This window comes from Callorhinchus milii, unplaced genomic scaffold (assembly GCF_018977255.1).
Source record: "Callorhinchus milii isolate IMCB2004 unplaced genomic scaffold, IMCB_Cmil_1.0 Scaffold17, whole genome shotgun sequence".
Taxonomy (NCBI): Eukaryota; Metazoa; Chordata; class Chondrichthyes; order Chimaeriformes; family Callorhinchidae; genus Callorhinchus; species Callorhinchus milii.
In genome coordinates, this window is record NW_024704758.1 from 1,144,847 (window position 1) to 1,215,398 (window position 70,552).

Sequence of the window (70,552 nt, forward strand, 5' to 3'; positions counted from 1 at the left end):
ACTGTGTGTGTGTGTGTTGGTGTGTGTGTGTTGGTGTGTGACTGTGTGTGTGACGGTGTGTGTGTGACTGTGTGTGACGGTGTGTGTGTGTGTGACTGTGTGTGTGTGTGTGACGGTGTGTGTGTGACTGTGTGTGACGGTGTGTGTGAGTGTTGGTGACCCCTCACCTGTTGTCCCCGAATCTCCAGTCACCTGAACCCGAGAATGTCACAGACCCTCAGACATCAAACAGCCGCCATCACCACCGGAAACAACAGCCACAGTCAGCAGCAGCTTCCGGTCCGTCTGCCAGTACATTCCTCACTTCCGGTCCATCTGCCAGTACAACCCCCCACTTCCGGTCCGTCTGCCAGTACAGTCCCCCACTTCCGGTCCACTTGCCAGTACAGTCACCGCCACTTCCGGTCCGTCTGCCAGTGCCGTCCCACCACTTCCGGTCCGCCTGCCCAGTACAGTCCCCGCCACTTCCGGTCGTCTGCCCGCACAACCCGGCCCACTTCCGGTTCCGGTTGGTGTGGCTGTGACCTCTGACACTTCTTATCATCGTCATCATAACGGTGTGTAATAATAAACAAAACAGCGATATTGTTGGGTGTGTAACGTGTCGTACACCTTCATCCCCTCGAGGCCGGACTATGGGACCTCTCTCCTCTCGGCCCTCCCTCCACACTGCAGCTCATCCAGAACTCTGCAGCTCCTGTACTGTCCGCAACAGACACCGCGACCACATCACTCCCACCCTCACCCTCACCCTCACCCTCACCCTCACTCCCCACCCTCACCCTCACCCTCACCCTCACCCTCACTCCCACCCTCACTCACCCTCACCCTCACTCCCACCCTCACCCTCACCCTCACCCTCCACTCACCCTCACCCTCACCCTCACTCCCACCCTCACCCTCACTCCCACTCCCACCCTCACCCTCACTCCCACCCTCACCCTCACTCCCACTCCCACCCTCACCCTCACCCTCACCCTCACTCCCACCCTCACCCTCACCCTCACTCCCACCCTCACCCCACTCCCACCCTCACCCTCACTCCCACCCTCACCCTCACCCTCACTCCCACCCTCACCCTCACCCTCACTCCCACTCCCACCCTCACCCCCACCCTCACTCCCACCCTCACCCTCACCCTCACTCCCCTCACCCTCACCCTCACTCCCACCCTCACCCTCACTCCCACCCTCACCCTCACCCTCACCCTCACTCCCACCCTCACCCTCACCCTCACTCCCACCCTCACTCCCCCTCACCCTCACTCCCCCACCCTCACCCTCACTCCCACCCTCACCCTCACCCTCACCCCCACCCTCACCCTCACTCCCACCCTCACCCTCACCCCCACCCTCACCCTCACTCCCACCCTCACTCCCACCCTCACCCTCACCCTCACCCTCACCCTCACCCCTCACCCTCACTCCCACCCTCACTCCCACCCTCACTCCCACCCTCACCCTCACTCCCACCCTCACTCCCACCCTCACCCTCACACTCGCCCTCACTCGCCTCCACTGCTCCCCATCCCCCAGAGGATCGAATTCAAGATCCTCATTTTCATACAAGGCCATTCACGGCCTCGCTCCCTCCTACCTCTCTGACCTACTATCCCCCTACTTACCTGCCCGTACCCTCCGTTCCTCTGGCTCCGGTCTGCTCCACATCCCCCGCCCCAACCGCCCGACCATCGGTGGCCGGGCCTTCAGCCTCTCAGCCCCGAGGCTCTGGAACTCTATCCCCAGTGCCTTCGCCGCCTCCTCCCTTTCCTCCTTCAAGGCCGGTCTCAAGACCTTTCTCGTTGCCCTTCAGCTCCGCTCTCGACTCTCTACCCCCTCCTCGCTCCCTCCCTTCCCTCCCCTCACCCTGACCATTTACCCCCAATGCTCGGGTCCTGACCCAACTGTACAGCGCCTTGGGACGTCCTCCCGACGTGAAAGGCGCTCAATAAATGGAATCTTGTTGTTGTTGTCACGTACACCGCGTGTGGCCATCGCTCGCGCTCTCACCCCCGAGTCAGAAGGTTGTGGGTTCGACCCCACATCACAGTCTGAGCTGAGGCTCCAACGCAGCGCTGAGGGGGAGGGGGAGGGGGTGCTATGTTGTTGGAGACGTGACCCTCGGATGAGATGTTGAACCGAGGTCCTGTTCTGGTGGGCGTTATGTGGACCCCGCGGCGCTGGTCAAACAGAGCCGGGAGTGTCCCCCACTCTCGCTGTCGTGGGCGACAATCCCCCAAATAAAACCGGACGCTCACTCCATTGGTCACTCACTCACCGGTGGCTGTTGGTGGGACGGGATGTTGCCACACGCAGCACTATTTCCCTGCAATACGCACAGTCAATAGACTTGACCGTAAATCCGGGCAAAGGCGTTGAGACAACCTTTCAAAGTGCTTCAGATCAGATGTTCAACCCCCAGGTCCCTGTTCAAGGGGGGAACGTAAAAGATTCCATAACACCGTTGTTTGGTCACTCAATCCACGACTGTTTGTGCGACGCTGCGGTGCGCAATCGGCTGCCGCATTTTGCCCACAAAATATACAGTCAATTCACTTTACGGTACTCTGTGAATTGTTGAGATGTCTCGAGGATGTGATGAGCCGCTGTACCAAATGCAAGGATTATATTATTATAGCGCCTTATCATATCTTCAAGATGTCTCAAAGCGCTTCACACGAATTGTGTATTTTTGGGGCGAAACGCAGCAGCCAATCGCGCACAGCGTCCCACAAACAATTGTGGATTGAGAAACCAAATTATTATTATTTTTTGGAAGGTATTATTACTCCCAGAAAAACCATCCACCAAGAGACGAACAACCAGGTTCCTATTGACTGCCGCGTGAACAGAACTGTGTGTGTGGAATAAGGAAATTGCTCAACATTTCGCCCTGACCTGTCGGGGAATCAAACCCAGGTCCTCTACTAGCGTGTGTGTGAGTGAGAGAGTGTGAGCATTGAATGTGTGTGTGAGTGAGTGTGTGTGATTGTGAGTTATGAGCATGTGAGTGACCGTGTGTCAGTGTGAGAGTTAGTGAGAATGTGAGTGTGAGTGAGTGAGTTGGTGTGTGTGAGAGAATATGAGTGAACGTGTGAGTGTGTAAGTGTGAGAGAGTGAGTGACGAGAGTGTGAGAGTGTGTGTGAGAGTGAGAGAATGAGTGTGAGAATCTGAGTGAGTGTGTGAGTGAGTGTGAGAGTGAGTGTGTGTGAGGAGTGTGTGTGTGAGGAGTGTGAGAGTGAGGAGTGAGTGAGTGTGTGAGTAAGTGAGTGAGTGTGAGTGAGGAGTGTGTGAGTGAGGAGTGTGTGAGAGTGAGTGTGTGAGTGAGTGTGTGAGTGAGGAGTGTGTGAGAGTGAGTGTGTAAGTGAGTGAGTGTGTGAGGAGTGTGTAAGTGAGTGTGTGAGTGAGGAGTGTGTGAGTGAGTGTGTGAGAGTGAGTGTGTAAGTGAGTGTGTGAGTGAGGAGTGTGTGAGTGAGTGTGTGAGAGTGAGTGAGAGAGTGAGTGTGAGAGTGAGTGTGAGAGTGAGTGAGAGAGTGTGTGAGTGAGAGTGAGGAGTGTGAGTGAGAGAGTGAATGTGAGTGAATGTTAGTGTGAGTGAGTGAGAGAGTGAGTGACCTCCTCCTGTGCTGTGTGATGACGGTGGTGAAGCTGTGATGGCCTGAGAGCTGCAGTGCCGCGGGCTGACCGGCAGGTGGAGCCGGTGCGGGAGGGCGCTGTGGGGGGCGCTGTGGGGTGTGGGAGCTGCAGTGCCGCGGGCTGACCGGCAGGTGGAGCCGGTGCGGGAGGGCGCTGTGGGGGGGGGGGAGGCCCGGGCCCGGGGGCTGATCACGGAAGTGAAGTGAAGTGCAGCTCCTGAGCGGCGGGAAATCAGTGCCTGAGAGCCGCCGGACCCCCCCCACTGCCCCCCCACTGCCCTCACTGCCCCCCCACACCCCCCACTGCCCCCCCCACCCCCCACTGCCCCCCTGACCCCGGACAACAGGTGAGCGCGAGGCCGTCACTCTCTCTCTCTCTCACTCACTCACTCTCTCACTCACTCACTCTCCTCTCACTCACTCACTCTCTCATTCACTCACTCTCTCACTCTTTCTCTCACTCTCTCTCACTCACTCACTCACTTTCTCTCTCTCTCACTCTCTCTTACTCACTCACTCACTCACTTCACCGTCACTGACACTGATTCTCTGCAGGTTACCCTCAGCCCTAAAAAACTCCCTCCCTCCCTCACTCTCTCCCTCCCTCACTCTCTCTCTCTCTCACTCACTCACTCGCTCTCACTCACTTTCACTCTCTCATTCTCACTCACACACTCTCACTCACTCAGCCATTCTCACTCGCTCATTCATTCACTCTCACTCTCTCACTTTCTCTTTCACTCTCATTCACTCACTCTCTCACACTCACTCACTCTCTCACTTTCTCACTCATTCACTCACTCTCTCACTCACTCACTTTCTCTCTCTCACTCCCCCTCTCTCTCTCTCTCTCACACTCACTCACTCTCATTCTCTCACTCACTCACTCTCTCACACCCTCTCACTCACTCTCTCACTCTCTCTCACTCTCACACTCTCTCTCACTCATTCACCGATTCTCTGCAGATTACCCTCAGCCCTAAACAATTCTCTCACTCACACTCTCTCTCATTCTCTTTCTGACTCTCACTCACTCATTCTCACTCACTCTGTCACTTTCTCATACTCTCTCACTCACACTCTATTTCACTTACACTCACTCTTTCACTCACACACTCACTCTCTCACTCACTGACTCTGCAGGTTGCCCTCAGCCCTAAACACTCTCTCACTCTCACTCTATCACTCACTCACACTCATTCCTCTCTCACTCACTCTCTCACTCACACTCTAACTACTCTCACACTCTGACTCCATTTCACTCTCTCTCTCACTCTCTTTCTCACTCAAACACTCACTCTCTTACTTCACCGTCACTGACACTGATTCTCTGAGGTTACCCTCAGCCCTAAAAAACTTTCTCTCTCTCTCCCCGTCTCTTCCCCCCTCCCTCCCTCCCTCATCCGTTCACTCGCTCACTCGCTCACTCTTACTCACTCTCTCACTCACTCTCTCATTCTCACTCACACACTCTCACTTTCACTCACTCAGCCATTCTCACTTGCTCATTTATTCACTCACTCACTCACTCACTCACTCACTCACTCACCCGTTCACTCGCTCACTCTCACTCGTTCAATCTCACTCATTCTCACTCACGCACTCTCACTTTCTCTCACTCACTCAGCCATTCTCACTCGCTCATTCATTCACTCTCAGTCACTTTCTCTCACTCACACACGGTCTCTCACTCGCTTGTTCGCTTACTCACTCTCACTCAAAACTCTCTCACTCTCAATCATTCTCGCTCTGTCACTCACTCACTCACTCACTCACTCACTCACTCACTCACTCACTCACTCACACATTATTCTCTCACTCACTCACCCATACTCTCACTTAATCACAGACTAACACTCACTCACATTCTCACACTCTCTCACTGACTTTCTCAGTGATTCTCTCACTTGCTCACACTCGCTCACACTCACTCACACACTCACTCACACTCACCCACCCACTCTGTCTCTCATCTCTAAATGTTCCAAACAATTCCCTCGATTCCCCCACTTTCCAAAGCCCAGCTCTGAGCGCACCTTCCTCCTACATCACTCTCCTCACCTACTCGGTGATCCACACGCTCCCTGCAAGTGTTCTTCCAAACATTTTCCTGTATGAAAGGTGCACTATAAGTGAAGTTTATATAGCCATATAATATATTCAATGTACTGTGCGCAATTGGCTGCCGCGTTTTTCCCACAGAATATACATTCACTACACTTTACAGTACATGCAATGAAGCGCTTTGAGATGTCTCGAAGTTGTGATAAGGCACTGTATCAAATGCAATTTTTATTATTATTAACTTGTGATTCGGACAAAACTCTCGCAGGGCAAGAAATTCAAAGGAGTTTCTGCATACGTGACTCCGCGTGTTCTTGCGTGACTCCGCGTGTTCTTGCGTGACCCTGTGCATTCTTGTGTGACTCCGCGTGTTCTTGTGTGACTCCGCGCTTTCTTGCGTGACCCCTTGTATTCTCGCGTGACCCTGTGCATTCTTGTGTGACTCCGTGTGTTCTTGCGTGACTCCGCGCTTCCTTGCGTGGCCCCGCTCTTTCTTGCGTGACCCCTTGTGTTCTTGCGTGACCCCATGTGTTCTTGCGTGTTCTTGCGTGACTCCGCGTGTTCTTGCGTGACTCCGTGTGCAACGTGATGTCAGGGTCTCGTGCAAAACACGAGTTAAAAATCACCTCAGTCGCTGACAGCATCACACTCCGCCTCACTGAGCCGGTCCAGAACCTCGGGGTCTTGTTCGACCCCTTCCTTACTACCCCATATCTCCGCCATGACCCGCTCTGCCTTCCCCCACCTCCGCAACATCGCCCGGCTCCGACACTGTACTGTCTCACACCGCAGGGCCCCCGAGACCCTCACACACGCTTTCACTACATCCAGGCTCGACTACTCCCAACTCCTCCCTCCCCCGGCTGCAGATCATCCAGAACTCTGCAGCCCCGGTCCTCTCCCTCACCAGCCTCCACGACCCTATCCTCGCCCGACTCCACGGGCTTCCCATCACACAGAGGATACAGCTCAACATCCTGGTCCTCACCATCAAAGCCCTCCATGGTCTTACTCCCCCCGTCCTCTTGCCCGCTCCCTCCGCTCAGCGGGCACCGGCCTGCTTCACATCCCCCGCCTCGCCCGACCCACCGTTGGTGGGTGGGCCTTCAGCCACTCTGCACTCACTCTCTGAAACTCCATCCCACAGTCCCTCTGCCTCACCCCCTCCCTCGTCTCCTTTAAGACCCATCTCAAGGCCCCCTTCTACCGTGCCCCCCCCCAACCCTCCCCAAACCTGACCCCCAGCTCGGGTCCGAAACACTGACTGTCCAGCATCTTGGGATGTTCTCCTGTGAAAGACGCTGTACACATGTAATTTTGTTGTTGTTATTAAAATAATAATCTTTGCCTTAACAATAATTCTTAGATTTGATATAAAGTGCCTTATCACGTCTTTGAGACGTCTCAAAGCGCTTCACAGAATATAGTATGAAGTGAATTGACTATATTTTGTGGACGAAATGTTTGTGATTAACTTCATGGATTAAGTAGGATTTGTGTAGAGCGGAGAACCAAATAATAGATAATTATTTGGGGAGGACAAGTTTGCAGCGCTATGGGGAGAGCGCGGGGGAGTGGGGTTGATCAGGGCTATGGGGAGAGAGTGGGGGGGAGTGGGGTTGATCAGGGCTATGGGGAGAGCGCGGGGGGGGAGTGGGGTTGATTGGGGCTATGGGGAGAGCGCGGGGGGAGTGGGGTTGATTGGGGCTATGGGGAGAGCGCGGGGGGAGTGGGGTTGATTGGGGCTATGGGGAGAGGGGGGGAGTGGGGTTGATTGGGGCTATGGGGAGAGAGCGGTGGGGGTGGGGTTGATCGGGGCTATGGGGAGAGCGCGGGGGGAGTGGGGTTGATCGGGGCTATGGGGAGAGCGCGGGGGGAGTGGGGTTGATCGGGGCTATGGGGAGAGAGCGGGGGGAGTGGGGTTGATCAGGGCTATGGGGAGAGAGCGGTGGGGGTGGGGTTGATCGGGGCTATGGGGAGAGCGCGGGGGGAGTGGGGTTGATTTGGAAGCTCTTTTCAAAGAAGCGCACAGACACGATGGGCCGAATGGCCGCCTTCTGCGCTGTGTAATTCTGTGATTCCACGATATGATGGGAACCTACTGCTGCCTCTGTTACTTTAAATTACTTTACTCCCCACTCTGAGGTCTTTATGATTCTCATCGTCTTAACAGGTTGAGTTTCATGAGTGTGTCACAGGGAGGGGGGAGTGTCCTGCGATCCTACAAAAACTCCAGCCCTCTCCCCCCTACTCCCTGCACCCTCACGCCATCCCCACCCACCTCTCTTTCTCTGTGTCTCCCCCACACTCCCTCCCTCCTTCAGTGTATGGGGGGGGGGTATATATGCAGATGTGCCTGTGCAGGTCAGGAATATTACACTGTAAATCTATCCATGTTAAATGTCCACGTCGAGTCCTGTTGCTCAGCGGTCAGAGCCCTCGCCTCGCAAGCGAGAGGACCCGGGTTCGATTCCCGGGCGGGTCAGGGCGAAACCTTGGGCAAGTTTCCTCGCTCCACACGCCTCTGTTTACCCGGCAGTAAGTAGGAACCCAGTCGTTAGTCGATTGGCGGATCTCTTTTCTGGGGGTAATAAACCTTCCCCCCCGAAAAAAAATACTAAATTGGTCACTCAATCCACGACTGTTTGTGGGGACGCTGCGGTGCGCAATTGGCTGCCACGTTTCGCCCACAAAATACACAGTCACTTCACTTTACAGTGAATCCTGTGAAGCGCTTTGAGACGTCTCGAAGATCTGATAAAGCGCTGTATCTAATGCGAGGATTTTTATTCTTATTATTAATGTGTGTCCCATTATGAGAGAGCTGCACGGTCAATATCGGGGGTCGAGTAGGATTCCGAACACGCGCTTAGCTCAGGAACAGAAAGTGTCAGTTGGATTGGGTCAGGAAACTAGGTTTCAAGTGACCGGCTCGGAGTCCCGCTGTCCTGGTTCCCCACAGCCACTGCGAGAGGGATTGTGGGCTCAGGCCTCTCAGCTGTAGACTAACGGAAAGAGATGGCATCTCTTTAAACCACATCCTGCAACGCCAGTTCTTAGAAAATACAATTCTTTGTGACGGGGTCCGGGCGCTGGGTGCGGAGGGGCGGGTGGGGGGTGGGAGGGGGTCAGGTTGGGATGGGTGGGTTAAGAGGAACACTGGGTGCAGGGCAGGTTGGGGGCGAGAGTTGGGTTGGGACAATACAACTGTGGGATAAACTGACACTGTGACCTTACTTTGCAGGACGATGTACCGCTTGGGGAACTGAGCCCGGCTCTGCATCCCCTCCCACCCACACCCCCCCCACCACCAACCACACACCTCCCCTACCCCCACCACGGCTCCGATGAATGAAGTAGAGGACGACCTGTCCTGTGAGGGGGGGTTCCAGAGCGCTTGCTCTGCGGCCTGCGCTGTGGGGATGAAGGAGGATTGCGGGGTCAATGGGCCGTGCTCCCAGCCCCTCCCCGAGGACACGCAGGGCTACGACGTGGACTTCGAGCCGGCCCTGGAGAGCAAGTACGAGTGTCCGATCTGCCTGATGGCGCTGCGGGAGGCCGTGCAGACACCCTGCGGGCACAGGTTCTGTCGCGGCTGCATCGTCAAGTCCATCAGGTGTGTTGTCAGCCTGTGGGGCAGCGGGTTGTGCCGTCACCTCCCGCCCGAGTCAGAAGCTTGGGCTGGGTGACGGGGGTGTGGTGGGGGGGTGGGGGTTGGGTTCAGTGAGGGTGGCTGAAAGCGCGGTGGAAGAGGAGGGTTTTGAGACGTGGCTTTAAGGAAGCGAGGAGGGCGGGAGGGAGGGAGGAAGGGAAGGGAGGAGCGAGGCCGAGGGACTGGGAAGGAGGTCCAGGAGTTCCAGAGGGTGGGGGCAGAAAGACTGGTCCAATTGCCCTCGGTGTTGATATGCAACACACACAGCGCACTGTTTCCTCGTTGTCACTGACTCTCTGAAGAGTCCCAGCCCAGGATTCAGCTCCTCTCCCTCCCCTCTCTGCCCTCTCCGCCCTCTTTCTCCCCTCTCTCTCCCCCTCCCTCTCTACCTCTCTCACCGTGTTCTCTCTCCCCCACCCGCCCCCCTACATCTCTCTCCCCTCTCTCCTCCCTCTCTCCTCAGTGATGTCAGTGGCCTGGGTCAATGAGCTGTCCCTGTCTCTTAGAAGCAGGAGAGGAGGAGGCCATTCAGCCCCTCGAGCCCGTTCCGCTATTCTGTAAGATCACGGCTGATCTGTACCTCAACTCCAATTGCCCGCCCTTGCCTCACGTGCCTTCAAGAAAAAAATAAACCCTTCCAAGAAAAACCTCTTGAAACAAAACGTGGTCACTTAACCCACGACTGTTTTGCGGGGACGCTGCCGTGCGCAGTCGGGGCTGCCGGTTCCGCCCACAAAATACCCGGTCACTCCACTTTGCAGTGCAGACCGTGAAGCGTTTCGAGACGTCTCAAAGACGTGATAAGGCGCTGTATCAAAGGCGAGGATTATTATTAATATTATTGTCCCTCGATGCCCTTACCTCACAAATATCTATGTAAGTGTCTCCTCTATGTTGCTCCCTGAGATTCCCTCAGCCCCCCCCCCTCTCTCTCTCTCTCTCTCTCTCTCCCCCTCCGACAATCCCCAGGCTTGGCATCTCTCTCGCTTCCATCTTGACTTGTTTCTCTGGACGGCTTCTCGGTAACAAACTGCTGTGCTTACAGTGGCCACCGGAGGACACAGTCACATCAGCTATTGAGTCGCGGCAGCGACCAGATGGACGATAGACATTTTTAATCGATCTCCTTGCGTTTGACCCGGCGCCCTCACAGCACTGAAGCGCCTCGAAGAACTTCACGGGGAATTGGCGACGAGCGCAGTGACTGTGTGTTTCTGCAGGCGGCCGACACGGTGCGCGGCAAAGTCTCGCTGAGGTGCATCGACCGATATTTCGGCCGCAAAATACACAGTCGCTGCACTTTACAGTACATTCTGTGAAGTGCTTCGAGACGTCTCGAAGACGTGATAAGGTGCTGCATCAAATGCAGGTGGGGGGCGGGGCGGGGCGGTGATGAGGGGGGGAGTGGGGTTGATGGGAATGGGGCTGACGCGGGGAGTGGGGTTGATGGGGGGAGTGAGGTTGACAGGGGGAGTGGGGTTGACAGAGGGGTGGAGTGTGCGCTGTATGTAACTGTCTCTCTCCTGTCTGATCGCAGAGACGCCGGGCAGAAGTGTCCCGTGGACAATGAGATGTTGCTTGAAACGCAGCTTTTCCCGGATAATTTTGCCAAGAGGGAAATTCTCTCCCTGATGGTCAAGTGCCCCAACAAGGGCTGTTACCAGAGGATGGAGCTACGTCACTTGGAGGTGGGGCCCACCTGTCTGATCTTCACAGCTTTAAATCAGTGTGTGTGTGTGGGGTGGGGGGGGGGGGAGAGAGAGGCCTTGGATAATTATAATAATAATAAATAATAATAATCCCTGCACTTGATATCGCGCCTTATCACGTCGTTGAGATGTCTTAAAGCGCTTCACAGAATACAGGATAAAGTTGAGTGACTGTGTTTTGTGGGCGAGATTATTCACCCCAGGAAAGGCAACCCGCCAATCGGGGTTCTGACTTAACTGTCGGTAAACATAGGTGAGTTGATTAAGGAAACTTGCCTCAGGTTTTGGCCCCGAACTGCCCGAGTCCTCTTGCTTGCGAGGCGAGCGAGGCTACACTGCTACACTACAAGACTCCACTACAGGATGGCTGGGGAGCGGGGAGACTGAGTTGGGGGGGGGGGGGGAGACTGGGGAAGGGGGCGACGGCAGTGGAGGAGGGGGTATCAGTGGGCAGGAGGTGTGGTAACTGGTTTCTCGTGCCCGGTGCAGGATCACAAGAGCGGGCAGTGCGACTATGCGTTTGTGGAGTGCCTGCTGTGCGATGCTGCGTTGTTGAAGAAGGACCTGAAGGAACACACGGACTCCAAGTGCCCCAAGCGGCCAGTCTCCTGTGCCAACTGTGCCATGCTCATGCCGTACCAGGACATCCAGGCACGTGAGCACTTCCACCAGCTCTTCCCTCCCCACCCCCACACACACACATCAACACATACACCAACACACACACCAACATACATACGCACACCAACACACATAGACACACCAACGCGTACACACGCCCGCACATACACCAACACACATACACACCAACACATAGACACACTCATCACACCAACACACACACCAACATACATACATACACCAACACGTACACACACCATGTACACACACACACACTTTCTCACACACACACACACTCTCACACACTCTCACAAACACACGCACTGTCACACACAATCATACAGCACGTCTCTCCTCCCCCTCCCAAAGCCTGAAATTTCCCCCCACTCACACACACACACATATATATACACACACACATACACACACAATTGTTCTTAATGTACAATCATAGAATTATACAGCACAGAAGGAGGCCATTCGGCCCATCGTGTCGGTGCCGGCTTTTTGTAAAGATCTTCCAAATCAACCCCACTCCCCCGCTCTCTCCCTTTTGCCCTACAAACTTGTCCTCCCCAAATAATTATCTGCTTCTCTCTTAAAAGCTATTATCGAACCGGCTTCCACCAGCAATGCATTCCAGATCCAAACAACTCACAGTGTGAAAACATTTCTCCTCACATCCCCTCAGTTTCTTTTAACAACTATTTTAAATCAGTGTCCTCGGGTTACCGACCCACCCGCCAGTGGAAATAGTTTCTCCTTGTTCACCTTATCGAATCCCCTCATAATTTTGAAAACTTCTATTAAGTTTCCTCTTAACCTTCTCTGCTCCAAGGAGAATAATCATAGCTTCTCTACCTCTCCTGATAACTGAAGTCCCTCATTCCTGGTACCATCCTGGGAAATCTCCTCTGCACCCTCTCCAATGCCTTGACATCCTTCCTAAAGTGTGGGGTCCAGAACTGGACACAGTCTCTCGCTGAGGCCTCACCAGTGTTTTATAAAGATTCATCATAACTTCCTGACTTTTGTATTCTATGCCCCTATTTATAAAGCCTAGTATCCCGTGTGCTTTTTTAACAGCTTTATCTATCTGTCCTGCCAACTTCACCCACTTTAAGATTGTACCATCAGCTTATATTGCCTGACATACACACTCACACACATTAATACTTACATCACTGTATCAAATCGTCTGAAAGCACTTTATTCCTTTCACACTCCGTGTGACGTTGAAGAGCAGTGAGGAGCGAGGGTGTGGTATCTGCTTCTAACCTATAGTGAATAGTGAACCTGTGGAACAGGCTCCCTGGGGAGATGGTTGAAGCAAGAAATGTTGATTCCTTCAAACACAGATGAGATAATTTTCTTTTAGGTAATAACATCATGGGGTATAATACACAGGGAGTTCGGGACATATATGCCTGCGACCGCCAGGAAAGGGGAAGGCGAACTAAATGGACCTTGGTCTTTGTTGGTCCAGCGTTTTTTATGTTCTTATGGTCTAATCGTTCCCACTTCCGGTGCTGAAATCTCCCCTCTGTTTCTGTCTCAGGGCCATAACCTGAACTGTCCACTCGCCAACGTAACCTGTGAATACTGTAACATGGAGCTGATCCGCGAACAGGTGAGTGAGAACAACTGCCTGAACAACAACAACTTGAAACGCTTGTTTTTTCACAAAAATCGTCATAAGAGTCGATAGCAACCCTCGCGTTTCACACAGCGCCTCATCTCACACGTCTCAAAACGTGCTTCACAGGGTTTACTGTAAAGTGCCGTGACTCGGGAATGGAGTGAATTTTGTGACTTGCCCAAAACGCAGTGTCCAGTCCTCGGCAGCCACGTGCTGCACGTAAACGGCTGAATTTGGGGGAAAATTTGGGGCCAGGCAAGGGATGTAAACCTGGCATAATCAGGACATCCTCCTCACATGAAAGGCGCTGTATAAATGCAATATGTTGTTGGATAATTGGAGGTAGGAAGAGGCCAAGTTTCCTTGAATTAGCGATGTCGCAAGGAGCTCCCTTTGCGAGCGCAACTGTTAGTTGAGATTTCCATTGCTGAGTGACGGTACTTCATGTGGCCTGAGGCAGAGAGAGAGAGAGAGATTCAGGCCTTTGGATGTTAGGGACCTCCCGAGTGTTCAGAGGCAACAGGACAACCAAAGCGGAGGCAGCGAGGACACCCAACCCCTGTTCCCTTTCATCCCCGGCTTCACTGTTTCGTTTCTACTCTCACGCAGATGCCGAACCACTATGACCTGGACTGTCCCAAGGCGCCCATGCCCTGCACCTTCAGCATGTTTGGCTGCCCAGAGAAGGTGAGTGTCAACATATGATGATAACAATAATCCTTGCATTTGATACGGCGCCTTATCACAAAGCGCTTCACAGAATATACTGCAAAGTGTAGTGACTGTACATTTTGGGGGTGAAATGTGGCAGCCAATTGCGCACAGCAGCGACCCACAAACAGTCGTGGATTGAGTGACCAAAGTATTATTATTTTTATTTTTTTTGAAGGGATTATTAGCCACGGGAAAAGCGATTCACCAATCGACTTAACAACCCGCTTCCTACCTACCGCTAGGTAAACAGAGGCTCGTGGAGTAAGGAAAGTTGCTTAAGGTTTTGCCCTGCCTGGTAATCGAACCCTCGCTTGCGAGGTGAGGGCGCTGACCACCGAGTTACAGGGCTCCATAATAATAATCCTTGCATCTGATACAGAGCCTTATTGCGTCTTCGATCCGTCTCAAAGAGCTTAATGAAGGTAACGTTTAGTTTGTCCTGCGCTAGGGTTGACTGAGACTAGACTAATGAACTAACTAACGAACTAAAGCTGAACGTTGTCTGTCCTGGTGTCGTGCAGATGCAGAGACACGCATTAGCCATGCACCTCCAGGACTTCACACAGGCCCACATGAGGTTGATGGCACAGACCCTGAGAAGCATGAGCTCCCAAGCCTCCTGCACCGAGATTGTGGACCTGGACGGTTCCTTCCTGCCCTTGCTGCCAGGCTCCCTGTTACCTTCCCAGCTCCCGCCCTGCGACTGCCCCCCGGCCGTGCAGCACCTGAAGGAGACCCTCCAGCACCTGGAGGGACGCCTGGTGCGTCAGGACCACCAGATCCGGGAGCTGACGGCCAAGATGGAGACCCAGTGCGGGCAGGTGGGAGACCTCAAGCGCCGCAACCGAGCCCTGGAGGAGAGGGTGTCGGAGCTTGAGGCTCAGCAGTGCAACGGCATCTTCATCTGGAAGGTGGAGAACTTCAGCCACCACCTGAGGGCGCAGGGGGAGGACCAGCCTGTGGTGCTGCACAGTCGAGGCTTCTACACGGGGAAACCCGGCTACAAACTGTGCCTACGAATGCACCTGCAGACGCCCAGCGCCCAACGCTGTTCAAACTACATTTCCCTCTTCGTGCACACCATGCAGGGCGAGTACGACACCTACCTGCCCTGGCCCTTCCAGGGCACCATCCGCTTGTCCATCATCGACCAGTCCGAGGGCTCCGTCAAGCACAACCACGAGGAGATCATGGAGAGCAAGCCCGAGCTGGCGGCCTTCCAGAGGCCCACGGTGCCTCGCAACCCCAAAGGCTTTGGGTACGTGACCTTCATGCCCCTGCACATGCTGAGGCAGCACTCATACGTGAGGGACGATGCCCTCCTGGTGCGCTGCGAGGTCATGGCCAGGCTGGACATGAACTGGAGAAGGAAGGAGGACTTCCAGCCACGCTCGGCAGACAGTGGGCTGTGAGTGGGAGAGGTGGAGGGGGGTGGGTGAACCTTTCATGGTGTGACTTCGCTTGTGCTGTGGGTCGGGGTAGGTGAAGGACTTGGGCAAAGGGGAAGTGTAGGCCAGCTGGCTGAGAAGGTCCTTGTAACCACTGCACTAGATAATCATGTTCTCACATTCATTCCAATGTTGCACAATTATTATTGAGGAGCCTATAAGCAAACCAACCGACCGACCGACCAACCAACCAACCAACCGCGGGACACAGAATGAAGTCAACCCTGGGGTCACGGCTGCCCCAGGTACAATCATACAAATTTCAGGAGGCGCGGATGGGAAAAGAGGCCATTGGGCCAGGACTGGAGACGTCTTCTCAGTTACCAAGGTATTTCTTCAATCCCAAGCTGGGCCTTGTCCCATTTGCCGCATCTGTCTACAGACTCACACCTGTTGGCGGGCTGCCAAAGCTTGATTTGCGTCTTAACTGCCACCTGCAGCGTGTGTGGATCGGGAGCCGACAAAGTTGATTAAAACGTCACGATGGGGAGGGGGTGGTGGGGAGGGGAGGGGAGAGGGGGCCGTGCGATTAAGATGGAGCTGTTGTCAAGGTGTTTGTGACGTTTGACCTAAATGATCGATATGATAGTCATCTTTCAGCAGCTGATTGTCAGTGTCTTTACTTGATCCACGATGAGTAACCCAAGTACGACTCGATGCTTCACCCAGGATACCGACACCTTTCGCATCAGTCTCTTATTTTAATAATAATAATAATAATCCTTGCGTTTGATGCAGTGTCTCATCACGTCTTCGAGACGTCTCAAAGCGTTTCACAGGATACACTGTAAAGTGTAATAACTGTATATTTTGTGGGCGAAACGCGGCAGCCAATTGCGCCCAGCGATGTCCCCACAAACAGTCGTGGATTGAGTGACCAAATTATTATTAATATTTTATATTTTTGAAGGGATTATTACCCCCCAGAAAAGCGATCCACCAATCGACTAACAACCGGATAAACAGAGGCGTGTGGGGCAAGGAAACTTGCCCAACGTTTCGTTTTGCCCTGCCCGGGTATCGAACCCAGGACCTCTCGCTTGCGAGGCGAGCGCTCTCACCACTGAGCTACAAGACTTTGATGTCATGCCGATAATTTCCGTTGCTGCAACAGACTGTTAGCGAGTCCCCACTTCAGTGCATACCCTGCTCTAAGGACGCCTTCATTTCCCTTCATGCCCGCGACAATTTCCTTTTCCCGATGCCCTTTACCCGCTACTTACCCTTGCGCTATCTCCTAATTCTAATCTCCCGCCCGTTCCGTTTCCCTGAATTGTTTCGAAGGCTTTCTTGTTTTTACTTTTCTGCAGAGTTCAAGATCTCTGCTTTATCTTCAGCTCCAGCTTTGTCCACGTTGTGTGTGTGTGTTTGTGTGTGCCAGCGCTTGCTCAGAGCGAGCTCCATTGGCACTTTTTTTAGCGACTTGGTTCATTCTCTTTCTCCCGCTCGCATTTCTCCCACTTCCTGCTTTTCCCGCTTGGCTGAAATCCTGTTCCTTTGTGTGAAAATGACCTGTGGCATCTCTCCTTTCCGGTCTGGCTAAACCCTGCCCTTTCCCATCCTGAACCTGTGCCCTCAAATATACAGTCAATTCCACTTTACACTGTATTCTGTGAAGAGCTTCGAGATGCCTCGAAGATGTGATAAGGCTCTATCCAATGCAAGGATTATGATAACAGCAACTTGTGTTTATATAGCGCTCTCCACATCTCGGAGCGCTTAACGGTGGCGTAGCCTGTCGCAGAGCCGGGCGGAGGGATGGAGGAGGTGACCGTAGGCACGGTCGAAGAGGAAGGTCTTCAGGCGTGATCTAAAATTGGGGAAGGAGGTGGCAAGGCGGAGGGATTAGGAGAGAGAGTTCCACTAGAGTTCTACATCAAAGAGGTTCACCTGGTTGTGTAAAGCATTCTGCGTTGCCTACCGTACTATCATAATATTTACTCCAAAAACTCCCCCACTGCTAGGCTGTTCTGCCAGAGGTACAGTTGCAGCCTGGAGTTGGTTCCATGGCAATAATAATAAGCCTTGCATTTGATACAGCGCCTTATCGCATTGTTCAGACGTCTCAACGCGTTCACGGAATATACTGTGAAGTGGATTTGACTGTATTTTGTGGACGAAACGCAGCAGCCGTTTGCGCGCGGCAGCATCCCACAAACAGCCGTGGGTCGGGTGACCACATTTTTTTCTAGGGATTATTACCCCTGGAAAGCAATCCTCCAACCGACTAACAACCAGGTTCCTACTAACTACGAGGGAAACAGAGGCGTGTGGAGTAAGGAACTTGAAATGATACAGTATTCGCATGAAGGTGCCAGACTAGCGATGGGACGATCGGAGAGAGCGGGGGAGTGTCATTTTCAGCTGCTTTGAAACTAAGATTCTAATTAACAGGTGGTGTTTGAGCTGTATCAATGATAGTAGTTAGCAATGATACCAGTAACTAGCAGTAACTGGTCACTTGGGGAAAAGATAGTAACGTTCAGTTTTGTTTTTAACGAAAACTTTCTCCGGCTGTTTTCTGCAGGAACCCAAAGCAAATCCCAGTTGTGTGCAGCTTGTGAGGGCTTCAGATCAGTTAGACTTCCGGTCTGCTCGTTCAGCTATTTATACCAGCATTGTTGGTGTAAATTATAAGAATAGAAACTATTTCCACTGGCGGGTGGGTCAGTAACCCGAGGACGCCGAATTAAAATAGTTGTTAAAGGCAATGGGAGGTGAGAAATTTTTTCACACAGTGAGTTGTTGGGAACTGAAATGCATTGTCTGGTGGAAGCCGATTCGATTACAACTTTTAAGAGAGAATTAGATAATTATTTGGGGAGGACAAGTTTGCAGGGCTATGGGGAGAGAGCGGGGGAGTGGGGTTGATCAGAGCTATGGGGAGAGAGCGGGGGAGTGGGGTTGATCAGGGCTATGGGGAGGGAGAGAGAGTGGGGGAGTGGGTTGATCAGGGCTATGGGGAGAGAGTGGGGGAGTGGGATTGATCAGGGCTATGGGAGAGAGCGGGGAGTGGGGTTGATCAGGGCTATGGGGGAGAGCGGGGAGTGGGGTTGATCAGGGCTATGGGAGAGAGCGGGGGAGTGGGTTGATCGGCTATGGGGAGAGAGCGGGGAGTGGGGTTGATCAGGGCTATGGGGAGAGAAGGGGGGAGTGGGGTTGATCGGGGCTATGGGAGAGAGCGGGGAGTGGGGTTGATCAGGGCTATGGGGAGAGAGCGGGGGAGTGTGGTTGATCAGGGCTATGGGGAGAGAGCGGGGGGAGTGGGGTTGATCAGGGCTATGGGGAGAGAGGGGGGAGTGGGGTTGATCAGGGCTATGGGGAGAGAGCGGGGGAGTGGGGTTGATCAGGGCTATGGGGAGAGAGCGGGGGAGTGGGGTTGATCAGGGCTATGGGGAGAGAGGGGGGAGTGGGGTTGATCAGGGCTATGGGGAGAGAGCGGGGGAGTGGGTTTGAAGCTCTTTTGGAAGCTCTTTTCAAAGAACTGGCACTGACACGATGGGGCGAATGGCCTCCTTCTGTGCTGTATAATTCTATGATTGTTCGAGGTGATTTCTGATAAAACAGTGAAGACTTTATCCGAGCTTGTTTACTGGGGGACGAGGGGCAGATTCCTCCCGCTTTGGAGTTCATGGCCACAAAGTTCAGTGGCTCTGATACTGAGGTACCTTCCTGTTAATATTCTTTCCCCCGAGCCCCCACTGCCTGTCTGGTAAACCCACAACAAGGGAGCATTGGCTTAAAATTCAAGCCAGGCCATTTAGGAGGGAAATCAGGAGGTAGTTTTTCACCCACACAAAGTTGAGGGGAAATCTGGAACTCTCCTTATGCAAAAGGCTGTGTGTGGAGTCAGGGGGTGGGGGGGCGATCAAAACCATTTTTGTGAGCCTGATCAGGGTATCAAGGGATATGGGGCAAGGGCAGGTAATTGGAGTTGAGTTACAGATCAGCCGTGATCTTGTAGCATGGCGGAACAGGCTCAAGGGGCTGAATGGCCTCCTCCTGTTCCCATGGTGTGCCATTGTTCATGCAGCAGGAGTTTGATGAAACAAATCAGCTGAGCACCGTGGGTTTTGTTGGCCGGGGTTTCTCCGGGATGTGGGGGGGGGGGGGGGAAATGGCCGCGAGCTCTTAAGGAAATGTTGTTCTTTTGCTTTCCTGTCTTCTGCAACGTGTCTGCTGAAACACGTTAGATATCCTGCTTATAGCATAACAACAGGTTACATTTGTATAGCGGCCAGCGATTGATTAAAGGGGGTTAAATTCTAAACAAATGACCGAAGGCACGGTCGAAGAGGAAGGTCTTGAGATAGTCTTGAAGGAGGCAAGGGAGGGGGCGAGGCAGAGGGAATGTGGGATGTCGTTCCCCGAGGATGGGGGCAGGGAGGCTGAAGGCCCGCCTGCCAATGTTGGGACGAGAGAGGCGGGGAACGTGAAGCAGGCCCGATGCCGCTGAGCGGAGGGAGCAGCGTTAGTCACTGGCGCATTAAGTAAACCATGACTCGCGATCTGCGCTCAGAAAAACAATTAAAATAATCTGGATCAGCTGTTCTCCCTCCAACAAGCCTGCCGATGTGGAAATCTGCAGCCCTGGCCGTTCAGCACACATCACATCTGGAGTGCGGTTAGCTCCTCCACTGGAACTATCCACTCTCATAACATCCTCCACGCTCACTGGGAAAGACACATTAAATCATGCCAGCTCACGCGTCTCAAAAGTCAGACAGAAAGTCTTGTTACTGTAAACACTGCATTGTCACCGGCTTTATTCATAGTCCTGGCTGAGACTCAATCAGGAAGCAGTCAGTTGATTAAACTATAAAAAGTCCCTGTTGCTTACTGTAACCTGCGAAAGCAGTCACTGCACCTTACAGTAATTCCTGTGAAACACTTTGAGACGTCCCCCTTCAGTGTGAAAGGCGCTGTATGTCAGTTGCAAGGATCATTAGTTTATTAAACCTCTGACGTGATGTTTGAGATGTTTTGATGTACTAAGGTCCTGTATCCAATTCAGAATCTGTTTCTGAAGGCAGTGTCCGGAGGTGGAGATTTGAGCAAGTGAGTGAAAGTCGGCTCATTCTGAAGTCCTGTAGCTCAGTGGGTAGAACGCTCGCCTCGCAAGTGAGAGGACCCGGGTTCGATTCCTGAACAGGACGAAACATTGGGCAAGTTTCCTTACTCCACACACCTCTGTTTACCAGTAGTGAGTAGGAACCCGGTTGTTAGTCATTCGGCAGATCGCTTTTCCGGGGGGTAATACTCCAAATAAAAAATAAAACAAAATAACAGTTTGGTCACTCAATCCACGCCTGTTTGTGGGACGCTGCTGTGCGCAATTGGCTGCCTCGTTCCGCCCACAAAATATGCAGTAAATTCATTTGACAGTATATTCTGTGAAGCGCATTGAGACGTCTCAAAGACGTGATCAGGCGCCGTATCAAATGTGAGGATTATTATTACTGTGAGCGTCTTTCGCAGGTGTATCACGTCAGTATTTGGATCATTTGGTTCGGTTTCCATCCCTTGACATCTACAAACTAGATTAGGGTCCTCAATCCACTGGCAGGGTTTGAGCGACAGGAGTGGAGCGCCAGTAAATTTACTCCTCGTCCTCCATCCTGGGGTACCAGCTGAACAAGTGATCCGAAAATAGAGGTACATTTAATACAGAAAATATATACAACAAACCCGCACAGCAAAGAGTCTCCTCCGGCTGTAACGTTAATGCAGAGGTAAACCCGTAACAATCACATACTGCCCGACTGTCATTCACACAGTATTTGGTTTTAGCGTCATGACAGGAACCCATCTCCAGGCTGAAGATAATCCAAACGGCGTTCCACATTTATAACAACATCTCACGTCAGGAGGACGTCCCAAGGCACTGGACAGTCAGGGATTTGGACCCGAGTAGGAGGTTGGGATCAGGAAGGTTGGAGGGCAGGGGGAGTTAGGGGCAGGAGGTTGGCCAAAGGCGTGGTCGAAGAGGAGGCCTTGAAGGAGGCAAGGGAAGGAGCAAAGCGAAGGGACTGTGGGATGGAGGTCCAGAAGGTGGGGGCAGAAAGGCTGAAGGCCTGACCACCGATGGTATGGTAGGGTGGGCGGGGGACGTGGAACAGGCCAGAGCCTGCTGAGCGGAGCGAGCAGACCGGTTGATATGGGGGCAGCAGATCTCAGAGGTAGGAAGGATCAAAGCCATGGAGGGCCTTGAAAGTAAGGGCAAGGATTTTGAACTCTCTGAGGGGATGGGGAGCCAGTGGATTTACACGCCTCTCAAGGCTCAGGGTACTGAAGGTACAGTATTGCTGGAGTTCCAACAGCGAGGAACATCCTGCTGTTTGTCACAATGCTGCTTTTACTCCAGTCTCCTGCCTGGAGCCTCCTTTGGTTCCAATCAGACTTCAACGAACCCGGGTACGTTAGTAAGTCAGCTTGAGACACATCTGGTGATCAACTGAGGATTCAGGTAAACCTGAATTATTTCAGTCAGACAAGGTCCCATCACCCTGGCACAGGGCGGGAGCTCAGCTTGGTTGACACTGACTGATCCAGACCAGATCGGATGGCGCTCACTTGCTCCAGCTCAGGACATGTTCCTAAGACTCAGTTTTTCGCCGAATTGCAAGGCATTGCCATCACCTCTCCGGCTCTCTGCTTTCGCCCTTGTCTTGGCCACAAAAAGGACCCGAAGAGAGAAAGTTGGAAAGCAAATTACCAAATGCAAAACAGCCTTGGCTGATACTAATTTTCCCCTCTAATTCTCTCCGAAATACACAGTAAAACCACCATTTTATTTACCAGTTGAAAGTTGCCTCTGGTTTTCAAATGATATTTACCATCTCATAGCCCCTGCCTTTCAGGCACCTTCCCTTCCCTCCTTCAAGACGCATCTCAAGACACACCTCTTCGACCGTGCCTTCGATCACCCTCCTTCACTCCTGCCCCCCCAGCCTCCCCAATCCCGACCCCCAGCTCGTGTCCAGCGCCTTGGGACGTCCTCCCGACACGAGAGGCGCTATAGAAATGTAATTTTGTTGTTTTGCTCCCTGCAGTTTAGGACTTGTCCAGTTTGGGATGAGCAACATATATTTATATAACGCCTTTCACATCAATAATTTTCTCCTGTAAACAAAAGCAACTGGCACTTGACACGAGGTTATGGTATCCGTGGAAAATTCTGCAAAGCAAACCAAGAAAGGTACAATGTCAGTGAATGGGAGGGAGGGAGGGAGGTTGAGAGGGAGGTTAGAGGTTAATCCTCCTCCAATGTTCAGTCTCAAGAGTTTGAGCGTCCGTTCTAAATCTTTAGTGCAAATTCAATCCTTGTTCCTGGAGAGCTGTAACTAGAGATTTGTGCTTTCCCAACTGAGTGGGTTCATTGATAATAAACGTTGCCGCCAACACTGTGTCAACACTCCTTGGCACAGCCCAGTCCGCAAGAGGCCAGTCCCTGGCACATAACCCGTGACAATGACAAGTGTTAGTGACTGGTGCTGTGCAGTACACGGTGAGTGTTTGGGTAACTCCTAGTCTATCAACAGGAGTGACTTGGTCTAAGCAAGAGTCGTGCATTTGAGGTCTGAAGATTCCTGCAGCGAGAGCACCATCATCTCAGGTTGTGAATCCAGGCTGCTGGGCTGGCTGGAATAGTATCTGTGGTTCATATTTGGTGGCAGCAGTAGGCATGTGTCTTCGCTACTTGGTTCTTCCACCATGACAGGGTGCATCATGGTGGTCATGGCGAAAAGCTGGAGGTCGGAGGGTGCATTGGCCACAGTGTGTCGTCGCAGGCTCCCACATTTCTCCAGGTAGGCCTCGCCTTCCTGCTCAAACAGGGGACTCAGAGCGTTCTCGTTGGGCTCCGTGACTTGACATGGATCAATCGTGAAATCCACAATCTTCGATCGAGGATTCCCAAATTCTCGGCCTAGGTGGGCAAAACAGGGACAGGATTTATTTAGCACAATACGGTTCATTCAAAGTCGTGTCCTCACTTGGGAAAAATACTTTCCAGTAACTAGGACAGATAAAGTGAGCGAGGACTGACTGCGCAAGGGAGGAACACAGTTTACAAGCGCTCCGAGACGCCGGGCGATACATAAAACCCAAAAGAAAATGCACGTTGTTGTTGTACATTTATACAGTGACCTTCACGTCATGTCTCAAACACAAGAGTCAGGTCTACGTCTACATTTTCAACCACGGCAGTGACTCGAGGGTTTGAACCCGAGCTGAGGGTTGGATTTGGAGGGACGGGGATTGGAGGGCGCAATTGAGGAGGAAGGTCTTGAGACTCACCTTGAGCGAGGCAAGGGAAGGGGCGAAGGAGGTGGAAGGGGCATTCCAGAGAGGGTGGGGGGCAACTCCAGCATGAATGTACGTAGATTCAAAACAGGACTGGCCTCAGGAGACATTCCCAACCCCCTCCCACCCTCGCCCCTCTCAACCGCTAAAAAAATAGTGAATCACAGGAACTGAAATACGCCGGGAACAAAACTGGGTTCCCACAATCTGAATTTGGACCATTTTGTATTATGACTAACTAGAATGGGAATTTTTTTATTACTCTTAAAAAACAAACACGGACCAAGACCTCAGGCAATCAAGAGGTTCGGATCACCTCAGGAATGTGGAGAGTCAGCAGAGCTATACTGAGAGAGTGTGTGTGTGTGTGTGTGCGCACACACAGTCTCCTCAGCTAAACCTCATTCATTCCCAGTTTGTCGGACGTTACCATATCACACTTGTCAGAACGTGTTACGAAGCACACAAATTCAGGCGGGTTTCGGACTTTCCAGGCCATTTGACCCTCAGTCCCGGCCAGGATGGACTGTGGCTCGAAGACAATTTTAAAAAAAAAGGAGATTAAAAAATATTTGGAAAACTTTCGGAGCTATTTCTGATTTGATTTCTTGAGAGTAATTAGAGACCGGTTGTGAAACAGCTGTTGACGTTTTAAGGACTAGCAGTTACTCTCCAGTAGCATCAAGGGGATAATGACCAATAATGTATTGCAATGGAGTCTAACACATGGTTGGGGACAATTTGCAGCCTATGGGATATTTATTTTCACCCTCTCCCCACCCCCCGCCCCCCCCCGGGATGCCAGTAATAACCAGTTAACCAACGGTTGAAGGCTCCCAACCGTCATAAAAAGCACTCGCAACTGAGGTTTTTTTTTGCTGAGAAACATGTATGTAAAGCGGCCTGGCAAGACACGGTAATATTTAAGAAGGAATTTGACAGCTATTTGGTGAAAATTTCATTTGAAGGGCTTTGGGGATAAGGTAGCGTAGGATTTTGTTTGGCAAATGTTGGCGTTGCCTTATCACGTCGTTGACACATCTCAAGAGCGCTTCCCGGAACAGACTGTAAAGTGTAGTGACTCTGCTTTGTGGGCGAAACGTGGCAGCCAATTGCGCACAGCAGCATCCCACAAACAGTCACGGATTGACTGACCGCATTTTTGTTTCTTTTGAAGGGATCATTATTACTCAAGGAAAGCGATCGGCCAGTCAACTAACAACCGGGTTCCTAGTCTCTGCTAGGTAAACAAGTGGCGTGTGGAGTAAGGAAACTTACCTATGGTTTCGCCCTGACCCTCCCCGGGAATCAATCCTAATTTCCTCCGCGTTGCCTTGTGAGCAACTCTTATGCTTTTATATTTGAATCCACATTCAGCCGGGAACATGCACCAGCAGTGATTGGCGGGGTTGGTTTCACAGTCAGATCCTCTGTGAGTTACAGGCCAAGCCTGATGCAGTTAAACCGCTCAATGGCTAATGCTGGCCATTTTTCCATTTGTTCCAAGTTGCGGTTCCTTTACACAGCCCCGAGCGCTAGGGAGAGGCTCAGATTCATTGCTCAGATGTATTTGCATTGCTGGATTGAGCACAGCATTATGTTTCAGGAAATGTGCAACAGGCAAACATGAGCCATTGAGGTAATATCGAACAGCTGTAGATCTTGGACAGACTGTGAGGCTAATGAGCCCTGACCACAGTACAGTACAGTACAGCCACAATGACACTGTGCACCCATCCCACCCACGATCTGAGAGCCAGGCAGGGGAAGGGAAGCTCCATCTCTTGTCCATTTGATGCGACAGATATCACCCTGACCGCAAACCTTGACCCCCACCACCCCAGAACAGTCCGTACAATAAAAGGTATTGGCGTTAATTGAATGGGATGTGTTATCGTGGACTGAACAGTCGAACCAGAGGACACAGCCTGAAATCGAAGCGGGGTAAATTCAGACCGGGCACACGGTAAACTGAACTGGCTCCCCAGTGAGACGGTGGAAGCAGAAAACGTTGTTTGTATCGAGAACAAACGAGATAGATTTCTGCTGGAAACGAATATCTCGGGACAGATGTTGGATGGATCTTGGTCTTCTTTCGCCGAGCAAGTTTTTACGCATTTTCTCCCTCTCCCCAGCACAAAATATACAGTCAATTCACGTTATAGTGTATTCTGTGAAGCGCTTTGAGAACGTCTAAGCGATGTGATAATGATCCCTTCAAACTTAAGGATTATTCTGTTATATCATAATACAGTCAGTAATAACCTGAACAGCTTTGAGAAGACTTGATGTTGTGTGCGCTGTTCCTAATGAAAGGATTATTAGGAAGCGGTGAGCGATACAATGACCTACCCATGTTGATGCTGTCTGCGTCGTTTTCCCCACTCAGACATGGATACACGAGCAGCCGGACTAGCCACTCCAGCCGTAGGTACTTCTCGCTCGTCCCTTTGGCCTCGTGAACCCCCTGTCAGGGAAGCACCAAACATTAACCCTTTCAATCAAGTGAGTGGAGATCGCCCATGAATCTTTTTTGGTTCCTGAGGGTTAGACTGCGCTTCAAAGAGGTTCTCTCAATTCCCAGGAATCTTCACGGCTGAAAGGGGGAAAGATCTAATCTAGAGCGCTCACCTCGCAAGCGAGAGGACCCGGGTTCAATTCCCGGGCAGGGCGAAACATTGGAAAGTTTCCTTACTCCACACACATGCCTCTGTTGACCTAGCGGTAAGTAGGAACCCAGTTGTTAGTCGATTGGCGGATCCCTATTCCGGGGTAATAATCCCTTCAAAAAAATTGAAATAATGAAATAATTAAATGGGACGCTGCTGTGAGCAATTGGCTGCCGCGTTTCGCCCACAAAACGTACAGTCAATTTACTTTGCAGCGTATCCTGTGAAGCGCTTTGAGACGTCTCGATGACGTGATAAGACGTTGGGTCAAATGCAATGATTATTCTTATCTTCTCAGCATCTGGATCTAGAGGGACGTTCTGGAATGACTCATAATGAACCTCCAGCTGTATTTGGGCACCCCCTCCCCCCCCCCACCCCCCCCCCCACACACAGCCGCCTTCCCCCCGCTTCCTCCCCCACACCTCCAGTCCTGCAACTTGGCTTCCCTATGAAAGAATCCCACTGAGAAACTACCGTGAATTATTCACTACTGGGCTGTGGCCTGGCACAGAATATTGGCCAGGGTTAAAAGTGGGTAATGGAGCCAGGGTGGACCTGTGCCAAGCTAGCTCCCCAACCCCACCTCGCTGTCTGGGGAACACTTCCCCCTTTACAACCGCCTCTATCCAGTGGCATTTACAGTAACTGGACAGTTGTGTTCTTGCACTTCCTCCTGGCTTGTGACATTCACACCGATGTGACTTCCTGTTAAATATACTTTAACACAAGTGTAAGCTCATGGTAGCAAACAGTCATTACAGTCTATTCTTCACAGTGACGATTTTCTGTACTCTTAGGCCATATTCGGTCACTCAATCCACGAGTTCTTGTGGGACGCTGCTGTGCGCAATTGGCTGCCGCGTTTCGCCCACAAAATACACAGTCAATCCACTTTAACAGTGTATCCTGTGAAGCGCTTTGAGATGTCTCGAAGGCGTGATAAGGCGCCATATCAAATGCAAGGATTATTATTATTACTATGCAATTAAAGGCAGGTCCAAGGATCAATAGCCCTTTGGCTTTTTTTCTGCTCAATCCTCGCAACTGCATTTTAAAATACTCTGTGATTAAACTGACCACGAGAGCAATCCTGCTTGTGTTATTCAGCCCGACTAGACAAGGATCTGAAATGAAATGCCAAAAGCAGCCAAGAACAGCACATGAAGAGACTATTTGGCCACGATGGGAGCTAGCGCTTTAGAGAGGAAAGCAGTCTATGTGATCAGTCTTCTCTCAATCATCGTCGAGGGCCAGTTTCGACCGCGCCTTCTGCCTCCCTCCTACCCCCATCCTCCTCACCCTCTACCCCCTCCTGAACCCAATCCCCAGCTCGATTCCAAATCCCTGACTGTCCAGCGCCTTGGGACGTCCTCCCGACGTGAAAGGCACTGTGTAAATGCCATTTGTTGTGGTTGTTGTTGCTGCTTTGAAGTGGCGCGACGGGGTAGAGAGGGTCGTAGGAACAATAGGAACAGGAGGAGGCCATTCAGCCCCTCGAGCCTGTTGTGCCATTCTATTAGATCATGGATGATCTGCACCTCAACTTCAATTTAATATTAAATTAAATCTAACATCAAATAATTTGGATGAAGAAAGATTATGTATCCACTGGATTCTCCTCTCACACAGGCATCGTACATGGGGTGGGGGTTGGTGGTGGGGGGGGAGAGTTGGAGAGGGGGGTGTGGGAGGTGGGGAGTTGGAGAGGGGGGGTGTGGGGAGGTGGGGGAGGGCGGCAACCGAGCTGGGGAAAGAGAAGGGTTTAACTTCAGAAAGAATAAGGAAGTTTTAGTCTTACAAAACAAGCTACGCCAAAAACATAAACCACGCAAATGTGTTCCTGCAGGAATTTGAGCCGAAATGACTGTCGCTGCAGTGGGTGGTGTTGTGTGGTGTGAAAATGAACGTTTAAAAGCTTCAAAGAGGAAGTGTGTGTGCGCTGTGGACTGACACGTCTTTCTCAGTTCTTCTTTAGTTCTTTTTTGTCTCGGTCCATGTTTACACTGTGAGTAACCTCGGTCACGAGCCGGGTACCAGCAAGGAAACCCAATGGATAACTAGCTTCCTCTACTGCCAGTGTGCCAACGCTATGCCTCGATGTATTCCCTTAGCGATCACCGCATGGGCCAAAGATGGGTGATTGGAGTTGAGGTACAGATCAGCCTCGATCTAACAGAATGGTGGCTGGCTCCAACCTCCTGCAAGTCCCATTGTGCCCTCCCTCGTCCGCTCTGCCATCGGTGGCCGCGCTTTTAGCCACTAACGCCCGAAACGCTGGAACTCTCTTCCTCTATCCCTCTGCCTCGCCCCTTGATTCCCCATCTTCAGGTCGCGCCTGAAGAGCTTCTTCGACCGTGGCTACAGTCACCTCCCCCCCCCACCCCTGGCTTGGCGTTATCTCCACCTGTCTAGCGCTCTGGGTCGCTACCCTGTGCGAAGGGGCTCTATATCAATGTAAGTTGTTGCTGTTGTTGTCGGAACAGGCTTGAGGGGCTGAATAGCCCAAAACTGTTCCTGTGTTCCAGGAGCCTGAAATGACTCCGAGTGTTGGCTCATTGTGAAGCTCATTGAATCGTTACATCATGAAGATGCCTTTAGGTGACTCCTGCGTGGGGAGTGGGGAGGGGGGGGGTGGGAGAGGGAAATTCTTCACCACTCTTGCAGCCTATCTTGCAACACGTTTCCTCGTATCCCAGGCGCACACTCCCCATTAACTCATTACACCATCCTCACCATCAACAACCCGGGTCTTAAGTCTTCTCTGCTCTTCCCTTAGAATACGATGTGAGGGCTTTGCTGCGGTTTCAAATTAACACAACAACGTCCCCTTCACTTCTAATTAACCTCTCTGCGCAAAGCGTTCTCAGACAGTTTTCCTCCATGAAATGCCCATCACTACCAGTGCTCGCCTGGCTCCACTATCTCTTTAGATCAATTTTCAAGGTCTTCACCCTCACCTACAAATCCATCCACTCTCTGATCTTCTCCTCCACTCAACTAACTTGGGCTTCTTACCGTCCTCCACCCGACCATCAGTTGCTGAGTGTTCAGCGCCTTGGGACGTCCTCCCGACGTGAACGACGCTATTGCCCCTAACATTTGGAACTCGCTCTCGCCCCTTATATTCCTGTCTTTACGTCCTGCCTCACATCCACCCTCTGAGAACATGCCAATGGTCACCATCCCCTCCTCTACTCTACTCCCGTCCCCTCTCACTTGCTCGGCATCTAAACCCTTCTAAACCCTCCAAGCCGTTCCCCTACATAATGGGTGTTCTATAAATGTAAGATTTTTGTAGATGTGAGCGGGAGAGGAGGGCTGGTGTGTCACACTCGGGGAGAGGGGCAGAAGACAGAGGCACAGCTCAGCACTCTGAATCATAAAAGCAATGGATAGTACCGCACATGAGGTTAATTCTGTACTAAAGGCCCGCTCGCGACTTGATGTGATCAACAGGCCTTGAGCAAGAGGGCAAAGGGCGACTGAAGGCATTGATAACTGAGCACAATACAAAGGGAGATTCCTTTGTAACAATTCAGATTCTGTGACATCTCAGTCGGGGCTCTCCTCGCTCCAAACAGTCTCTCTGTTTCCCAGACAGAAAAACAAAGAACATATTTGCACAGAAGAGATTTGGTTTCGAAACTGCACCTCTATCTCTCTGTCCAGGTAATGTTTGCCGAGGGGGGGGGCGGGGCCTGGACCTGTTTAATGCGATAAGCCCGAATGTCAGGGCTACCTTGCTTCGATTATTTAGACTCGGGGTGAAAGGTCAAGGTTTCAGTGCAGACAACCCCGTCAAAACGAACGATTCCGATTGTATTTTCCACTTTACTACAAACAACTTACATTCACGTAGCCAAGACATCACCCCAGGTCTGCAGACTGTCTACCAGCCTATAGACTGGTCTGGTGTCTGGCAAGCTTCCCCGCTGCTTGTCCAGCTAGGACCGCCCTACCTGTTAGGGCTTTGGCTTGCAGGGTTAAAACAGGAGCTGAGTGGGATGATCCCCTGCCTCCAGTGACTTGTCTACCCTTCCAGGTCCTGCCAATGTGCCAGGACCCACTCATTAGCAGTGCCCTGGAATACTGCGGACCCATCTGGCTTAGGAACCAGACTAGAGACCGTCACAGAGGACTGGCTCATCCGACAGTCCATTAGCAAGCATGTCACCTTGGAGCCAGTTCTGGTGCAAGGAGACCCCATCTACCTCCCCCCCCACCCCACTCTAAGGGGGATCGGCAGACTGTCTAACCAGGGTATTGGGGTTACAGACTAGTGAAGCTCAGGTTCACATAACTATCTTACCTGAAGCACCAGTAACATCTGGGAGATGGATGGAGACACCTTGGTGTGCGTTTGATGCAGCAAGTTCTCCAGATTGACTTTCAACAGAACCCGATCTCGGAATCCAAGCAAAGCCATCTGCCGCACAGTCAGCTCCTGCCCCTAAACAAAGGGCTCAATATGAGAATCACTTTGCGTTATTTTTAACTGGAAAGACGGGGTGGTGATCATCCCCTCTGCTGTGTGATGTGCCAGCTCAATGATAATTCAAGCGATGCAGTATAATAATGAGAAAAATAATCTTTGCATTTGACACAGCGCCTCATTACGTCATCGAAACGTTTCAAAGCGCTTCACAGGATACGCTGTTAAGTGAATTGACTCTTTATTTTGTGGGCAAAACGCAGCAGCCAATTGCGCACGGCAGCGTCCCACAAACAGTCGCGGATTGAAGTGACCAAATGATTACTTAAAAAAAAATTTTATTGGTTTTTTGAATGGGTTATTACCCCCTGGAGAGGGCCAATGGACAAACAACTGGGTCCCTACTGCTAGGTAAACAGAGGCGTATGGAGCAAGGAAACTTCCTTAAGGTTTTGGCCTGCCTGGGAATCAAACCCAGATCCTCTGCTCTAACGATTATGTTACAGGACTCCGATATTGGGGCACTTACACACTGAAATGTAACATGGCTGAACGCAGTTTCAGTAAGTGCTTTAGAACGTGTCGCTTTTAATTGTTTCTCAGTAACGTTTGGTGCTCTGTCTCCTTGGTTCATTGAACTTAAAGTCAAGTTAGAACTGGCAGCAAGGAATAACAACAACAAGTTGCATTCATATAATGCCTTTCTCATCGATAGAAGGTCCCATGGGGCTGGACAGTGAAGGGTTTGCACCCGAGTTGGGGATTGGAATCAAGAGGGGTGGAGGGCATTGGAGGAGGGGGGGTGGGGGGCTGGGGGTGAGAGGATGACCGAAGATACGGTCAAAGAGGAAGGAACTAGCGAGGAAGCTTGCCCCTCAGCTGCCAGCCTGACCTCCAGCACTGGTAATCATCACTCACAATATTCGGCATTTTCAAAATCTTAACAATAATATTAATAATAATAATAATAATCTTAGCGTTTGACAAAGCGACTTATCACATCTTCAAGACGTCTCAAAGCGCTTCACAGGATATACTGGAAAGTGAATTGACGATTACAACATAAAGCGAAATTGATTTAGATAATATCTGAAAACCTTTGTTACAAAGGCCTTTGGAATCTATTTAAAGAGGTAATGAATCAACCAAAGAGAAAGGGCATATGAAACAGCAAGGAATAGCGGCAAGACTGGTGTCTGGGAGGAATACAGAAAGCAGCGAAACAAGACGAAAGAAATAATATGGAGGAAGACGCACTTACCTGCACGGGATAGAATATGGCCTGGAGAGTGGGCAATATCTCAGTGAAGAAGTTATCCCAGTTTTCCGTCAAAGCTTCCAACAGTCTTTCACCTAAGGGAAAACAGAGCGACATCAAGGACAGTAATAGGAAATAAAAAAAAACACAAGAGTTGTAATGTTTAGCTAAATGTCTCCTTTATCCAAATGCTTAATAATAATCCTGGCATTTGATATAGCCCCTTATCACGTCTTCGAGACATCTCAAAGCGCTTCACGGAATATACTGTAAAGTGAATTGACTGTATATTTTATGAGCGAAACTCGGCAGCCAATTGCACACAGCAGCGTACGCACAAATAGTCGTGGATTGAGTGACCGAATTATTATTATTATTCGTTTTATTCATTTTTTGAAGGTATTATTACCCCCAGAAAAGGGACTAACAACCGGGTTCCTACTTACTGCCCGGTAAACAGAGGCGTGCGGAGTAAGGTAACTTGCCCAACTTTTCGCCCTGCCCGGGAATCAAACCCAGGTCCTCTCGCTTGTGAGGCAAGAGCTCTAACCCCTGAGCTACAGGCCTTAGATTAACATAACAGGATGTGAGGACTGAGGGAAATGAGGCAGCAACAACAAGAAATTTGGGGCGTCCTCCTGACATGAAAGGCCTAAACAAATGTCATTTGTTGTTCTTGTTGTGTTGCTACGCGCAACTGACTGCTGCTTTCGCTCCCAAAATACGCAGTAAATCCACTTTGTGAATGTTTCAGTCCTCTGGATATCACGAGGACTGCATCAAATTTTATTAAGGATTATTAATTATTATTATAAATACAGGCTAAGGCTTCTGCTACACTGCTCTATTCAATATCCCCAGTTTAGTTACAGTGTGGCTCACGTACAGAGCAAAGCTCGCTCTACGCTGTCTTGTGACGACCGTCTTTATATTACGAGGGACGTACGATTAAGAGGTTAAACTAAACAGCGGAACATTTTCACATCGCACCTACCTTCATTACCCTGCACTCTTTCCTCCAAAATGCTCAGACCTTTGGAAAGAAGGTGGTTCTGACAAAGGGAAAAGGAAGGAAACAAGTGAGAATGAAACGAACATTAGAGAGTTTATGTGAATGTAAAACCTCAACTGATACGTGGATGGACAGAATTTAGCATCCAGGATCCTTCTGCAACCGGCAACTGATTGACCTGATCCTGTGGAGCACCTCTCAGCAGAGAAAGTGGTTAGAAAGTGGATAGGCGCTGAGCGCACTCTCCTCGCCAGCGAGAGTTACCCGGGTTCAAATCCCCGGCGGGGCCAAAAGTTAGGCAGGTTTCCTTACTCCACCCGCCTCTGTTTACCCAGCAGTAAGCAGGAACCCGCTTGTTAGTCGATTGGCGGATCCCTTTCCGGGGATAATAATCCCTTCACAAATAATAATAATAATAAAGCGGTCACTCACTCCACGACTGTTTGTGGGACGCTGCTGTGCGCGATTGGCGTTTCGCCCACAAAACATGCAGTCAATTGACTTTACAGTGTATCCTGTGAAGCGCTTTGAGACGTTTCGAAGACGTGATGACGCGCTGTATCAAATGCAAGGATTATTATTATTATTATTATAAAATGTGTAATTGTGAGGCTTGTTTTTGCACTAACCCAGGCTGCGGAACCCTCTCCCTCTATCCCTCCGCCTTTCCCCTTTCCTTCCCCACTTTCAGATCGCGCCTGAAGACCTTCCCTCTTCGACCGTGCCTACGGTCACCTCCCCCCTTCCCATCAGCTCGGGGTCGGGCTCCGCCACTGTCAGGCGCTCTGGGACGCTACCCTGCGTGAGGGGCGCTGTGGGGCAAGTTGCTGTCTTTGTCCAAACCCAAGCCACGTGAGGCATTTGCAAGAGAGAAGAGGGTTTGGGTTAGGAGCCGGGCAGATGCGCTCGAGGTGAGGAACCAGAGTGTCCAGGTCAATAATCTAGTGGAAGATACAACATAGCAATGCGTGCCAGAGATCAGCTGAACTAACAGCGGACTAATTATGGCTGTGGCTTGGTTAATAGGTCACAGCAGTGCACAGAAACAGCTCCATTCAGCAGAGGCTGACAAAAGGGAACGTGTCATTTTGTTTTTAAAAAAAAATGCTCATTTATATTATTCGGCGTCTATCACTTGCTTTGAACTCGCCAACAATCTGGAAGTGCCGTGGTTTAAGCAACAGGTCCTACAGTCAACCTGATTCCTTTTGGTGGGGGAGGTGTCCGCTGGGAGATCTTGGAGAGATTGGTGGTGCTGAGGAAAGGGGAAGGTATCTGCTGGGGGTGTGGGGGTTGGCGTGGTGGGGTGGGGGTGGGGGAAGGGGGGGGTGGGGAGAGAGAGGCATTCTCGAGCTGTACAATAATGCGGGCCCAGGTCACCTCTCTGTCACACACTCCCCGTCCCCCACCGGCTTGTGGTTGTTCGATTCAAGATCTTCTCACTCCCTTTCGAATCCCTTCATGCCCAGGCAGCCCCCCCTACCTCTCCGACCTGCTTCTATAGGAACGGGAGGAGGCCATTCAGCCCCTCGAGCCTGTTCCGCCGTTCACGGCTGATCTGTACCTCGAGTCCAATTCCCCCCTCAGAGAGGGTCTTGGCCAAATAAACTTGAGACCCTCTCTGGTCTTGACAATCCAGCCTGACTGACGGAGGCCACTTGAAAACCTCCAGAAAACGAAGAAAGGTTTGAAGTAACAAAAAGAAAAATTAAAATGTAACAAACCCGACACGAGGAAGGAAGGAACACGAGCCCCCACACTGCAGAGACTAAGACACAAGGTCGCTCGGTTTGCCGCTCACCGACATTATCTTTATGAGTTACAGCCTTATCTTCAGTGTACTTTGGTCGCATTACCCGCGCTCTCAAGACATGGCGCACGCTTCTCCGACCAGCGTTAACGTGTGAATGGTACGTGCTCTGCCGTGATTGTATAAACGCGGTGGAGGTTGCTGCTCTCGGTGGCCGTGCGCTGAGCGAGCTTTGGGGGGTGGGGGGGGGGTGGTGGGGGGGGGGCAGATGTGCGCGGCTATTGGCACTTCCTGTTAAACTCGCACATCGTCAAAAATACGTTGAGACATACTGGTCCGTCGAGCAAGCTTGATAACCACCACGCAGCTCGCTTGCTTGTGTTTCTCACCTGTTTCACATCAAGCTCACAAGATCAAAGGAACAGTTCGATGAAGCCCCTTCCTGCCTATTTGATCACATCCTTCCATCTCACCCAATCTAATATATCCTCCCATGACAGCATCAAGCTGTTTCTTAAATCAGACCCAGCGTCCTGGATTCAATCACCCGGCAACTCGTGCCGCTGTTAATTTAATTTAACCTTCTCGTTAAAGAGATGCTTCCTGGTGTCTGAATTTGCCTTTCAAACGGTCCCCTCGTGACCTGCTGCCTTGGGCGTATCTACAAGGGTTGTTTCTCAACCATTTAGCATGGTGTACACTTCTTTAAGGTCCCTTGTGAGATAATAATAATAATCCTTGCATTGGATACAGCAGCGTCCCACATGCACGCGTGGATTGAGCGACCAAATTATTAATTAATTAATTTATTTGGGGAGTGGGGGTGGTGAGAGGGAAAATTACCTCCTGAAAGCTATCTGCCACACAACTAACGACCAGTTTGCTACTTACGGCTCGGTAAACTTAGGGGTGTGAGTAAGGAAACTTGCCTGAGGATTCATCCCACCCGGGAATCGAACCCGGGTTCTCTCGCTTGCGAGGCGAGTGCTCTAACCACTAAGGTACAGGAGGTGTCTTACTCTTCTTAGTTTTCTGCAGGCAGAATTTCAGTCCTCTGATGCTTAACTGAGATAAAACTATTCGTTGATCGTGCCAACGTAGGACCTGTCCTGCAGGCCTTTGATGCGGAGAAACAGTTGAAGTTTTTTACCTGAAAATAATCTGTGATGAATGGTCCGAGCTCACTCTTCAGCAGCTGCCTGTGGAGGGAGATTCAGATTCACGGCCGTTAGTTATTGCATAGCGGGAGATCCAAAGCACAATGGATTCAGCCTCATCATGTGAGCGTCAGCCACATCTAAGCGCTCCGTCTGGCGCGAAGGGGGCTATATAAATGCAAGTTGTTATTGTTAGGTGGAGGGGTTGGAGGTGCGGGGAGGGGTTGGGGTTGGACGGAGGGGTTGTGGGTGGACGGAGGGGTTGGGGGTGGGCGGAGGGGTTGGGGGTGGGTGGAGGGGTTGGAGGTGGGTGGAGGGGTTCGGGGTTGGGCTTGGCAGGGGGGTTGGGGGTGGCGCGGAGGGGTTGGGCGTGGGCGGAGGGAGAAAAGAGATTCTGATGCTCAGGTTGGTGAAGGTTGGAGTCCTGTAGCTCAGTGGTTAGAGCACTCGCTTTGCAAGTGAGAGACCTGAGTTCAATTCCAGGCAGAGGGCAAAATCTTGGGCAAGTTTCCTTACTCCACACAGAGCCTAATAATAAACCCTCCAAAACCAAAAACAATAATAAATTGGTCATTTTCAATCTACGACTGTTTGTGGGACATTGCTGTGCGCAATTGGCTGCCGCGTTCGCCCACAAATATACAGTCAATTCACTTTACAGTATATTCTGTGAAGCGCTTTGGGACGTCCTCCCGACGTGAAAAGCGCTATATCAAATGCAAGGATTATTATTATTATTATTATTATAAGAGGAAGATTGATCCCGAACCCTGAGCTGTGCTGCCCGTGACCAGGAAGTGGTTGGAACTAACAATGGACACGTTGCTAAACAGCTGCTCGTAAACTTACCGAATGTTTTCATTCAGAGAGAACAGCTCATTATCTTGCAGACTTCCTCCCTGGAACACTTTGATCACTGCTTTCTGCACACTGCGGAGGAAATAAAGAAAGAACAGAAATCAGCAAATGAATAACAAGGTCAAATAATAAACCTGTAGCATCCCCTTTAAGCCGAGGCTTTACAGCTCTGTTCGATGGGGCCTCAGCCTGATACCAACTTCTTATTTGTTTAATATAATAATAATAATCCTTGCATTCGATAGAATGCCTCATCACGTCTTCAAGACGTCTCAAAGCGCTTCACAGAATATACTGTAAATAATAATAATAATAATCCTTACATTTGATATAGCGCTTTTCACATCGGGAGGACATCCCAAAGCGCTTCACAGAACACACTGTAAACTGAATTGACTGTATATTTGTGGGCAAACGCGGCGGCCAATTGCACACAGCAGCGTCCCACAAACAGTCGTGGATTGAGCGAACAAGTTCTTTTTTTAAACGGTTTATTACTCCCGGAAAGCGATTCGCCAAACACCCGGGTTCCCACTCACTGCCGGGTAAGCAGAGGCGCGTGGAGTAAGGAAACTCGCCTAAGGTTTCGCCCCCTGCCCGGGAATCGAACCCGGGTCCTCTCGCTTGCGAGGCGAATGCCCTAACCACTGAGCTACAGGACTCCATTCTTTACAAGCCCACAGTACGAGTGCGGTGCCTTGAGGCGGCCTCCAACACGTGAGCGTGCCTTACCTGTTCCAGGCCCGGTTAGAGTTGAGCAGTGCTGCCTGCCTGACGGCGTGGAAGCGAGGTAAGTCACTGAGCACGGGGGAGCTCATGAAACGAGGCCGGGGTCTTCGGAAAGAGCCCATCCCCTCCCCCCCTTGTGGGCTGCACCAGGCAGCGGGGGTGGGCAGGGTCTTTAGCTGAATCGGGGTACACGGCGATGGGTCTCACCCTAAGCCCTTAAGAAGTCGGCGTGTTTCTTGGGGTATTCAGCGTCACCCTCCCGACGTGAAAGGCGCTCTATAAATGGAACCTTGTTGTTGTTGTTGTTGTTGTATTCCCGGCCAGGCCTCTCTCTCTCTACCTCCGACAAAGCAAACCTGCAATAAGATGAGGCAAACATATTTAAACATCTCTCGCCATTTCCCTCGTCAGTGATACTTCCAGTAAAAGTGAACTGGTATTTCACCCACGCAACCTACAGTCAACTCACTTCACAGTGTACGCCGTGCAACCCTCTTGAGACGTCTCGAATCTGCGTCTAAAATTCACCTCAAGAGCTTCGAAATTTATCTTGTGCGGCAGGCGCTCTATATATATCAGCCACGCCGGTAAAAGATCGCAACCCCTGAAAGATCAATGGACCCATCAAGTCCATCCCTTCCACAGCCCCCACAAAGATTACCCGCCGAGAACTTGCATCGTACCGCAGCGTAAAAGATCTTAAGGCGCTCGAGAAACACGATGACAACGACAACTTGCATTTGTGGAGCGCCCCCCCCCCCCCCCCCTCCCCCCACTCCACTCAAGCTTCACGAGGTCAACTCACCCATCTCGTTAAAGATGCCGCAAAATAGCAGAAAAATGAACCTTTTGACGACTGAGGCTTCGGGAGAACAAAACTGCTGAGTCTAACTGCCTGATGTGAACCTGAAGAGGGAGCTCTGTTACAGAACACAATCACCATCACGCACGATCCTACACCTCTCAATGCGCGAGACTTTGCAATCTATAAGCAAACCTCTCCGCTCGAATTTTTAACTCAGGTTTTCCTCCAGCGTTCAGGCTCTCGACCTGACCTCAAAAGCCTCACGTTGTCACTGCAGACACGAGCTTCACACCGGAGATTCAGGCTTCCTCTGGAATCTAAAATAACCCTCCCCTCGTTCTGAATGTCACAAGCAGAGGAGGTTTCAAAGGGCATCTCATTCTCACGTATTTTCTCGCAAGGGTTTCAAAACGAAAGCAATTAAAATGACATGAAACACGGCAGGTCACATGTCGCCAGAGAAACACCGAGTCCAAACCATTTCTCTGGCCGTTAGAGGCAAGAGTGGTGACCGGGACAATATGTTTACACACAGCACCCACCCTCGTCAGCTGACTGACTCAGTGGCGTATTCCTCTCCAAGATCGTCTCTGAGAACAGAAAGATTGATCTGGGATCCTTTTGAAGCTTGGCTGAGTTGATTGCGTTCTTGCCTTTAGGTCTTACGGTTGTGGGTTCAAGCTCTATGTCTGAACCTGAGCCCAAAGTCTAGACTGATGCTTCAGTGCAGGACTGAGGGAGCCCTGCATTGTTGGGAGGTGAGACATTAAACTAAAGTCCTGCCTGCCCGTTCAGAGGGTCATTTCTCTTGACATTATCCAAGAGAAGATCTTCTTCTCGAGTCCTGGGCCTGTGGAGTTCCGTAGCGCAGCGGTTAGAGCCCTCGCCTCGCAAGCGAAAGGACCGGGTTTGACTCCCAGGTGGGGCGAAATCCGAGGCAAGGTTCCATACTCCACACGCCTCTGTATACCTAGCAGTCAGTAGGAATCCCTTTTGTCAATCGACTGGCGGATCCCTTTCCAGGGATAAAAATCCCTGTTAAAAAAAAATGTGGCTGCTGCGTTTTGCCCACAAAATACACAGCCAATCCACTTTACAGCGTATCTCGTGAAGTGTTTTGAGACACCTCAACGCTGAGATAAGGCGCTGTAAAAGATGTAAGGATTATTATTAATATTACAATACCAATGCTCCAGATAAACACACATGGCTCTTCGCGGGACCTTGCTACACACAAGTTAGTCGCAGTTCTTCCCAACAAAACAACTTGACAGCAGTTCCCTGTGAAATGCTTCGAGGTTAAAGGCACGATGTGAAACACACAAAGTATTTTTAATAAGGATGTCAGCAAATTCCAGCTCCTGGGCCCAGCGTTACTGTGCCGCGCAATGACTACATTGCCTCTGCCATTCAGAGCTGCCAGGCCGTTAGTTAATGACTGTTGGCTGGGTTGAAGGTAACGCTAATCTGCAGGGCAGGTGTTAAACATTTGAGGTGACAGCCAGTGTGGAAATGGCCAGATGCTCAGAGACTGGTAAGGGTTCGATACTGTTTGACTACCGTGTGACTGCATGAAATAACTTAAGAGTCAAGTCAGGTTATCTAGAAAACACAGAGTCGGTATTTTGCTTAATAAATGAACGCCGGCAGTGTTAGCTCATCGACCTGTTGGGCCAAATGGCTTTTTTTTCATTCTAATGGAAGGTACATGCGGAAAGCATCCCGTGCAGGGAGCTGTCAGTCCTAATAAGGAGTAACAACAACAACAACTATATCGCGCCTGTCATGAGGGGTGGACAGCACTTTATGTTGGAAACTATACAACAACAACTTGCAACAACTATCAACTGGCCTTCACGCAGGGTAATGTCTCAGAGTACTTGACCATATACCTCGTACCCATTGAGGTTATTATGCTGTTTCGTGTATATGTGTAAGCGTGTGCATCAGGTTATCTATATGCGTGAGTCCCTGTGTATGTATACGTATGTATGTATACGTGTGTGTGTGTGTGTGTGTGTGTCTGTATGTGTGTATATGTGTGTGTTTGTATATGTGTGTGTGCATATATACATGTGTGTGTATGAATACATGTCTGTGTGTATGCATACGTGTGTGTATCTATACATGTGTGTATGTATATGTATTTATGTATACGTGTATGTATACGTGTGTATACGTGTGTGTGTATATATGTGTGTGTATATATACACACGTGTGTATGCGAACATGTCTGTATGTGTATGTATACGTGTGGTGTGTGTGTATGTATACACGCGTGTGTATATACATGCGTGGTACTTATTTCACTGCTTATATTGTACTGTGTGTTGATGTGCACGTTTATAAATAGCAATCCTCGCATTTTATGTGCTCATGTTCCTTTATCGATGTGCTGCGTGTAGAAGATGCAAAGATGGGACAAATAATATCGCTATCTCTTGGGGTTTGTGGAGGTGGGGAACTTCCCTCCAACCTTTGTAGAAAGCTCCAGTGGCTATCATGTCAGTGTTTCTGAGAGTATATGAGTATGTGAGAGGGTGTATGTTTGTGCAAGTGTGTGTGTGGTTGGCGGGGGGGGGGGGGGGGGGGGGGGGGGGGGGGGGGGGGGGGGGGGAAGGAAAAGCATCTGAATTCTTTTGAGAACATTGAAGCTTTCCCTTGAATTTGCAGAGCTGTTATTATTACACCTTTTTGTATTAGACGCAATAGGCAATCTGAGAGTTTCACCCCATGAGCTGATTTCCTGTAAACAGACTAATGGCAGTTCAGCGATAACAGAACCACAGAAGGTGTCTGTATGAGGTATGCAAACCCTGACAATAAACCGATACGTGCGCTGGTCTTAATCTAACGTCAAATCACTGCTCAGGCCACCGAACCTCTTACAACTGGCATTTCTACATCTCCCCTCACGCAGGGGGGAGTCTGACGGTGTCATGTTGCAGTGCACGCACATTGCATTTACGTTCCACCCACATTATCAGTCGTATAATTCGGATGGGGTTGAAAATCAGTGGTCCTCAATGGGATTCATCACCAGTGACTCAGTTGCTCGGGGAATCACGCACTGCCACAAACGCACACATACACACACTCTCTCTCTCTCTCTCTCTCTTTCTTACACACTCATACGCTTTCACACTCACTGACATAATAGGCGTTGGAGGCTTTCAGAACGGTTGGGAGAGAAATTGCCCACCTCCAGAAACAACACGAGACGACACAAAAATTTGTCTAGCGCCTTTCACGTCGGAGGATGTCACAAGGCCCCGAAAAACAGCCCGAAGGCCTTATTATTTGGCCCATCTTTACATCCTCCAGACACACACACACACACACACAGCACATGTCATAAAGAAACAGAAGTGGCCGGGAACACACAGCATCTATGGAGAGAGGAACGTCAATGACCTTTCGGCGGAACTGGTGACGCGAAGTGGTCATTCACTTGAAACCCCGACTCACTTTCTCCACTCTCCATAGATGCTGCCTGACCCGCTGGATGTTCCCAGTCACTTCTGTTTCTATTTTAGATTTCCAGCATCTGCAGTATTTTGCATAAAGTATTTGCATTCTTTTGTATAAGGAAAGGACATAGGATGCAAGGATTACTATTACATACACACACACACACGGTAGTACGTGATGCCTGTTACTCACTGCTAGTTCTCCTGTCTCTACTCTGAGTAATAACTCGTAAATCTTACTGTGGCCGCTGCTATTTTCAAACTTCCTAACACAAACCACCAACACGTCTCACCCCCTCACTGAGAGAGGACCTCCCGATAACCATTCACATTATTGCTGAGGTATCTGTGGAACAAGTGTTAATAATTATAATCCTTGCATCTGATATAATAATAATAATAATCCTTGCATTTGATATAGCGCCTTATCACATATTCCAGACGTCTCAAAGCGCTTCACAGGATATACTGTAAACGGAATTGGCTGTGTATTTTGTGGGCGAAACGCAGCAGCCAATTGGGCACAGCAGCGTCCCACAAATAGTCATGGATTGAGTGACCAAATTATTATTATTTTTAAGTGATTATTACCCCCAGAAAAGTGATCCGCCAATCGACTAACAACCGGGTTCCTACTTACTGTGAGGTAAACAGAGGTGTGTGGAATAAGGAAACTTACCTGATGTTTCACCCCACCCGGGAATCGAACCCAGATCCTCTGCTAATTAATGATGAAGTGAGACAGTTTACGTCGTGGCTTCTGACACACAGCCTGAGCGTAAGGCTGTTCCCAGCCAACTAAACTATCTCCGTGGCCCCTTATCGCAGGCTTGTCAAACTTATCTGTTAGTGACGAGGAAGCTCAGTATTCAAAAGCTGTTTACAGCTTGGTTTACAACACTTGCTTCCACTTTGCTGCCGTTCCACAGTTATATTCTCGAATTCAAGCTCCTCATCCTCACCTACAAGGCCATTCACGGCCTCGCTCCCTCCTACCTCTCTGACCTACTACCCCCCTACCTACCCGCCCGTACCCTCCGTTCCTCTGGCTCCGGTCTGCTCCACATCCCCCGCCCCAACCGCCCTACCATCGGTGGCCGGGCCTTCAGCCTCTCAGCCCCGAGGCTCTGGAACTCTATCCCCAGTGCCTTCGCCGCCTCCTCCCTTTCCTCCTTCAAGGCCGGTCTCAAGACCTTTCTCTTTGACCGAGCCTTCGGCTCCCCTCTCGACTCTCTTCCCCCTCCTCGCTCCCTCCCTTCCCTCCCCTCACCCTGACCATTTCCCCACTGCTCGGGTCCTGACCCAACTGTCCAGAGTCTTGGGACTTGAAAGGCGCTCTATAAATGGAATCTTGTTGTTGTTGTTGTTGTTATATTAAATGTTTAGAATTAACATTCTTGACGTCAACTACAACAGTTAGTCACTGTTCTCATAGACCATGAGAGAAAGTGAAAGAGAGAGAGAGAAAACACATAAGAGCAGAATGTATTAGGATGAAAGGCACTGACAATGCTATACATTGTAATGCCTTTTGAAACATCCAACATTTAATCTTGATAGCAAGGGATCAATCTCTCTGAGAATTAATAATTTAGTGTCACACTCTGTGTACTGTGGTTTCCTGCACCAGTAAATGCTCGGCTCCTAAATAAGCTTTCGGTAATTTGAACATTGTGGGGAGATCACTTTGATTTCAGTGACTGAATCATTTTAGGAGCTGGCTGATAATTGGAGATCGAGATTCTGAGTGGGGTGTTGAGAATGCAATGTCTTTCCTTGCCGCTGTAAAAAAAATAAGCAATCCTCGCAATTGCTATAGCGCCTTATCACGTCTTCGAGAAGTCTCAAAGCGCTTCACAGAATATACCATAAAGGGAATTGATTGTATAACACGGCAGCTAATTGCGCACAGCAGTGTCCCCACAAACAGTCATGGATTGAGTGACCACATTATTATTATTTGGAAGGGATTATTACCCCCTAGAAAAGCGATCTGCCAATCGACTAACAACTGGGTTGCTACTTACTGCTGCGTAAACAGAGGTACGTAGAGTAAGGAAACCTGCCCAATGTTTGCCCTGCTCGGGAATCGAACCCAGGTCCTCTCGCTTGTGAGGCAAGTGACCCGACCACTGAGCTACAGGACTCCACAATATGGAGGATTATCAGCCAGGACACTCTCTTTTTGAACAGGCCGACAAGTCCTTGGTTTAACATCTCCTCCGCAGACCAGTGAGACTGAATGAACAGCTTCCTCTGACAGCCGTGAAGACTCAATGGGTCTAATGGCCTCCCTTGGGTACTGCACGTTTCTATGTTTCCATGATGGAGGGCAAGGGGGGGGTAGGGGTAGGAGGGTGGCCGAACACACGGTTGAAGAGGAGGGCCTTCACACCACAATTTCTCGTGGTCCTGTCTTGCTCACCGTCAGACCCCAAAAGGGAGAACCAATTGGGATATTTCAAAGATTGGTAGACTCTTGGGAACTGTGTGCTCAGGGGTGCGGAGAAAAGGGCGGAAAATGGAATCCAAAGATGTGCCGTGATCTAATGAATTTGCCCAACGTAGGAATGTAGGGACAAGATGAGGACATTCAGCCCCTCGAGCCTGTTCCGTCATTCAACTGGAGCGCGGTTGATCTGTACCTCAACTCCAAACACACGCCTGTTCCCCATATCCCTTGATACCCCGACTAACAAACATCTAGCCACCTCAGTCTTGAACATTTGAATGGATCAAACATCCACGACCTTTTGGATGCTGGATCCTTTTGGGGGTCATTTTTGGTGGGCCAGGCTCCTTAGCATGAAAGAATTTCTCGTGGTCCTGTCTTGCTCACTGTCAGGTCAGGTCCGAAATAGCAAAGTTGCATAAGTCATGTAGTTCCTCCTCAGTCTGAAGGTCAGGGAGAGGTGAACACTCTGAGGATCACATCCTCTGTAGAGAGGGCCCGGAGAGCTTACGTTCCTGGAATACCTCACCTCACGTGAAAGTGAGATCACAGAGGTTAAAGGACTGGAATGTCTCTCCTCGTGTGGAGGTTCTCCAGGGGTAGAATCTCTCCACACCCACCCCCTCCCTACACACACACACACAAACTCACACCCATATTTGTGTGAAGTATGCCATGAGGCAAAAGTCCTCCAATGAGAATATAGAGGTAACAACATCAAAAAATTACATTTGTGCAGCGCCTTGCACATCGAGAGGACACCCCAAGCCCACGAGCTGGGGGTTGGGATCAGGAGGAGTGGAGGGGCCGGGAGACTAAGGTGACCGAAGCTGCGGTCGAAGAGGAGGGCCTTGAGATGGGCCTTGAAGGCGGTGAGGGAGGGAGACAGGCTCCCGACATGTAACACAGCCAGCAGTGCCATGAATTGACTTCCAACGTGAAATATATAGTACGGTTCATGTCGGATTAATGTCTTGAAGCACTCAACACAGATGATGGGGCGTCTCAAAGAGGGAACAACAACAAAAAGAAATTCCTTCACACACACATTAGTGGAAATGTGCTAACACAAGGAGTTGTTGAGGCAAATAGCATAGATGTATTTAAGGGGAAGCTAGAGAGGTACATGAGGGAGAAGGGAATAGAAGGTTATACTTGAAGGCTTAGTTGAGGAAGAGCAGGAGGAGGCTCATGTGGAGCATAAACACCGGCATAGACCAGTTAGGCTGAATGGCCTGTTTCTGTGCTGTATATGCTAATATGTTCTAATATTATAGGATACAAGACGAAGGGATTTTGGGGAGAGAGTTACAGAGATAAGGTGAATTATCCCTCCTCTATAAAAGATGGCGAGAGAGCGAGGTGAAAGGTCTAAACTTCCATTTTCTTTTCTCAACGTGAAGTGGGGATTATTATGAAACGATAATAATCCTTGTATTTGATACAGCGCCTTATCACGTCTTCGAGACGTCTCAAAGCGCTTCACTGTAAAGTAAATTGACCGTATATTTTGTGGGCGAAACGCGGCAGCCAATTGCGCACAGCAATATTAATTGGCATTGAGAAAGTAAACCCAGAACAGTGCTGACACTGCGAACAACAAAAGTGCCCTCAACTATGTGATTCGGAAATGAGTTCCACCCCCTGAGCTGCGATTGAGGGCACAGAATAGTTATCAATCTTAAATGTGCCCTTTCCTACCCTCAAACCTCCAATAACATGACATTGGTGAGCTCCGCATACCACACACTTACTCTCAGCACCTATCTAAATGTCAGTGGATGCAATAATCTTGCAAATTGCACGGGTGTTGGTGTTTGAAGGGATGATGAGTCATATCAAGCCCTTCACCCCCTCTGTTGTCGCTATTTGCAGCGCTCGGGGCTGTTGTCAGTCTCGCAAATCACCCACACCACATTTTTCGAGTAGGAAAAATTAGGGTTGATTTTGGAACTATTTGATAGAATTGCCAACTATAAACTCCTTCCTCGGTAACGTGTGCATTTGATGCGACACCTTAAAATGCTGTTCGACAGAGTGAGTAACTTTCAAATAAATGGGTGGCAGGCTGGCTCAGTTGGCAGCACTCTGTGGTATCTTGAGTCAGAAGATTGTGGGTTGAAGCCCCAAATTGGGAGTTCGAACACATACAGTCTAAATAGACATTTCAAATGCAGTGCTGGTGGGGGAGGTTGAAGTGTCGGAGGTTGCGGGCAATAATAGAAACAGTAAACTCAACGACAGAACAGGTGCAAAGAATATAAGAATTTGCTGGGGAAAGAAGGCCAAGGTCCACACGGTTTGCCTTCCACCAATCTGGTAGTCGCTTGCACATGTCGAACTATAGACTGTATCCCCAGATATTAGTTTCTAGCAGAAATCTGTCTAATTTGCTCTTGGAAGAATCAACACTTTCTGCTTCCACCCTTGTCCCTCGGGAGCCTGTTTCATATGTTTACTGCCCGCTCACTGAAATAGTACCTCTGCAGATTTGTCGTGAATTTACCCCACTTCAATCGAAGGCAGTGACCACTGGTTCTACTGTTCAGCGCACGATAAAACAGCTTATCGTGGTCTACAGCATCTAGTCTCGTTAGAATCTTAAAGACCGTAATCATATTTGTCCCCAAGCTGCCAATCATTCCTATTTTGTGGTTCGATTTGAGTCCAAAAAGATATATTTCTGAATGAAAGAAACTTGATGTAAAATACGCAGAACGAGAAACAAATTTGGTCTCATTTTCTAAAACGAAAGCCTTTGAGAACAGGAAAAATTGCTTGTGGCTGTACTTAGTAACAAGAGAAATACAGGCTCTGTTATATACAGTATAACAGCTTAATGTGTGCACATATGTGCCTGTGGATCTCTAGATGTATTGGCACATGTGTGTACATAATAATAATAATCCTTGCATCTGATACAGCCCCTTGTCATGTCTTCGAGACGTCTCAAAGCGCTTCACGGGATGTACTGTAAAGTGGATTTACTGTGTCTTATGGGTGGAACACGCCTGCCAATTTATAAAAAAAATACATTTGTGTCTTTGTGTGTTTCTGTATGTTTTGTGCGTGTGTTCACAATGATGCGTTTGTATATCTCTACATGTGCGAGCACTGTCTGTATATTTCTGCGCATGTGTACGCTAATAATCCTTGCATTTGATGTTGCCCCTTATCGCGCCTTCCAGTCGTCTCAAAGCGCTCACGGCGAGTACTGTAAAAGGGGTGACCGCCTATTGCGTGGGAAGCCAATTGCGCACGGCAGTGTCCCCACAAACAGTCGTGGTTTGAGTGACCAAATGAATCTCAATACTTTATCCTTATTTTCTGTTCTTAGGTGTCCGCGGCCGTGTGCGGGTCAGGAGTTGGGGGGTGGGGGTGTGGGGAAGGGGGGTTGGGGGTGGGGGGTGAGGATACCCAACCGGGTCCATGTGATATCCCAATTGCATTAATAATCCCAATTAAAGTCGCTTTGCACCGGGTCAGATGCTTCCAACTCGACTCAGCAATCGCACTAAAAGCACATAACACGAAAGCAAATGGTGTGTCTCGTTCCAGAGGAGAGATTCCATCTGAACAAACTGTACTGTCACCCACTAAACACACACACACATACACACGCAAACACACACATAAACACACATAGACACACACATATACACACGCAAACACACACACAAACACACACACACACAAACACACACACACGCAAACACACATACACACAAACACGCAAACACACATACACACAAACACACACACATACACACACAACACACACATATACACACGCAAACACACAGACACACAAACACACACATATACGCACAACACACACACAAACACACACACGTACACACAAACACACACACATACACACACACACAAACACACACACATACACACATAAACACAAACTTACACACACACACATATATACACACACATATACACACACACACACACTCATGTACAGGACCAAAGCTCTTCACCTCCGCATCAGACCGACAATCCGCCTCTGCGTTGCGCAAAAACACACAGTGGGTAAAGTTGCTCAGAAGAAAAGTTTTGCAACTTACCCTGAAATTCTCCCCCGGAGTCGGCAAACTTTCATCAAAGTGGACAAAGTGGTCACTCAACTCTTTTTTTCCTCCCCCTCTCCCCCCTCTCCCTCTCCCCCTCTCCCCCTTTCCCTCTCCCCTCTCCCCCTCTCTCCCCCTTTCCCCCCTCTCCCTCTCCCCCTTTCCCCCCTCTCCCTCTCTCCCCCTTTCCCCCCTCTCCCTCTCCCCCCTCTCTCTCTCCCCTTTCCCCCTCTCCCTCTCCCCCCTTTCCCCCCTCTCCCCCCCTTTCCCCCCTCTCCCTCTCCCCCTCTCCCTCCGCTGTTGTTCTGTGCGCTTTGTCTCTCAGTCATCAGACAGATCAGTGATGGGGAGTAACGTGTATCAGTGGGGGAGGGGGGGGGAGGGGGGTGATAAACAGACAGGGGGTGACAGAGAGAATGGTAGAGAGAGAGTGCGGGGGGTGGGGGGGGGGGGGTGATAAACAGACAGGGGGTGAAAGAGAGATAGAGAGCGATTGCAAAAGCTGAGAAACGAGGAGAGAAACCAGAAGAAGAAATTTCAGGGTAAACTCACAAGTTCGGAGTGAGCTCTGAGAGTGAGAGAGTGTGTGTGAGTGAGCCCTGGATGTGTGTGTGTGTGTGTGTGTGAGTGAGCCCTGGATGTGTGTGTGTGAGTGTGTGTGAGTGAGCCCTGGATGTGTGTGTGTGTGTGAGTGAGCCCTGGATGTGTGTGTGTGTGAGTGTGTGTGAGTGAGCCCTGGATGTGTGTGTGTGAGTGTGTGTGAGTGAGCCCTGGATGTGTGTGTGTGTGTGAGTGAGCCCTGGATGTGTGTGTGTGTGAGTGTGTGTGAGTGAGCCCTGGATGTGTGTGAGTGTGTGTGAGTGAGCCCTGGATGTGTGTGTGAGTGTGTGTGAGCCCTGAATGTGTGTGTGTGTGAGTGAGCCCTGGATGTGTGTGTGTGAGTGTGTGTGAGTGAGCCCTGGATGAGTGTGTGTGAGTGAGCTCTGGATGTGTGTGTGTGTGAGTGAGCCCTGGATGTGTGTGAGTGTGTGTGAGTGAGCCCTGGATGTGTGTGAGTGTGTGTGAGTGAGCTCTGGATGTGTGTGAGTGTGTGAGTGAGCCCTGGATGTGTGTGAGTGTGTGTGAGTGAGCCCTGGATGTGTGTGAGTGAGCACTGGATGTGTGTGTGTGAGTGTGTGTGTGTGAGTGAGCCCTGGATGTGTGTGTGTGTGTGAGTGAGCCCTGGATGTGTGTGTGTGTGTGTGTGAGTGAGCCCTGGATGTGTGTGTGTGAGTGAGCCCTGGATGTGTGTGTGTGTGAGTGAGCCCTGGATGTGTGTGAGTGTGTGTGAGTGAGCTCTGGATGTGTGTGAGTGTGTGTGAGTGAGCCCTGGATGTGTGTGAGTGTGTGTGAGTGAGCCCTGGATGTGTGTGAGTGTGTGTGAGTGAGCCCTGGATGTGTGTGAGTGTGTGTGAGTGAGCTCTGGATGTGTGTGAGTGTGTGTGAGTGAGCCCTGGATGTGTGTGAGTGTGTGTGAGTGAGCCCTGGATGTGTGTGAGTGTGTGTGAGTGAGCCCTGGATGTGTGTGTGAGTGTGTGTGAGTGAGCCCTGAATGTGTGTGTGTGTGAGTGAGCCCTGGATGTGTGTGTGTGAGTGTGTGTGAGTGAGCCCGGGATGAGTGTGTGTAAGTGAGCTCTGGATGTGTGTGTGTGTGAGTGAGCCCTGGATGTGTGTGAGTGTGTGTGAGTGAGCCCTGGATGTGTGTGAGTGTGTGTGAGTGAGCTCTGGATGTGTGTGAGTGTGTGAGTGAGCCCTGGATGTGTGTGAGTGTGTGTGAGTGAGCCTGGATGTGTGTGAGTGAGCACTGGATGTGTGTGTGTGAGTGTGTGTGTGTGAGTGAGCCCTGGATGTGTGTGTGTGTGTGTGTGTGAGTGAGCCCTGAATGTGTGTGAGTGTGTGTGAGTGAGCCCTGGATGTGTGTGTGTGTGAGTGAGCCCTGGATGTGTGTGTGTGTGAGTGAGCCCTGGATGTGTGTGTGAGTGAGCCCTGGATGTGTGTGTGTGTGTGTAAGTGAGCCCTGGATGTGTGTGTGTGTGAGTGAGCCCTGGATGTGTGTGTGAGTGAGCCCTGGATGTGTGTGTGTGTGTGTGAGTGAGCCCTGGATGTGTGTGTGAGTGAGCCCTGGATGTGTGTGTGTGTGTGTGAGTGAGCCCTGGATGTGTGTGTGTGTGTGTGTGTGTGTGTGTGTGAGTGAGCCCTGGATGTGTGTGTGTGTGAGTGAGCCCTGGATGTGTGTGTGTGTGTGTGTGTGTGAGTGAGCCCTGGATGTGTGTGTGTGAGTGTGTGTGAGTGAGCCCTGGATGTGTGTGAGTGTGTGAGTGAGCCCTGGATGTGTGTGAGTGTGTGTGAGTGAGCCCTGGATGTGTGTGTGTGTGAGTGAGCCCTGGATGTGTGTGTGAGTGAGCCCTGGATGTGTGTGTGAGTGAGCCCTGGATGTGTGTGTGTGTGTGTGAGTGAGCCCTGGATGTGTGTGTGTGTGAGTGAGCCCTGGATGTGTGTGTGAGTGAGCCCTGGATGTGTGTGTGTGTGTGTGAGTGAGCCCTGGATGTGTGTGTGTGTGTGTGTGTGTGTGTGTGAGTGAGCCCTGGATGTGTGTGTGTGTGAGTGAGCCCTGGATGTGTGTGTGTGTGTGTGTGTGTGAGTGAGCCCTGGATGTGTGTGTGTGAGTGTGTGTGAGTGAGCCCTGGATGTGTGTGTGTGTGTGTGTGTGTGAGTGAGCCCTGGATGTGTGTGTGTGAGTGTGTGTGAGTGAGCCCTGGATGTGTGTGTGTGTGTGTGTGAGTGAGCCCTGTGTCTCTGAATGTGTGACTGTGAGTGATTGAGTGAGTGAGTGTGTGTGTCTGGAGGAGGTCCTCCCCCACACACAGCAATGACTCGCCAACACTGTGACTGCCTTCACTACATTTTTGTCAATTTCTTTATCTTCAAAACCACCGGTTTTGCGTAACTTGGTTGTGGGCAAAGTTTCGGAACAGATCAACAAATGTCTCTTATATAAATACGTAGGTGATATTTTACACAGGTGTTGCAATAAGTATTCAACAATATATATATAAAAAAGAACCTCTGTTGGATACCCTGATGGGATCAGTTCATTTCCCCGGACGGACACACACACACATGAAATATTTGAAATTCCAACTCCATTTGCAATAAAAGGCTCACTTCGCAGGATATACACTGCGAAGTGTAGTGACTGGGTATTTTGTGGGCTAAACGGGGCAGCCAATGGCGCACAGCAGCGTCCCACCAACAGTGGCGGATTGACGTGACCGAATTATTGTTATTGTTATTATTTTTTGAAGGGATTATCATGCCAGGAAAAGGGACCCGCCAATCGACTAACAACCGGGTTCCTACTTACCGCTGGTAAACAGGCGTGTGCGTGGAGTAAGGAAACTTGCCTAAGGTTTCGCCCCCTGCTCGGGAATCGAACCCGGGTCCTCTCGCTTGTGAGGCGAGTGCTCTAACCACCGAGCCACAGGACTCCGCCGACGTGCTGAGGTACAGCGCCTTGTCATGTCAGAAGGACGTCTCAAAGCGCTTCCCAGGAATTCCTGCGGGCAAATTTATGGGCAAACCATGGCAGCACAATTGCTTGCACCAGTGTCTCACAAACAGTCACGGAGTGAGTGATCAATTTATTATTTGGGAGATTGTTGGCCAGGACACCAGGAGAGAGAGAGAAAGAGAGAGAGAGACTCCCCGCTCTTTCGAAGGGATCTTTAACGTTCACCTGAACAGACAGACGGAACCTCGGTCTAACATCTCATCCGAAAGACGGCACCTCCGACAATGCAACGCTCCCTACAGGACTGCAATGGAACTTCATCTTAGATTATGTGATGCCAAGTCCCGATGTGAGGGGTTTGTACCCACAAGCTGGGGTAATAATGGAGGATACTGTATATGTATGGCGGGACTTGAAAGAGGAGAACAAGGTAGAGGGATTGAGGGAGAGTATTCCAGAGTTTTGGGGGCGCAGTGGCTGAAAGCACGACCTCCGATGGTGGGGTGAAGGGTGCGAAGGATGAGCAGGAGCCGGTGCCAGTTGAGTGAAGACGCCGGGTGGTGGATTGAGGAGTGAGGAGGTCGGAGAGGTCGAGAGGTGCCAGAGAGCGAAGGGATTTGAACGCAAGAGTGAGGATCTTGAAGTCGATCTGTTCGGTGATGGGGAGCCAGTGGAGCCTGGGCCAGAACTGGGGAGATGTGGGTACGGAGTTTGGTCGGGGTCAGTGGGCGTCAGAGTTCTGAATGAGTGGATCTTGTGAATGGTGGAGCGGGGGAGACCGGCGAGGAGTGTGTTGGAGTAATCCAAGCGGGAGGTGACAAACACACGCACGAGGGTTTCGGCTGCATTTGGGGTCGGTCGGAGGTGCGCAATGTGGTGGAGGAAGCCGGTCCTAGTCAGGGACCGGATACTGAATGGGTCCAACTTAAATTAACCATCAGGAATGTGACCCTTGAGTTTGGAGACATTGGGGTGTAAATTGCACGGTTTCTTAATGGATTTCTTAAATAGATAATGTATAATTATCACATTTTTAAAACATTTACAATGCACTGAAGAATGCAAAGTGGACACAACAATGGATTAACAGTCCCTTGTCTTCCATTTTGTGAGACTTGGATCTGAATCCAGCTCAGGCGAGTTCTCATTACAGTATTTACGTTTTGCCCACAAAATACAGAGTAACTCCACTTTACAGAGTGTCCTGTGAAGCGTCTCAATGACGTGATAAAACGCTGTACCAATGCGAGGATTATAATTATGAAGTCATACAACACTGTACCGAATGCAAGGATTATTATTATGTTTTACGCAACATTGCCCGGCTACGCCACTGTTTCTCACCACAGGCCGCCGAGACCCTAATTATTATTATCCACGCCCCTACCAACCTGTCCGCTCCCTCCGCTCAGCGGGCTCTGGTCTGCTTCATGTTCCCCCGCCTTGCTCGCCTCACCATTGGCGGGCGGGTCTTCAGCCTCTCTGCTGGCATCCTCTGGAAATCCATCCCACGGTCGATCTGGCTCGCCTACTCCCTTGCCCCCCCTTCAAGACCCGTCCCAAGACCCTCCTCTTCGACCGTGCCTTCAGTCACCGCACCTCCCCACCACCCTCCGACCTCCGCCCCTCCTGATCCCAATGACCAGGTCGGGTGTGGATCCCTGACTGTCTAGCACCTTGGGACATCTTCCCGATGTGAAAGGTATTAATCAAACGTAATTTGCTGCTGTTGCTGTTGTTATTGTTGTTGCTTTATACCGCGATGTAATGTTGAAAGCATCACAAGACAATTCACTGGTAATCGCTGACAATTGCTGTATGTTTGTTGGCAATCCCAGCCGACTGTTTGCGCACCGTAAGGTCTTTACAACCAGTTTATCCAGTAGATTGTTGGCCAGAACTTTGGAAAGAGAGAAACTCCCTTCTCTTCTTGAACAGTGGCACGGAATCTTTAACATCCAGTTGGAAACAGGCGGATGGAACTCAGGATGAGGTTTTAAACGCGGTTTAAAGTCTCCAGAAAGGAATTGAGAGACGGAGAGGTGGATGGTCAGTTCTGCTGTGAAGTAATGAACATATACAGTATAAGTCCTCCGCTAACCTTTAGACTTAGTTGCTCTGTAACAATAGCATTGGTGGGAATTGGTATCCAAATGCTGTAGATTTCCCTAAAAGGGAGTTGTAGGTCTATTATTAGTGGGAATAATAATCCTCTGTCTGTATTGTGACAGTCCTGATCCCTGTCCAGTGAATAAACACTTTGAAGTATGGAAAAAAATATCTTATTTCCTTGATGGCTCACTGCTTAGAGCAGTTTCAACCTCTCCCATGTACTGAGTCTCTGGGTTTCAGCGCAGGCAACAGTGACTGTGTATTTTGTAGCCTCTTTTATGATATGGTGTTTACACTGCTTGTTGAGTCATTAATAAAAAGGCACACATTTAAGATCAGCGAAATTAAAGGGCAGGTTAGAAAGAAAAGTAATGGTGTTGGTACGTTTAATTTGTCCTCCAGAGACTTGTTAAGGCGGAATTGAGTCAATAAACTAATCCCTGCGTTCGATGTAGCTCTTTAGCAAGTCATTGAGACGTCTGAAAGAAAAAGATTGAAAGGTTATGGGGAGCAAACAACAGAGTGGGAATAGACTGCAACAATAACTTGCATTTATGTAGCAGCCCCTCACACAGGGTAGTGTCTCAGAGCATGAGAGAGGGGATGGTGAGCATGACATCGCACGATGGAGGGGGTGGGGGTGGCTGTAGGTACGGTCGTAGAGGAGAGAGTCTTGAGATGGGTCTTCAAGAAGCAAGCGAGGAGGCTAGGCGAAAGGACTGTGGGATGGAGTTCCAGAGGGTGGGGGCAGAATGGCTGAAGGCCCACCTGCCCGCCAACGGTGGGGATGCGGAAGGCGAGGCAGCGGACGTAAAGCAGGCCGGAGTCCGCTGAGCGGAGGGAGTGAGCAGGTTGGTAGGGGGTTGGGAGGTTGCAGAGGTAGGGGGAGCAAGGTCATGGAGAGCTTTGAAGGTAAGGACCAGGATCTTGAACTATATTAAAATACATTAGAATATACAGCACAGAAACAGGCCATTTGGCCCAACTGGTCTATGCCGGTGTTTATGCTCCACATGAGCCTCCTCCTGCCCTTCCTCAACTAAGCCTTCAAGCATAATCTTCTATTCCTTTCTCCCTCATGTTCCTATCTAGTTTCCCCTTAAATACATCTATGCTATTTGCCTCTACAACTCCTTGTGGTAGCACATTTCCACTACTCTCTGTGTGAAGAAATTTCTTCTAACTTTCCTAATTGATCTATTTGTAACTATTTTATATTGATGGCCCCTGGTTTTGGACTCCCCTACAAGTGGAAACATCTTCCCTACGTCTACCCTATCAAAACCTTTTATCATTTTAAAGACCTCTATCAGGTCACCCCTTCAGGAAAGGCTGAACATACTTGGACTCTTTTCTCTTGAAGAGAAAAGAGTCCAAGTATGTTCAGCCTTTCCTGATAGGTATAACCTCTCAGTTCTGGGATCATCCTTGTGAATCTCCTTTGCACCCTCTCAGTGCCTCTACATTCCTTCTATATTGTGGGGACCAGAACTGCACACGGTGTGCAGTCTCTAAGTGTGGTCTAACCAAGGTTCTATAAAGGTTTACCATAACTTCCCTGCTTTTCATTTCTATTCTTCTAGACATGAACCCCAATGCCTGGTTTGCTTTTTAACCTCTGTGTGATGGGAAGCCAGTGGAGTTGGGCGAGGATGGGGTTAATAGGGTCACAGAGCCTGGTGCGGGAGAGGGTACGGGCTGCAGAATTCTGGATGATCGGCAATCTATGGAGGGAGGAGTTGGGAAGGCCGACAAGCAGGGAGTTTACGTATCGAGCCTGGATGTTATTAAGGCGTGACCTGAAGATGAGGAAGGAAGGGGCAAGATGGAGGGTAGAGGAAGAGGGGACTAGAGTTTCAGGGCTAGACTAGGTGGCCTGTGGATAAAAACACCAATGTAGACTTGATGGGACAACTGATTTTATGCTGGAACAGGTTAAGTGAGGTTGGAATGGTGGAATTGTCATTTTATTAGAGGGTCACCTTAACCTCCTTGACAGAGTGTCACATTCTAGGTTTTGACAAAGTCAATGCGATACGGAAACATTTCACGGCCACGGTTTCGAGTTGTTTTCTGTAGGTTTTCACACAGTGAGTTGGAGACTCTGCCAATTCCTTCCTCTGACCAAATACTTCGCTGAAGTGAGAGATTCCCCTTTTAACCAAATTATTAAGGATTTAATTTAATTCAGTCAGATGTCCCTCGTGTGATGACATAAATGAAGTTCGGGAAGAATAATATTCTACTCTCCAACTCTCCTCTCGGATAAGATCTAAAGTTTACTCGTTCTGCAGATGGATTATTGGATTATTTCTGAGTCTGAATAGATAGGTAGAGTCCTATTGTACCTTTCTCTTCTCTTTGTTTAGCCGATTCTGCTGACGAGCTGCAATGTTACGTAGAAATTATAATTATACAATTATACTGTTATCATGAGGAAATATTTCAGATATGTTGCTCAGACATCTCGTGTCCAGGATGGAAATTTCTGGCTTCTCAAGCACTGTGTTGTTGTCTCTGTTACTGACTATGGCCCATCCTGAGACCGCTGGTCTTGCTATTATTATTGTTATTATTATTATTAATATTATTATTATTATTTTTATGTTGCTCGCCAACATAATAATGTCATGTATCTGTATCCACACCCACTGCCCACATTGTACTGTATAAAGCGCCTTTAACTTAAAAGATCGTAAAGCGTTCGAAAAAACTCAACAACAACAACTTGCATTTACACAGCGCGCCTCACAGGTAGGGTAGCGTCCCAGAGCGCTTGACATTGGCGGAACACGACGCCGAAGAGTGGGGGAGGGTGGAAGGTGACCATAGGCACGGTCGAAGAGGGAAGGTCTTCACCACAATCTGAAGATGGGAATGGAAGTGGCAAGGCCGAGGCATAAAGGAAGAGCATTCCAGAGTGGAGGCAGCGAGTAGTGGGTTGGGGGGTAACACAGGCATAGTAGGGAAATGGGGGATTGAAGAACGTCAATCAGAGGCACAGATATGTTTTTATAAGCTTTCAAAGGTAGGGGAGAGAGGTAGCGATGCCTAGTGGTCTTGTGAGCGGAGTGGTGGCTGAAAACCTAGTCACCAATCGTGGAGTAAAGGGAATGGGAGATAGGTTAGAGGAGGGTGGAAAGTCCGAGGAGAGGAGGTTGCATGGGTTGAGTGGGATGGCCGTGGAGGGAATTGTAAACTAGGACGACGATTATATGCTGAACCTATTGAGCGACTGGAAGCCAACGGAATTTTGTGAGTATGAGCGGTAATGGATGTAGAAACAGTAGAGCCTGTGAGTGTCCGAGCACTGAAGTGTGTGTGTTTCAATGTCAATTATGGTGCAGACACGGAACATGCTGGGGTTATGCAGGACCTTATCATGTTGTAACATTTCCAAGCTCCATTCGAAAATAGCAGTGAGTTAATCCTGACCAAAAATCTCCAGATTGATTTGCAAGCGTTTATCTGCTTCGGGTGGTAATTATATGTGAAGCTCTTTGCAATACAATGACAAGTACAAGTTTCACTTTAATTCACAGTTTAGAACATTAGAAAGTTCTGCTTTGCTCTTCAACAATAGGGAAACATCAGCAGTTCCTACTCTTTTAAAAAATAGTGGATCCCACATTCTCTCACCTCCTCCGAAAGTCAAAGGACACCCTTTACCCTTCTGCTGAAATCTGGTTCCACAGATGCCAGGTGCTAGATTTCTGTATGTCTTCTGTTTGTGTTTGAGTCTTTACATGGAGTGCTTTTAGGGGGACGGTGGTGGCCATTCAAACGCCCTCCTCGCTGGTCTCCCCTCCACTACCATTCATAAAATCCAGGTCATCCAAAACTCTGCCGCCCACATTCTTACCCGCACCAAACTCCGCTCCCCGACTACCCCAGTCCTTACCAGACTGCACTGGCTGCCTGTCCCAGAGAGGATTGACTTCAAGGTCCTCACCCTTGTCTTCAAATCCCTCCACACCTCTGCACCCCCCGACCTCTCTGACCTCCTCTCTCCTCACAACAGTGCCTGTTGCATTCGCTCCGCCGGGTCTGGCCTCCTACTTGTCCCCCAAATCCTCCGCTCCTCCATTGGCGGCCGTGCCTTCAGCCACTACACCCCGATGCTCACTTCCTTCCTCACTCCCTTCGCCTCACCCCCTCTCTTCCTATTTTCAGGTCTCGGCTGAAGACCTTTCTCTTCGACTGCACCTTTGGTCACCTTCCTCCCACCCACCCCCGGCTCAGCCCCCGGATCCGTTACTGTGAAGCGCTCTGAGACGCCATCTGGCTTGGAGAGCGCTATATTTATCCAAGTTGTTGTTGTTGTTTGTTGTTGGGGGGTTGGGTGGGCGGTGCGGGAGGATTGGGGTGAGTGGGGGGGCCGGAGGGAAGGCATTACAGTTGAACCTGCTTGTGATATGACCGTGGCAGACAAAACCTTGAGTTAATACAATGCAACACAACGGATAGGGCTGGTCACTTCAGGATGACGTCTCATCTGACGAGCTGACAGGCCTCCCTGTGACAGCCCAGCAGTACCTTGAGGAAGCTCCCAGTGTGATGGGGAAAGACATTGTTTCGTTGAGTTGGGTCAATGTTTGACATTCAGCAACAGGATTATGACGGGAGATTGCAAGGAATATTCAGTCTCGGGGTTATTCGAGTTGCTGCTGCCATCTAGCGGTTGTTTATGGAATGTCCATGTGGCGCAGACCATTCTCTTTCTCTTCAGCTGAAAAGAAAGTGTTTTTCTTCTGGAAAGTATTGGGCGCAGGTTGGCAAGAGCCAAGGCTTGGGGGGGGCGGGGGAGCCCGGAGTGTGCGTTGGGGTAACTGCTGGAGTCTAACAAACTAATGGATCATTCAAGCTGCCAGTTTTTGAAATAATTTTGCTAAATAATTCTAATTACCTTAGTTATTTCGTCCACAAAATATGCAGTCCGGTCACTTTAGTGTTAGGTCAGGATATTAAGGGATATGAGGGTAATTGGACTTGAGGTACAGATCAGCCATGATCTTATAAAATGGCGGAACAGGCTCGAGGGGCTGAATAGCCCACTTCTGTCTCTATGCTTCTATGATCACAACAACAACAACGTCAAATGACATTTACACAACACCTTTCACATCGGGAGGACGTCCCTAGCTGCTGGAACAGTCAGGGATTTGGACCCGAGCTGGTGGGTTGGGATCAAGAGGGGTGGAGGGCAGGGAGGATGGAGGTGGGAGGGGGACCGAAGGCTCGCTCGAAGAGGAGGGTCTTGAGTCGGGCCTTGAAGCAGGCGAGGGAGGCAGCAGCAAGGCGAGGAGACTGTTGGGAAGTTGGCAAATTACCCTGTGTGCGCGGACTGTTGCTTTGTGATGGCTTATAACAGGAGGTAGGTCCGCTGTGACGGGGGACACACAGGTGAGTGCTGAATATACGGTGTTGTCGAAGGAGATAGCAGTGATTTGCAGGTGTTTAGGTGTTGCATACATTGCGCCAGTAGGTGGCGGTGTTGGGTAATGAACACATCGGCCCGTGAGGCGAGGTGGCCGGTTCGACCCCCGCCATTGAGCCAGAGGTGACAACGGTGAGCAGATTGTGTGAGGAGGCAGCAATGCTGAGTGCGTTGTGTCCCCACCGTACTCTCTGCACACCCCCCCCCCACCACCCCCCTCCGCACGATTTGGAACCAGCCCACAGTCGCTTCACCTCTGTCTCAAGACCCTCCTCTACAACTGTGCCTTCGTTCACCCTCCGACCCCGACCCTCCCTGCCCTCCAACCCCTTCTGCTGATCCCGACCCCCCCCCCCAGCTCGGGTACAAATCCCTGACTGTCCAGCGCCTTGGGACGTCCTCCCGATGTGACTGGCGCTGTGTAAATGACATTTGTCGTTGTTGTGTGAAGAGGTAGCAGTGGTGAGTGGGTTCTGTCGTGGGACGTCAATGCTGGAGGCTTTTCGGCAGCAGGCAGCAATGGTGGACTTACCGTGGTGGATCGAATAACCTGTGCGTTCACTGATTTGCACTGCATCCGACCTCTCCTGTTACCTGACTCGAGAATACTAGGTGACATACTGTAAAGTGAGCCGTACTTTGCCTCTAACCTGGGCTGTCCCTGAGCGAGGAGAGCCATACATCATAGAGTCATACAATCCTACAGCACAGAAGGAGGCCATTCATTCCATCGCACCTGTGCCAACTCTTTGAAAGAGGGACCAACCAGTCCCACTCCCCTCGCCCGCTTTTACGCCAATAGCCCTGCAAATATTTCCTTTTCAAGTACCTAATCAAATCCCTTTTGAAAGCTACTATCCAATCTGCTTCCCCCACCCTTTCCGGCGGTGCGTTCCAGACTGTAACAACTCTCTGGGTTAAAAAAAAACCTCTCCTCGTCTCCCCTCTGGTTCTTTTATGACTTATCTTAAACCCGTGTCCTCTCGTGTAGACGGGAGGCCTGGAAATTTCAGCGCGGTGATGGGTTTCCGCACCCAGCCGACCAAAAAAAATAATGGTTGCCAACCCACCCACCAGAGGAAACGGTTCCTCCCCTATTTACCCTCTCACGGATGTGGAGTGGCAGACAACAGCGTCCCTTTAAACAGCTGTGGAGTGGGTTGGGGCTGTAGGCTGGAGGCATAGTACCCAGGAGTTGAACCTGCGCCACAGATGTCTGGTCAATAAATTCAATCAAAGCAAGAGATCCACTGACTCCTCAGTGACCCCAACCTCTGTTTCTGATGCAACAGCTCGAGGAGATTTCTTCAATCCTATCTTGCCAAAAATATGAGCTGGAAGGTGGAGTTTATTCTCTGGTACAGTAAATTTTAACCAGATGTTTCTTTGGCTAGCTGGGATCCAAGCGCTCATAGTTGCGTTACAGAATGCTCTGCCAGTAGGTTATCATTGCCTGATGAAAACTGCTCCCCTTCCTAACACACGGTCCCATCTTTATCTACTCCTAACGTTCCGAAGATTATTTCCCGAAGGTTTTAGAGGAGGTTGTTTATACCCCTCTCTTCCTAGGGGCCGCTTTGGTCAGTCCTTTCTTCATGTCACTGTGTCTATGACTGGGATTCAGAAACATCTGTCAATAATAATAATCCTTGCATTTGATGCAGCGCCTTATCACGACTTCGAGAGGTCTCAAAGCACTTCACAGGATGTACTGTAAAGTGAATTGACTGTATATTTTGTGGGCGAAACGCGGCAGCCAATTGCGCACAGCAGTGTCCCACAAACTGTCGTGGGTTGAGCCAAATTATATTATAATTTTTTTTGAAGGAATTATTCCCCCCGGAATTGACTGTGTATTTTACAATACAATACAAAATGATATTTACACGGCGCCTTTCACGTCAGGAGAGCGTCTCAAAGCGCTGGACAGTCAGGGATTTGGACCCGAGCTGGTGATTGGGATCAGGAGGGGGTGGAGGGCAGGGCGGGAGGTCGGGGGTAGGAGGGTGCCCGAAGGCGCGGGCGAAGGGGAGGGTCTTGAGACGGGCCTTGAAGGAGGCGAGGGAGGGAGCGAGATGGAACGGATGTGGGATGGAGTTCCAAAGGGTGGGGGGCAGAGAGGCTGCAAGCCCGACCTCTGATGGTGGTGGGTGGGGGGACGTGGAGAAGGCTGGAGACGGGGGACGTGGAGAAGGCCAGAGGTGGGGGACGTGGTGGAGGAGGCCGGAGATGCTGAGCGGAGGAAGCAGTGGACGAAACGCAACTAAAATAAAGAAAAAAAATGAACAGAAATCTCACTTTTTGGGAATCCGAGGCCTGCGTGCCATAACATCACTAAAAATCATCGGATATTTGATCTCCTGTCCTAGTTTGAAATGTCAGTGATTTAACACACAGAAGCTCTGACAATAAATCCATTTTATTAACTGTTCCTAATAACGTTTCTCTCCATGTCCCCGGCCAAAACGCTCTCCAGAATTGTTCATTCACCTCAGAACCGTTTTGTGTGGGGCTTTGCTGGCACAAAATACTTGCTAATTTTCTGCCATAAAAATAGTCACTGCAATAGTTATCCCCCCAAAACATTGAGATGCTTAGTCGTGATAATGTATAAAATGTGTTCGGGTCTTTAGTGTCGCGCCCGAACTGTTCCAATTCGGGTCTGGGTAAACATCTAGTGCGGATGTTCCAGAGTTAGCTGCAGATCGGGGGTTGTTGTAACAACAAGAACAAAAAAAATGTAGACTCTGCTCTAATGTGACTTCACCCTATGAGACCCAGCGTTTTCGCCCACGAAACACACGGTCAATTCACGTTACGGTCCGTTCTGTGAAGCGCTCTGAGACGTCTCGAAGACGTGATAAGGCGCTGTATCAAATGCAAGGGTTATTATTATTCCCGTTAGCCTGTTTAGAGTTATCTTCTGTGGAAAGAAACGTTTCCTGTCCTAAAAATACCTTCATAAATCTTTACGCCGTTCCCTCTTGTCCTGCTGCCTTGGCATATCTGGAAGTATTTTCTCGGTTGATTTTCTCTCTATTGTAAGTATCTTACAATGTTTTGCTCCATAACAACAACAGATTACATTTTACATTGACGCAGCGTCTTTCACGTCGGGAGGGCGTCCAAAGCGCTGGACAGTCAGGGATTTGGACCCGAGCTGGTGGGTTTTGATCAGCAGGAGTGGAGGGCAGGGAGGGTGGAGTAGGAGGGTAACTGAAGGCACGGTCGAGGAGGACGGCCTTGAGAAGGGGCCTTAAAAGAGGCGAGGGAGGGGGCGAGGTGGAGGGACTGAGGGATGGAGTTCCAGAGACGGAAGGCTTGACCCCCGATGGTGGGGCGAGCCAGGCCGGGTGGGCGGTGGAGGGTGGTGGAGCAGGGGGGGGAAGACAGAGACAGGGAGAAGGCTGGAGCCTGCTGAGCGGAGGCAGCAGACAGGTCAGTGTGGAGTTAGTGGGTCACACAGGTAGGAAGTAAGAAAAAACGTCTGCTTTGAGAGGTTTAAGATTTTCCTGAGTGACGCCTGAACCAGGCAGAAAGCTGGCTGTCTCCACCGCAGCCATCAGTGCAGGAGATCTGAGGCCAAAAGCCTAAGTGAGAGAGATCGAGTTGGGAGAGTTTGGCACAGTGTGGCCCAGTTTTCCGGTACAGACTATAGCACTGTTGCTGGCTGCAATGACTGGAATTCGCAGGACCCGTGCCAGCTTGACAATCCTCTCTCTGGGCTCAGAAGCCAAAGATAATTTCAGTTCCCGAGCACTGTGAAGGGCTGGCCTAGTTTGGGAGATCTTTGAACCGTTTGGCACCCATTCCATTCCAGAGCAGTGCAGTGTAGTCTGAGGAGCCATTAGCAGACATTATTCAGAAAGAACGATCATTCCAGTGAATATCACGGCCACCATTCCAGAGGAAATAGCGTTCTATCTGGAACGCCCTTCCTCAATCCCACCGCCTTGCCCCTCCCGTGCCCTCCACTCCTTCCCCATCTTCAGGTCTCACCTGAGGACCTTCCTCTTCGACCTCTACAGTCACCTCCCCACTCTCTGTGTCACTGTAAAGCGCTCTGGGGCTCTATATAAAGAAAGGGGCGCTATATAAATGCAAGTGGTTGTTTTTGTAAGTGCACAATCAAATTTATGAGCAACATTCACTGAGATGGTCCTTAGAGAGATATTTTTAGCACATCAACAGTATGTCTAGACTGATCTCTTCTTCTTTCTCTCTTGTATCTTTCATCCTTTCTCGCTCTGTCTTTGAACATATATCTCTCACCTTCACCCTCTCTCCCTCTTTTTGAACCTATATCTCTCAACCTATTTTTTTTGCGTCTTTCACCATTTTTTATTCACTGTTTCGCCTCTAGAGTTTCTCTTTAGATTCTCCTCCTGCTTCCTCTCCCAGATGTTTTTTTTTTAGCTGCTTTTGCGTCCGTGAAGCCAGTATCACGAGGAAAGTTTGCACGAGGAAAGTATCAGCAATAAAGTAAGCCGTGGGTTATGATGAGAGGCTGTGCCTGTAGACAGTGTCAAGAGATAAAGCATATGGAAGAAATGGCCATTTCGTGGAGAGTTTTGAGAGTGTAAATAGAGAAAGATTATTTCCATCGGTTGGCACAAAACTCAAGATTATTAGAAAAGTACAATAATAATCCTTGCATTCGATACAGAGCCTTATCACGTCGTTGAGACGTCTCAAAGCGCTTCACGGGATGAACTGTAAAGCAGATTGACTGTGTATTTTGTGGGCGAAACGTGGCAACCAATTGCTTACAGCAGTGTCCCCACAAACAGTCGTGGATTAAGTGACTACTTTTTTTTAAAGGGATTATTACTACCGGAAAAGCGATCCGCCAATCGACTAACAACCGGGTTCCTACTTACAGGTAAACAGAGGCGTGTGGAGTGAGGAAACTTGCGCAACCTTTCGCTCTGCCCGGGAATCGAATGCAGGTCCTCTCGCTTGCGAGGCGAGTGCTCTAACCACTGAGCTACAGGACTCCACATTGGGTGCACAAACTCAAGATTATTAGAAAAAGTACAAAGGTTTGAGGATGGAGGAAGCTTCTGACCGCTATACGGACACCACTGCTGGAAATACATGGAGTGTGAGCGGGCTTAGGATCCATAAGTGAAGGCAGAGAATGGCACCTGTGGATCCGTAGCCAAACTATCCAATGTCTGCAGGAACGAATCTTTGTTTATTAAGTACATTATTTTTATTTTCCCGGCGGAGTCCTGTAGCTCAGTGGTTAGAGCATGCTCCTCGCAAGCGAGAGACCTGGGTTTGATTCCTGGCAGGGCGAAACCTTGGGCAAGTTTCCTTACTCCACCCGCCTGCCTGATAATAATCCCTCAAGAAAAAAAAAACAATAATGAATCGTTCACTTCAACCCACGACTGTTTGTACGCAATTTTGTCTGCGTTTCGCCCACAAAACATACAGTCAATTCACTTTACAGTATAATCTGTGACGCGCTTTGAGACGCCTAGAAGTTGTGTATCAGGCGCTGTATCTGATGCAAGGATTCTTCTTATTATAATATTTTTCTCTTTGCAATTTCCTGAAAGGAACTGTGAGAAGAAGACACGCATCCAGGCCCGGGTTGCTAAGACAACAAGTCAGCCGATTACTTATCTCGCTGCCGTAACATCTGGAGGTAGGCCATGAAGTCAAAAGAAAATTAATATTGATATATGTACTGTAAACTGAATTGACTGTATATTGTGCCCACAAAATATCACTTTACAGTTATTCTGCGAAGAGCCTCGAGACATCTTGAAGACATGATAAGGCGCTATATCAAATGCACGGATTATAATAGTATAAGAATTATAATAATTGTGTCATTCTATTCCAGCCTCTTCCAGCGAAAATATTGAAGGAAAGGAATCAAGAGGGTGCGCAGATGGAGAATAGAGCAAAAGGAACAATAATAGGAGTCCTGTAGCGTATTGGTTATGGCACTCACCTCACAAGCGAGAGGACCCGGGTTCGATTCCCAGGCGGGGTGAAACTTTAGGCAAGTTTTCTTATTCCACATGCCTATGGTTACCGAGCAGTAAGTAGGAATCCAGTTGTTAGTCGATTGGAGGATCGCTTTTTTCGGGCGTAATAATCCCTTCAAAAATAAACTTTAAAATAATAATAATAATTTGACCACTGTTTGTGGGACGCTACTGTGCGCAATTGGCTGCCGCGTTTTGCCCACACAATAGACAGTAAATTCCCTTTACAGTGTATCCTGCGAAACGCCTTGTGACGTCTCGAAGCCGTGATTAGGCACTACATCAAATGCAAGGATTATTATTATTATAAAAGCAGATGTAAATCCGTTGAGAGCTCCTGTTAAAGGTGTACAGAAATGTATACAGAGGCATATATTAACTGAGTGACTCTGAATTACTTTATTCATCACCACTGAAGCCTGGGCGACTTTCTTCTCAAATAACCACATTTATTTCATTTTTATAGTGGCTTGACTGAATCTAATCAGTGATTAATTTCCATTTAGCTGTTGTTGCCAGCGAAACACATCCTGTTTTTTTCAGTCACACGCTCCTCGAAGGAAAGTCATTTATTTGCAGCTATTTTGGGGCACTGATTGAATTTCAGGCACTTTTGAGAGGTTTGACAGGTTCACCCGAGCGGTTTGAATGAAGAGGCCCACCCTTCTCACCCTTCCAGCACACCCTTCCTTCCCATTATAGGATCAAGCCTCTTCTTAAATGGAGTCCAACATCCCGGTAATCCATTCCAGCTGTTGATTTCCCATTCCAGTTCTGTAGCTCAGTGGTTAGAGCACTCGCCTCGCAAGCAAGAGGCGTGGTTGGATTCCGCAAGTGTCCTTACACCACAAGCACGCCTGATAATAATCCCTCAAGAGAAAAAAAACAATAATAAATCGGCCACTTCAACCACGGCTGTTTGTGGGACGCTGCTGTGCACAATTGGCTACCGTGTTTCGCCCACAATATATACAGTTAATCCACTTTACAGTATATTCCATGAAGCGCTTTGAGACGTCTTGAAGACGTGATAAGGCGCTGTATCAAATGCAAGGATTATTATTATTATTATTCTGTAAAATTGTCCTTCACAACTTTGGACCTGTCACCTCTTTGCCCTCATACCCCCCTCCCCTCCCTTCACCCCTCCTGATCCCAACCCCCAGCTTGGGTCCAAATCCTTGACTGTCCAGCGCCTAGGGACATCCTCCCGAAGTGAAAGGTGCCGTGTAAATGTCATTTGTTGTTGTCGTTGTTGTTGCTGTCTTGGTGTTATTGAAGATACTATTCCAAGTTTACGTTCTCAATCCCATTTCACGTCTGTAAAGATCCCCAATGAGACCTCTCCTTTCAAGACCGAAGCTCTTTAGTTTAGTTAATGAGAGCTAACGGTGATGGCGTTGTAACCCCTGCCATTATACCTGGCCTGGAGATAAAATGCAGGCGTAAGAGCTTGGAAATTGGTACGTTAAAGGGAGACAACTCTAAACAGGCGAATTCAGGAGAGACATGGTGTGAGATGACAGAGTGCAAGTTTCCTCTGGAGTGCAGGAATTCGGAGTGGCAGAGCAGCACTTTGGGGGCAAAGACCTCAGAGCATGGGAACAGGAGGAGGCCATTCAGCCCCTAGAGCCTGTTCCAACATTCTATTAGATCACAGCTGATCTGTACCTCAAGTCCAATTACCCGCCCTTGCCCCATATCTCTTGATACCCTGACCTTACACACATCTACCCACCTCAGTATGAGCGTGTGAATGGATCCGGCATCCACAGCCTTTTGAGGGAGAGAGTTCCAGATCTCCGCTACCCTTTGGGTGAAAAAGTTACTCCCGATTTACTCCTAAAAGTTACGTCTTAGTAGGTTATAGAGGGAACGTCCCAGCAACGCTAGCCTGTGGATAAAAAAACTCCGAGAGGGAAGGAGAGGAGAGGAATTTCGCAACCTGGGGGTGAGTAATAATTGAAATATATTTCTCTTGCTTTGTCACCTCTCTGCTTGAGAGCTTCACGATAAAGTTTGCGGGAAGCAAGCGAGTGTCAGATTCCTTATAATAATAATCCTTGCATTTGATATAGCGCCTTATCACCTGTTCCAGGCTTCTTAAAGCGCTTCACAGAACCTCATGGAGTCCTGTAGCTCAGTGGTTAGAGGACTCGCTTTGCAAGCGAGAGACCTGAGTTCAGTCCCAGGCAGGTCAGGGCCAAACCTTGGGCAAGTTTCCTTACTCCACACAGAGCCTAATAATAATCCCTCCAAAAAACCCAAACCAATAATAAATTGGTCATTTTCAATCTACGACTGTTTGTGGGACATTGCTGTGCGCAATTGGCTGCCGCGTTCGCCCACAAATATACAGTCAATTTACTTTACAGTGTGTTCTGTGAAGTGCTTTGGGACGTCCTCCCGACGTGAAAAGCGCTATATCAAATGCAAGGATTATTATTATTATCATTATTACTGTGGAGTGGAGTGTGACTGTATATATTGCGAGCGAAACGAGAGCGTGAGACACATTGTTTTCTGGCTCCGGGCAAAATAAAACTTTGGAGAAATAAATTCTCAATTAGAAAGGATTGTACAAATACCGATAAAATCAGGCCTCTGGATTTGACCTGGTCAGTTTCCCAATTGGTTAGACCCTCTCACTCTTCCCACTATCCACGTCCTGACACCGATAGCGAGGAAGCTGGATTGACTTACACAGTGAGATAGAGTTAGTTGTTCAGAACAGTGACTGAACCCAACAGTCCCAGTGGGTTATCTCTATTAAGAACTGGAGAAATTGTGTCAGCTCCATTGGTACAACTTAATTCACTGCCTGAGCGGTGGCTCAGTAGCTCCTAATTGATTGATGATTCCGCTGATTAAAGAACATGGAGCAAACGCGAGCGATAACTGGAGGACGAACGAATTTGAAACCAATGGTAAGTTGTCGCGGTGGTTTGATGGTTTGAAAGGCCACCGGTGATGTCAGTCCCTCTAATTGTGCAGATAAAAATGTCCTCGGTTAAGTTAGCCAGCGAAGGCCACACATCCCGGAAGCTGTGAGTCAGGAGAGGAGTCTGTAAACCCGGCAGACTGCTGCTTTCTAATCTAATTATCTCTTCCTACTGTTATGCTCTCGTACTCTAAAATAGCCAAATCGAAGCCTTTTGAAAAGGTCATTGCTCTGGTGATGAAAATGATACGAATGACTTGGTGCTAAAAGCACCCTGTCTCCTCCCACTGTGCCCATACGCCCTATTGCAACTAGGCATTAATAATAATAATAATCCCTGCATTTGATATAGCACTTTTCACGTGGGGAGGACGTCCCAAAGCGCTTCACAGAACACACTGTAAAGTGAATTGACTGTATGTTTGTGGGCGAACGCGGCAGCCAATTGCGCACAGCAATGTCCCACAAACAGTCGTAGATTGAAAATGACCAATTTATTATTGTTTGTCATTAGGGAACAACCAACCTGTCTCACAGCTTTTGAATCCCAGCACACGTCTGTCAGACATCAGGTCCTGGATGAGAGCTTCAGTTGAACGTCAGCAAGAGCGAGGTCTGATTGGTTCTCGTCAGCGCCTCCACACCTCAGACAGCATCACCATCCAAGGACGCACACTCCACCTCACTGAGTCAGTCCAGAATCTTAGTATCTTGTTTGACCCTCAACTATCCTTTCTACCCCACATCCGAGCCATGACCCGCTCTGCCTTCCACCATCTCCGCAACATCGCCCGGCTCCGTCACTGCCTCACCCCTCAGGCCCCCGAGACTCTCATCCATGCATTCATCACATCTAGGCACCACTACGCCAACTCCCTGCTTTGTCAGCCTTCCCAACTCTTTCCTCCACAATCTACAGATCATCCAGAACTCTGCAGCTCGTCTTCTCTCCCGCACCAGGCTCCGTGACCCCAACAGCTCCACCCTCGCCCGGCTTCACTGCCTCCCCATCCCCCAGAGGATAGAGTTCAAAATCCTCGTCTTCCAGGCCCTCCATGGCCTTGGCCCTCCCTACCTCTGCGACCTGCTGACCACATATCAACCTGTCCGCACCCTCCCTCCAAGTGCCCCACCTGGTCAGCCTCTCTACCCCCACCTCTTGGAACTCCATCCCACATTCCCTTCGCCTCGCTCCATCGCTTGCCTACTTCAAGGCACGTGTCAAGAACCTCATCTTCAACCACACCTTTGGCCACCCTCCTACCCCCACCCTCCCTGCCCTCCACTCTCCCTGATCCCAACCCCCAGCTCGGGTCCGAATCCCTGGACTGTCCAGCGCCTTGGGACGTCCTCCCAACATTTGTATTGTAATGTAGTGGGTGAACCAATAGAATCCAACAACTAGTGAATTCACTGTGTTCCTCCCACTTCCACCCAGAACCTCTCATGGACTTCAGTCCACCCACTCTCTCTCTCTCTCTTTCCTGAAGTGTAAATAAAGCTGTAACATCTCAGTCTAAGCTGACACTCTGGTGCTAGGAGTGCTGCATTGTCAGAAGTGCCATGTTTCAGACGAGACATTAAACCAAGGTCCAGTTTGTTTGTTCAGGTGGATGTTAAAGATCCCATTGGCATCGTTCTAAAAGAGACGGGAGTTTCTCCCATGTCCAGGCAGGCAATCCTCCAAATAAATTGGGCTTTCATCCTCGTGGCTGTAAATTGGCTGCTTCCAAATACAGTCACTTGACAGTAAGATGATTTAATGGGATAAAAATCAAAGATCTTTCTTTATCAGTCACATGGTGTCAACCACACCCTCAGGATGGTTTGGGATAAATGCACCAGCTTTGATTACAGAACTTTCTTGCTATTTAGAACAGTTAATTATCCATTGTCTTTTAGTAAACCATAGGCTTATTTACCTACAGCTCAGTAAGCTCCCCCTATTCCTAGGGCGTATAATAATCTGATAATAATCCTTGCATTTGATACAGCGCCTTATCACATCTTTGAGACGTCTCAACGCACTTCACGGAATATACTG

At 49.7% G+C, this 70,552-nt stretch overlaps 3 protein-coding genes across 3 annotated transcripts in view; 1 reads left to right on the plus strand and 2 right to left on the minus strand.

Moving 5' to 3' along the window:
* The window catches only part of arhgap1 (Rho GTPase activating protein 1), a 15,909-nt gene extending 15,625 nt beyond the window's left edge, over positions 1-284 (minus strand). The window contains exon 1 of the mRNA XM_007904829.2: positions 168-284. The gene's annotated coding sequence lies outside the window, so the exon portion shown is untranslated. The remainder of the gene's footprint in view (positions 1-167) is intronic.
* Positions 285-9,007: 8,723 nt separating this feature from the next.
* On the plus strand, positions 9,008-16,084 carry traf6 (TNF receptor-associated factor 6). The gene is made up of 6 exons (XM_042341591.1): positions 9,008-9,315; positions 10,889-11,039; positions 11,550-11,711; positions 13,240-13,311; positions 13,930-14,007; positions 14,556-16,084. Exons 1-6 carry the CDS (start codon positions 9,047-9,049, stop codon positions 15,444-15,446), a joined length of 1,623 nt encoding a protein of 540 aa, XP_042197525.1. The 5' UTR covers positions 9,008-9,046; the 3' UTR covers positions 15,447-16,084.
* Positions 16,085-22,529: 6,445 nt separating this feature from the next.
* On the minus strand, positions 22,530-37,951 carry LOC103186025 (proline-rich protein 5-like). The gene is made up of 8 exons (XM_007904827.2): positions 37,658-37,951; positions 36,917-36,997; positions 36,061-36,109; positions 33,143-33,200; positions 32,152-32,243; positions 30,768-30,908; positions 26,139-26,253; positions 22,530-23,409 (listed from the first exon to the last, which is right to left on the minus strand). Exons 1-8 carry the CDS (start codon positions 37,774-37,776, stop codon positions 23,036-23,038), a joined length of 1,029 nt encoding a protein of 342 aa, XP_007903018.1. The 5' UTR covers positions 37,777-37,951; the 3' UTR covers positions 22,530-23,035.
* Positions 37,952-70,552: the final 32,601 nt, after the last annotated feature.

Excerpts from the sequence above, each read along its gene's own strand:
- LOC103186025 (XM_007904827.2), bottom strand. The coding sequence starts at position 37,776 with ATGGGCTCTTTCCGAAGACCCCGGCCTCGTTTCATGAGCTCCCCCGTG. Across the intron at positions 36,110-36,916 it reads TCTCTGAATGAAAACATTCG|GCAGCTGCTGAAGAGTGAGC; the intron begins GTAAGTTTACGA and ends CTCCCTCCACAG. Across the intron at positions 30,909-32,151 it reads CCATATTCTATCCCGTGCAG|GGGCAGGAGCTGACTGTGCG; the intron begins GTAAGTGCGTCT and ends CCCTTTGTTTAG.
- traf6 (XM_042341591.1), top strand. The coding sequence starts at position 9,047 with ATGAATGAAGTAGAGGACGACCTGTCCTGTGAGGGGGGGTTCCAGAGC. Across the intron at positions 9,316-10,888 it reads TGCATCGTCAAGTCCATCAG|AGACGCCGGGCAGAAGTGTC; the intron begins GTGTGTTGTCAG and ends GTCTGATCGCAG. Across the intron at positions 14,008-14,555 it reads TGTTTGGCTGCCCAGAGAAG|ATGCAGAGACACGCATTAGC; the intron begins GTGAGTGTCAAC and ends GGTGTCGTGCAG.